The sequence below is a fragment of the Erithacus rubecula genome, assembly GCF_903797595.1.
Source record: "Erithacus rubecula genome assembly, chromosome: 3".
NCBI classification, from domain to species: Eukaryota; Metazoa; Chordata; class Aves; order Passeriformes; family Muscicapidae; genus Erithacus; species Erithacus rubecula.
In genome coordinates, this window is record NC_136689.1 from 15,537,131 (window position 1) to 15,608,573 (window position 71,443).

Consider the following 71,443-nt stretch of genomic DNA (forward strand, 5'->3'; position numbering starts at 1 on the left):
AAGCATGTGTAGACTGTGTAACAGCCAAGGTCAATTCTTACATAATAATATTTACTGTATTAACTTGATCAATGGAGTTCACAGACAGCTGCTTCCAGTTTGTAGGAGAATATTTATATCAATGAGCAGCTTTAAAAATATGCAACTCAAATAGTTTCATAATGAATGTACATCAGTGAAATAATTTTGGGAAATAGAAACGTATTTTGAAACTGAGTCATAAACAAGTGATAAATATGAAGCAAACCAAGTTGACTCAAAATTTTAAGAAACCAAAAAAAGAATTTCAGACCTTCAAAAGAGCCACATAAAGAAAGAACCATTAGAACAGAGAGAAATACAGCAAAGAGGGCAGTATGAAGAAGCAGTGCAATACCTCAGGAAAAGCTTTCCTTACACTAAGTGTAATGGAGCACTGAAGCAGGTTATTTCAGGGTGCTGTGGAATTGTCATTGCTGCAATATTTCAAGGATCAGGCTAAACAAATGTTTGCCAAGAAAGGTTTTGGGAGACTATATCCTGTCTTGGATTATCTCTTAGCATGTTCTCTTTGAGTTTGATCAATATGGTGGACAGAAATAAAAATCCTTAAATAAATCTCTCCTAGCTTCCTACACAGTGTCCAGAACTAACTGCTTTCCCTTAGAGGTTTCATAGTTGTAAGCCTCTGTCAGGTTCCAATACTGTTTTTGCTTCCCTGGTTTTGAAATTTCTGGCCCAAGCCAGCATTTCAGTATGCACTTTTCATCTGGCTGCTGTGGTCATGACTATTACCACAAACATGAGCCAGCAGATAAAGTGCTGCCAAGGCTTCAGCAACAAACAAATATCCTAGTTTGCTTTTTATCAGCCATTGTTCATATTGTCAAGTCTAGCCAGGCCATGAGTTTCTTGTGATCAAATGAGTACTGGGGAACCAGCACTGGGACACTGACACAAGTGATTCAGGGAAAGAACAATGTGCAGATGGGCTGCCAGTCTGGATTATACACCAGATCAATCAGGTTTGTGATATTCAATGTTAGTGCATGAGGAGGACTAATCCTTATTTTCTGCAGAGTGTCTATTGCATATTATATAATCTTGAGGATGTGTTCTCTCTTTTTCTTTTTTTTTCTCCTATTTCTGTGTTATTGCTTGCCTAAAACTAATACAAGTTTTTTATGCATTGCTCAGTGACCTCCTCTGCAGAAGCAGCAACCCCAGGCAATGAGGAATCCACTCCTGTTTGTTTAAATTCAGGGCATCTTCCCATATTTTCTAGTAGTGAATTCAAGCTATGGAACACACCTGGGACATTTAAAAGATGAAGACAGACATTTCTTCTGCCGAGTGCTACAACCAAAAGCACCAAAAACTTGACATTTCTATGGGCATTTCTATTGGCAGGTCTGGAGAGAGGAATTGAAAAAGTTTGGCACTCAGGGAATTGGCAAGAGTCCTTGGTTTAAGAGGAAAGTATGGCTCTATTCCAGATTATGCATCTCCTTCAAATAGTCTCTGAACCATGCTGGCTTTACTTTCCTGAAACTGCTCATTTGGATTACCAGTGTTCTGCATGATGAAATCCATGGTCTCTTCCAGATTTTGTCTGACAGACTTCAGTCTGTCATAACAATTTGGGGGGGGTCCATGTCTAGGAAATACACAATTGATGTACACTGGAAACAATGTGATTGGGAGATTACTGGCCTCAAAGGCTTTCTAGAGTGCAGCTCTTCAAATTCACTTCATGTTTTTTTATAGGATAAGATGATTTCTTTCTCTCTCTTTTTTTTTTTTTTTTTTTTTTATTTTTTTTTTTTATTTGGTGAGTGATGAACTTTGCATTGAGGGTGCCACCCTTTGCAAAAACTAGCCATGAAAATTATATGAGAATAGGTCAGGCTTTTTCTTCCAGAGTCACATGCTGTTGTCAAAAATTGTCAAAATTAACACTGTTGATGAAAAAAAGCAACCTGTCTGCTCTGTGAGGTGTGCCAGCTACACTTATCTCTGCTGGGGATTTGAGCAGTTTCTCTATAATGGGTTTATTTGATAACCAGTTCTGAACAGATGAAATCTTTTTTATGCTCACACTGGGAACACACAGATGAAGAACCATGTGAACACTTTACTACATATTTAGAGTGGGAAACCTGAATGGCAGCAAATATCTGCTATCTTTCATCTGAATACCATATACCAGAGAATGTTTTCACTTAAATCCAAGATCAAGCCTTGTTCCAGGCCTAAATCCTGACTGCATTGTCCATCCATATCACTGGCAGCACCAGGCTGGAGTTCTGGAGGAACTCCAATTTGTCCTGAATAAGATGAATTTAAATTCTAGTTCCAGTTGTTTTTAAGATAGTTCTCTGAGCTCAGGATTGGTTTAGCCTGTTCTGAGTGATACTGTCCACAGAACAGGGTATAGCTTTTCAGGAGAGTTTTAGGTCTATCTAAAGGTCTCCTCCAACTCAAACTATTCTATACATTTCCTGAAAACTCCTTAAAAGTTTTCCTCCACTTTGGACAAAGGTAATGTAAAAACACATACTTTTTTTTTTTTCATTAATTCCACTCTGTGATTAGTAAACACAAGCCAAAACAAGTATAAGCATATCCCCTGTATAGAACACATACTTTACAATTAATCTATTGTAACATTCTTGTTCTGTTTCATGTCTCTTTGGAATCCCAGGGATGCCAACAGTGAGTCTCTAGGACAATGTTATTTGTGTATAATTTGGTGAGTAGCTGTGGAATTGCCATAGATATCTTAGATATCATTTGCAGAGAAGGTTTGACACTAAATTTGTCTTGCACCATAGGATTTAATATTATTAGCCCATCCTATAGGAAAAGATTAATCTAAAATGCTGATTCCTGCTTGATCAAAGATACTTACAACTTCCTCTGTGTAATACAAAGTACTGTCCTCACTGTAGATTTCCCTAGAATGATTTAACCTGACCTGAAGAGACTGACTGAAATGGATCCATTTTCAAAGCAGTAGATAAGACTGTCATCTCCTCATGAATTTCAGGTGGTATATAAAGTCACAGGTAATGACAGCATGCAATAGGGCAAACTATATTCTGTTTGACTTCAATGCAGAGAGCATTTGCTAAGTTCACAATAGAAGATGCCTTCTTACAAGTATGAAACACATTTAATATAGTAGGTTTAAAACTGAATACAATACTCTGTTTTTATAAACATAATATATTTTAAAGTATACTGAAACTTCTAGAATTGAATCCCTACTGCATAAATATCACTAATTTTTTTCATCTGTGGGCTCTCCTTTCAAAAGTGTGAGATAGGCGTCACTGTAAGAAAAGGGCACATGTCTAGATTAGGAAAACTTTAACTAGGGGAGTGAATGAAGGACAAAAACAATAAAATAAGAAGAAATTACACTTTGGCTCTTGCTTTTTAAACTCTTTTACTCTTCTTGTTGATTTCATTTTTCATAAAATTGTTAATTAATTTCAAAATCCAATTGATTTATGTATGCTTTGCATTTGGTACATTTTTTATTATTTTTGAAAACATAATGAAAAAATCAAGTTTCCTTTTCGAAAAGAAATCTTGAAATTCACATCTAAAAGAACATTCAAAAAGATGCAGGTATTTATACACATTGCATAATCAAATTACTTGATAATGGAGTTAATTTGATAACACTTTAAAAAAACTACATAAAAAACCAATAATGGCAAATAATCTTATTCTACTTTACATATATATTCATAATGTAGAAGTGCAGTAACAAGTCAAACATCTGACTGAAATGAACAGTTAATTAAATCAATTGTCATTATTCTATGACAAAGAAACTTGGTGAAGGGTTTTCTGGGTCAATGCAGAAGACTACATTCAGAATCATTAGACATTCTGCAATGACACATTCTGACAGGCTGCAAGGAGTCTGAGCACTGCCAAAGTTTCACAATTACTGATTGGGAAGATTCTTACAGCCAGCTCCCATCTTCTGCACTTTCAACCACAGCTTTCTTGTTTTCAACTGTTCCATTTGCATTGCTTGTTTCTTCTAAAATTACCACTAAACTTGACAGAGTTGTGTGAGGATCAAGCAGTTTCACAAGGGGTATGTCCACCTTTCTCTCCTTAAAGACGCGGTTCTGAATTGTCATAGCCAACATGGAGTCTACGCCCAAAGATGAGAGTGCTGTGTTCATGGTTAGTTCATCTGTGCTCACTCCCGTCAGGTCACTCACCAGTGAAGTGATGTAGTCTTCAGATTTGAGAAAGGCAGTCTCTGACACTTCTGCTTCCTCAGACATTTCAATCTTGTTCCTGAAATCTTCTGATACAAGCGATACGAAGCGACTTTTCAGAGAAATAATCTGAGTAAACACATGCCTATAAAAAGTTTGAAAGTTCAATTTGACAACAGCTTGCTGAGGGTTGTTTATCATTAAGGTCTTCCTGAGATAGTCATGAATTTCATGTACTTGCAGAATATCTATGCCCTTGGATCCCAGAATGCTCTGGATGTGGTTTTGATTGAGCAAAATGCCAAGGTTCAAAGCACCCCAATTAATGGCCTGGCCTGAAAGCCCACAGTTCCTCCTGTAGAGGCAGAAGAAGTCCAGGAAAGAGTTTGCAGCTGCATAGTTTGTCTGGGTGGCATTGCCCAGAAAGGAAGTAACAGAGGAGTAGCACACAAAGTAGTCGAGCTCCTGGCCTCTGGTAGCCTGGTGAAGATTTAGGGTCCCTGCTACTTTTGGGCTCAGCACTTTGTGAAAGTCAGCCAGCTTCAGGACTTCAAGGTGGCCATCGTGTAAAGCAACAGCACTTTGAAATACCCCTTTGATTGGACAGCCCACAAAGGCGTTGGCAATGGACTGGAAAGCTTTCTCAACATCACTGGTCAAAGCCACGTCGCACTGCACAGACACGACTTTGCTCCCCTTGTACTGCTGCTGCAAAGCCCTCATCTCTTCTTGCTTCTCCCTGCTGGGAATTCTCCTGGAGAGTATTGCAATACACCCTCCTCCGTTCTCTGCTATGAATTTCACCGTTTCAAAGCCAAGTCCAGTGAGCCCCCCAGCTACTACATAAACAGCATTCTGCTTGAACAGCTGCTTCTGGGGCTCGTACAATGGGATGTCTGAAAGCACACCCATGTCCTTCTGCCTTCTCAGAACAGCAAGGGGGACAGAAGTGCAGGTGAAATAGGATGTCACAGAGTTTAGCCCTTCAAAGTTCTCAGGCTGCTGGAAAACACAACCTGAGACATGTCTAAACTGTTTCATATCCATGGAACTGATCCAGGCCTGTACAGTTTTCTGCAATTCCTTTAGAGGTGCTTTCCGGAAAAGCCTGGCAACAGAGAGGATATGAAAGCTGATGTTTTCATGATCAATTTCACTGGAGTTCTGCATACATTCAGACTGTTGACTGCCACACACAATCACCACATCTTTAAGAAAGTGCATGTGGGCCAGATCCTCCCAAGACAGTCTGTTGACTGGAGGAAGAATAATAAGGGTATTGCACAGGTTGATATTCTGTAACATGTCAGGAGTGGGCTTTGCAAGGACTGTTCTCCAACCCATCTCTTGTGCTGCTGCAGAAAGAACGTGGCACAAAACTGATGCTGGCTCTGTAGTAATAATACCCAATGTTCTGCCATGTTTCCCCTTGGGTAACCTCTGAGTGAAGATTTCCCATGCAATGATGAAGTATGACACACAAGGGACCTTCTGGAGGAATGCGAATTTCCTTGCATTGAAACAAGCTGTTCCTGGGATCTGAACTCTGGATGATGCAGCAGTGGGATAACATGAAACCACATGATCTCCCACTTTCACTTTTTTCACATCAGTGCCTATTGCAGTGACTGTGCCACTGAAATCAAGACCTAGAAGCCTGTGTTTGTCTCCTGCCTGTGAGTTCCAATACAGTGTATTCCCAAAGTTGCAGCTAGAAACACTAATGGGAAAATAATCTTCTGAGTGCAGACAAATTTTATCCACTTGAATTTCAACACTCTGCTTGTCAAGCTGAGGAGCAGTGCTGGTGCATAAATCCCCAGACAAGTCTTTTGCTGCATATGGATCAGAAGTGTACAAAGTGAAGGATTGTGCTTTCTGGAGAGATCGTACAGGTTGAATGTAATTTGCATCCACATAAGGTGTGCGCCTGATTTCAGACACGTAAATTCTTCCCTGGCTGATGCAAACTTCTGGATAGTCCCCACCTTTGTATTTGACAAGAACATCTGCTAACACTGAGATGTCCACGGAAGTGGAGGAGCTGAGGTCAATCAACTGAAATGTGATTTCTGGAACTTCAACAATGCAAGTTCTGGTCATGCCATACAATGCAAACCCACAGTTAACATGGTCCACGTATCTGTCTGTTGTTCTGTAGGTGATCACTCTGACGGAGCAGCGGGACGTCTTCTCTCTCAGAGCCACCACTACCTGCTGATAGGCTTCACAGCACTTTGCCAACTGATCTACTGCTTTCCCTGGGAAATCTTCATTTAGCTTTTGAATTCCCCACAGGAAGAGGATTTCATCATAATCCTCAACTTCTGCTCTCATTTTACTCTGTGTATCGCCTCCCATGAGGTATTCCCAGCCTTCATACATAACGTATCTCGAAGCAGGATGCAAGTGTTTCCTGAGCTGCTCAGCTATCCCAAATTTGTCTGCAAACACAAGGACTCTCGGCTTAAACCCCAGATGTCCAATTGTCTGTGAAAGAGAGACTTCTTTCCATTTGTTTTCAAACAGGAACTCATTGTCTCTGGAAGACGATTCCTTCATGAAAGTGATGGCAACACGCTTGAGCTCAGCCAAAACAGAGCCGTGCTTGTCCACAAAGCATCCGCAGACCTCAAGGCAGTTCCCGGTGGATTTGCTCATTCTCATGTATATCATCATTTCCTCCTCCAGCGGCCGGAGCACCACCAGGCTGCCTATCCCTGAAGGAAAGCCTGCTCTGGACTGGATTGTCCTTGAGCTCAAGACAGCCGTCATCTGCAGAAAACAGTCGAGCAGCACTGGGTGGATGCAGTAGCTGTACATGTCTCTGGTGGTCTCCTCATTCACCTTTATGCTTGTTATAGCTTCCTTTAGCTCCTGGCAATAATGAACATCACCGAGCTGCCTGAATACTGAGCCATACTGAAAGCCAACCCGAGACAGTACTTCATAAACCTCTTCTCTGCTAATCACTGACTTGCATCTTCGATAGATGGCTTGGAAGGAGATGCTGCTTTCTTCCACCACACCTTCAAGCCCATTTGCCACTTGGCCGGCAGCATAAACTGCGTTGGAAGAAGAGAGAATCTCAAAGGTTGTCATGGCTTTTTGTGGACTCAGCTTGATACTCAGCACTTGGGAACTCTGTGTGAGAACACATGGCGCAGAAAAGCTGATACTCAGCTGGCAAGTGCTCAGAGGCACTTTAGGTCTTGAGCTGCTCATCACACAGGCCAGACCAAGCTCCACATAGAAAGCACCAGGGACTAAGGCCACCCCATTGTTCTGGTGCTCATATAGGTACGGTGTCGTGTCCTGGGACACCAGACAGCCAAACTCCACATTGTCACTGTTTATGCCATAAATCAAGGGATGACTGGCGCTGACACCTCTTTGGTTTGCTTGTTGATGGATGTGCAGACAGTTCATGAGTTTTTGGCGATCAAATTGATATCGTGGTATGGCCACAGGAACACTTTGGTACCCATTATAAAAGTGCTGCCAGTTGGGATTAAATCCCAGTTCAAAGAGATTTCCTACCAGGGTGAAGAGTGTCTGATATTCTGCATCTGTTTGCAAAGAGGACAACACCTTTGTGCCTTTTCCTAGTGTTTCTTTTATGCTTCGCTGCAATGCTCGGTGAGGACTTATTTCCACAAACACCACATTCTCCCTGCCTCTGGCTGCAGTTTGGATGGCTTGTGTAAAAGCAACTGGCTCACGAGTATGCTGCGCCCAGAATTTGCCCTGAACAAAGTCATTTTCAGATGCGGCCACCCCAGTCAGTGTTGAAATCACTTCCACTTCCCCCTTCTGTTTTTCTAAAGGCTCTATTTGCTCCTCCAGCTCCCCGAGTATCATGTCCATGCTGGGGCTGTGGTACGCAAGTGGAACATTTAAAACATGAAGAAAGATGTTTCTCTGTCTGAAAGCTTCAGCTAACTCTCTCTGGACAGCTTCCACTGCAGCTACACTCCCAGACAAGGTGCAGGAAACGGGGCTGTTGAAAGCAGCAATGCACACCTTTCCCGAGTAGGGATGCAGGCGCTGAGCAATCTCTTCAACAGGGATGTTTCCAACCACCAGCATTCTGCCGCTGGCAGTCTTTGCCTGCAGCCTGCTCCGGTGATAAATCACCTTGACTGCATCTGCCAGGGAAAGGTACCCAGCAATGTGTGCAGCAGCAACTTCCCCCACTGAGTGGCCAACAACAGCAACGGGCTTAATACCCCAGTGCTTCAGGAGGGAAGCTACAGCAACCTGCAGGGCAAACAGCAGGGGCTGGCAAAGCTCTGGATTCAACAAGTCCCTTGGGCTATGATTTCTTGCTGGCAGGAGGCTGATGGCAGCGTGCTGCTGAAAAAGGTCTTCTATTTCCTTACATTTGTCTCTGAACACGGGCTCTGAGCTCAGCAGTGCCTCGCTGAACTCCTTCAGCGTCACACCGTTGCCACAGAACACAAACACCAGCTGTGGCTCCACTTTGGACATAGCAGGTTCCATGCTCGCTGCCGACTTAAGCTCTTGCTGCAAGTGTCGGAGGGAATTTGTGACAAAGGCTTTTCGGTACCTGTAGCTGGCATGGCTTCTTCTGCAGGCAGATGTGTAGGCCAGGCCTGGGAGAGTTACAGAGTTCCTTGTGCTCAGCTGCTCAGCTGTATCAGCCAGTGCCATCTGAAGGGACTTACGGGATGCTGCTGACAGCAGAACTAATTCCAGGGGCTTCTTAAAAGCAGGAAGAGGCTCTGGCTGCTTCACCTGCCTGACTACAACATGAGCATTGGTTCCTCCAAATCCAAAGCAGTTGATGCCAGCTACTCTCCCATACTCACTGGATTCTTCCCAGGGCTCTACAGCTGTGGCAACGGCAAGGTTTAATTTTTCTGTATCGATGCTGCTCATCTCCTTTGAGTAATGCAAGGATGGAACAATCTTTCCATGATGCATCATCAGGAGCACTTTGATTAACCCGGCTGCTCCAGCAGCTGATTCAGTGTGTCCAATATTTCCTTTCACTGAACCAATTTTCAGAATGGAAACTTGGGAAGACCTGTTTTTGCTAATGACACTAGCCAGGCTCTCAGCTTCAGTAGGATCTCCAGCAGGAGTTCCTGTGCCATGGGCTTCAATGTACTGCACGACTGAGGGATCCACACGACTTCCATAAATGCTGCGCAGTAACTTCTCTTGCTCTATTGGAGAAGGTCTCGTGATTGGAGTCATGGATCTGCCGTTCTGATTGACTGCACTGACATTTATCACACCCCAGATTTTGCTGTAGTCTTCCTTTGCCTGTAAATGTAAAAGGTAAATTATCTTTAATAATACTAGTAGTCTACAGTTAAAGATGTCACCATCAACCTTCCATGCCTGATAAAGCCCACAGACTACTACCCATCACTTATCCTTCATGTAGGGTGTGAGATAATGGCAATGCCTAGTCTGAGAGCGATCAAGAAAGATTTTGAGTTTGGGACATTTGCTAAGGAAATCTGAGGCATAAGGGTTTTTTCCCCTCCATATTTCCAGTTCAAAGCAGCAATATTGATCAAAAAATGTTGAAAACAGAAATAGTTGAAAGCCTCCATATTGAAAGATTGGCTGAGTCTACAAAGACATGGCTCTGCAGCTGGTGTCACCACCAAGATTTTTGGGGTTTTTGACAATGGAATGGCCTTTGCAGAGGCAGGCATACTGTCATCAGATGAGGCTCACCCCTCTGAGTAAGGAAGGAGATTCTTTACATGGGAACCCACAAGACTCCTTGGAGAGCTTTAAACTAGTTATAATGGGGGAGAGCAGTAATATCAGGCTAGTCCCTAGCAAACTGGGAGATAGTATGAAAAAGTTAGACAGATAGGGTACTTATGAGCCCCCTCTGCAGGTGACTCTGAGATGTATCAACTATACTGGAGCACACCAGCCATCTTACAGAAACAAACCTGGGGCTCCTGAGATAATAGAAGCCAATAGGGAAATATGAAAGAAACACCTTAGTACCAAAAGGCAGTTTACAAGGGAATACCTTGATCAAGCACCAGCAGTCAAAGATGCAACCACTAGACAGGGCTATGGGACATCCTTTCACACCCCCACTGGGATGTTGTCACCATCAAATGCTTCTATTAATTGCTGTACCCCCATGCACACACCATGGAGAACAGGAGGACCTAGAGCCCTCTGTGCAGCCACTGGGCTTCGATATCATTGCAATTATGGACGTGGTAGGATAGCTCCTGTGACTGGAATGTTGTTGTGAAGGGTCACAGGCTGTTTGAGAGACAAAGACCAGGAAGGGCAGTGGCAGAGTTGCCCTCGATGTAAGGCAACGCTTGGAGTGTACCCAGCTCTGCCTTGGTGAGGATAAAAGGGCAGACTAGTAAGGGTGACACCATTGTGGGTGTTTGCTGAACAGAGGGAGGGAGTGGATGAATTCCACAGGCAGCTGGAAGCAGCCCCACAGTCACAGGCCCTGGGTCCTGGGGGACTTTCACTACCCTGACATCTTCTGGAGAAGCAAAACAGCAAAGCATAAGCAGTGCAGGAGGTTCCTGGACAGCACTGATGAGAATTTCTTGTCCCAGGTGCTGGAGGATCCCACAAGGAATGCTGGGCTGCCTGACCTTACACTAACAAACAGGGAAGGCCTTGTTGGACCTATGATGGTTGGGGCAGTCTTGGATACAGTGACCATGAGATTGTAGAGCTCAGTGTTGAAGGAGAAGGTAGCAGGACCAAGAGCAAGATTTCAAACAAGGACTCCAGGAGAGCCAACTTTAGCATCTTTAGGGATCTTGGAAGAATTACATGGAAGAAGACCCTGAAGAGAAAACGGGTCCAAGAAAGTTGGTCAACATTCAAGGCTCACTTCCTACAGGTTCAAGGACAGAGCATCCCAGTAAGAGAGAAAGTGGATAAAGGGGGCAACAAACCACTGTGGATGAATAAAGAACTCCTGTCATTAATCAAATATAAGCCAGAAATATACAGGAGATGGAAGCAGGATCAGGCCACTCAGAGTGAATGTAGAGAGGTTGTCAGAGTAAGCAAAAATAAGACTAGAAATGCCAAAGCCCATCTGGAATTAAATCTGGCCAAGGATTTTCAAGATTTAAAAAAAAGGAGGGCTTTTTCAAATCCATTGCAACAAAAGGAAAATTAAGGATAATATGGGTCCATTAGAAAATAGAGGGGGGGATCCTGGAAACAGAGGATGCAGAAAAGGCAGTGTTATTGAATACCTTCTTTGCACCTGTCTTTACTGACAAGACCAGCCCTCAGGGATTCCTGACCCAGGAAACCAGGCTAAAGGAAGGCTGAAAGGAAGACCTTCCCTTGCTCAAGTAGAATTGGGTCAGAGAACACCTAAACAAACTTGACATCTACAAGTCCAGAGGCCCTGACAGGATGCAGGATGCAAGTCTGAGAGAGGAGAGGGAAAACACAGCAAGGCTACTCACAATCATCTTTGAAATGTTGTCGCAATCATGAGACATGCCTGAGGACTAGAGGAAACCAAATGTCACACCAGTCTTCAAAAAGGGCAAAAAAAGAGGACCGAGGAACTACCAATCAGTCAACATCTCTTCAATCCTTGGAAAGGTGATGGAGCACCTCATTCTGGAGGCCATCTCTATCCACAGGGAAAATAAGGTGATCAGGAGTGGTCAAAATGGATTCCTTGAAGGTGGAATCCTTCTATAATGAATCAACTGCCTGGATAAATGAGGGGAGAGCAGTGGATATTGTCACCCCAACTTTATCAAAGGTTTTGTTACTGTCTCTCATAGCATCCTCATAGAAAAACTTAGGAAGTGTGGACTTGATGAGTGGACCAAGAGATGGATTGAGAACTGGCTGAATGGCAGGTCTCAGAAGGTGATAATCAGTAGCACAGGGTCGAGTTCACTAGTGGCATCCCCTGGGCCCAGTATTCTTTAGTTTTTTCACCAATGGCTTGGATGAAGGGGCAGAGGCCTCCTCAGCAAATTCACTGTCAACCCAGAGCTGGGAGGACTGGCTGAAACACCAGAGGGCTGTGCAGCCCTTCAGAGGGACCTTGACAGGTTGGAGAGATGGACAGAGAGAAACTGACTGAAATTCAACAAGGGCAAGTACAGGGTCCTGCACCAGGGGAGGAATAACCCTCTGCACCAAGACAGGTTGGGGATCAACCTGCTGCAAAGCAGCTCTGTGGAGAAGCACCTGGAGGTCCTGGAGGACAAGTAGTCCATGAGCCAGCAGTGTGCCCTAGGGGCCAAGAAGGCTGATGGGATCCTTAGCTGCATTAGGAAAAGTATTGACAGCAGGTTGTGGGAGGTGATCCTGCCCCTCTACTCAGTCCTCATAAGGCACATCTGGAGTGTCCAGTTCTGGGCTCATCAGAACAAGAAAGACATGGAGCTAATGGAGTGGGTCCAGAGGAGAGCTATGAAGGTGATGAAGGGGCTGCAGCATCTCTCTTATGAGGAACAGCTGAGGGAGCTGGGCCTGCTCAGATGTGAGAGGAGGTGATTGAGAAGGGGCTTCTTAAGTGTCTGGCAGTATCTGAAGGGAGAGTGTCAGAGGATGGGTTTAGGCCCTTGGTGGTGCCAAGCAACAGGACAAGAGACAATGGACTGAAACTGATGCAGATGAAGTTCCATCTAAACACGAGGAAGAAATTCTTCACTGTGAGCACCAAGCACTAGAACAGCTTGCTCAGAAAGGGATTGGATTCTCTCTCAGTGGAGACAGAATGTGTCAAGAATCATCTGGACACAATCCTGTACAAATTGATCTAAGACAACCTAGCTTGAGCAAGGAGTGTGTTGGTTTCACATGCTAGAGGGGAGGGGTGGATTCGCCTCAGGGAAATCACCATGAGGCCGGTGAGCAGAGGGGCTTCCCCTGTGAGCTGCTGGAACCAATCAGAGAGCTGATTTAGTAGTGGACAGCTCAGGAAACCAATTAAAAGTTATTTCGCTTTCATAAATCACGTTGCTAAGGCTAATTTCTCCTCTTTGGTCTTTGGCTGCCAGGCTGACAGCAACCCCCTGCAGCCCTGGCTCCACATGGCCCCGCACCGGCCAGGCCCGTGGCAGAAGAAGCCTCCACCTGTGCAGTGGCTTCTTCACAATCTGGATACAATTTTAACTTCTTAATGCCTGGATAAGATTCTCGATCTCCTGAACCCCCTGAATGAGAAGAAATAAAGCATGGAGACTACAGAGGTCAGCAGAATGAAGATAAAGTTCGTGGTGGGAAGAGATTGAGAAGATGCAACTGATGAGTAGCTGAAAACCTTTTTTGTGGGCTAAGGGGATTGTGACTACACTAAAATTCCTTTAAACTGTGAAATATACTTGGAGAGGTTTTGGGTGAAGATTTTTGCCTTGGGGAAATGCAGCTCTCTCTGTTCTGGGACTGAATTATGAACAGAGACATTTGATAGAGAAGGAGATAAAGAAAATTTTGTTTTTCAGCAGCCTGCCTTTAAAAGTGGTACCCCAAGTGTGTAACATAACCCATAGCACAGCTCTGGAAGGAGTGTGAAAAATGGGAGGAGAGTCATAATCTGTAATATTTTCCCAGGTGGATGTAGATTGTGAAGGTGAATACACCCCCTAAGCCATAACTAAAACAAGGAACTTTTCTCTCTTAAGTGAACTGAAATGATTATGTGGGTGGATAACTGACTGAAGTGTTTTCTGTATGATGTTGTTAAAGAATGTGGAATGAAGGGAGGAAGGAATAATCTAGGAATCTTATTCTAAATTCTTTTTGTGCTATTAATAAATTTCTTCTTGTACCTTTTAAGTTTTAAGCCTGCCTTGTCTCTACTCCCAAATCCTATCTCTAAAAGAAACTAAATACATGAAAATTGGCAAAACCCAAGTCACACCATGACAAGGAGTTTGGACCAGAAAATTCACTGTGCCCCTTCCAACCTGACTGATTCTGTGGTAATCTCACGCTTCTGTAGAGAAGACATAAAAACACCACAGCAAAGTCAAGAATATGAGGCTACCTTTTAGATGCAGGATCCTTTCCCTATGCTAGGAGAAGTGCATAAATTCTCAAGAAATGCTTCATTAATCTTAAAGTTGAATTGGAAAAACTTCACTGGAGAAGTCAATACTAGAGCTGAAGATATTTAAAAAAACTCAGGCAAGTAACCAATCTTATTTCAAGCTACTTCACAGGCAATCTTACCTTTTTCAGTGGTTTGAGGAAAACAACCCCACAGCCTTCTCCCCTTCCGTAGCCATCTGCTTTTTTGGAGAAGGGTTTGCTTATGCCCTCTGGAGAGATCATTTTGGCTTTACTGAGAGATACAAAGGTGCGGGGGTCGATGATGCAGTTCACCCCACCACAGATTGCTGCCTCACAGTCTCCTGGAGTCAAACACAAACATACTCATGTTGAGATGGCCCAGGTGATAGAAACAGTAGCAAACTGATGTCATTGTCTAGCATCTCTTCAGTCCCATTACCTGATTTAATGGCTCGCAAGGCATAGTGCAGAGCAAAGAGAAAAGATGAACACGCAGTATCAACAGTCAAAGATGGTCCAGTCAGATTAAATGTGAAAGAGACCCTGTTGGCAGCAATGCTCATTGCTGTTCCAGTACCATCATAATGATTTATTTCACTCACTGCTCTGCTGGTTATGATTTCATAGTCTCGGTTCATGAGACCTGGAAAACATCAGATACATGTCAAGTTAAGCCAAGCCAACAACAGGCATGTACAGCTCAAAACCTGATGGTGTGCTTTGGTTTTCAGTGTTAAGTCAAAACCATGAGGCATCAGGGCTCCTGTCATGAAGCTTTGCTCCAACACAAGGCAAAGTCACAGCCATTTCCCCTGGATCCAAGTTACACAAACATACCAAATATTTGACAATCCTACCTGCCCAGGAAATGACAGGAAATTCCTATCTGCCAAGGAAATGACCTTTCCTGATGGCTTAGCTCACTGTATGATGCAGCTAAGATCTCTGCAGGCTGCTTAGAGCCCTGTGTCTCAGTTTGAGACTGAGATAGTTTTGAGACTCAGGTTGTTTTAGTTCAGCTATGAGAACATTCACCAGCAAGTTACAAGGAGGGAAGTTCAGACATAAGCCTACAGGACATTAGCTTCAGTTCCTCAGATGCACCAAGTTAAACATCCCAGTACAAACTACATCCTATACTTTGTATTTATCATCAACTTTCACACTTGCAACCAGTAAGAAATAGTAAAGAACATGGCCTGTGAGAGCATTTGTGTCCTCTTTTCGGGAACACAACGCTTGAAATACTGTGGATCTCCAAATCTATGAGCAGTATCTCTATTCAGAGAGCAAGGAGTAGTGCCCCCAGTGGAAGAAGAGCATCTCTCAGACTAAAACATAATCTCAATAATTTCCCCTATAGATATATCAGCCAAACTTCCCTAGAAAACTCCTTTTTAAAGGGACACAGATTACACCAGCAATAATGTGCTGTTATTCTAGTATTGTCCTTTAAATATCTTTCATGCCTCCCTAACTTTCCTGGTACTGACAAAGGCAGTTGGACAAGTGCACCGTGGTACCATTCTAATGTCCACAGTAGGATTTCTGCTGCTTTAGAAGGATATTAACCCCCAGAACACCTTAACCAAAGTAATATTCGAAAACAATATACCAGGGGAAAAGTGCAGGCCTGTGTAGAAGCCCAGAAGATAAAGGGCTAATGTGTCCGTGTCAAACACGGATTGTGTACAGCCATGGAGCCAGCCAAGGATTGCCAGTAACAATGAAGGATTTTAAAAAAACAAAGGTAAGACAGGACCATGGAAAGGTAAGGCAGCACTTCTCTGGGATAATCATCCTTGCTCTTCCCCACAGACACAATCACAGAATCACAGAATCAATTAGATTGTAAAAGACGACTGAGTAAATTGAATCTGCTGTATAGTGAAGCATCACCACATCAACTAGACCACAGCAGTAAAAGCCACATCCAGCCTTTCCTCAAAAACTTCCACGGATGGTGACTCCACCAGCTATCTGTGCAGCCAGTTCCCATATCCAGTCACCCCTACAGTGAAGGATTTCTCCCTACTGTCCAATCTAAACCTCCCCTGGCACAGACTGAGGCCATGTCCTCTCATCCTGTCTCCAGTTGTTAGAAGAGGTTCATCCCCACATCACTACACACTCCTTTCAGGCAGTTGTAAAGAGCGATAAAATCACCCCTGAGCCTCCTCTTCTCAGGAAAAATAGCCCCAGCTCCCTTAGCTGTTTCTCATAGGACATGTGCTCAAGAACCTTCCCCAGCTCTGATGTGCTTCTGTGGACTTACTCCAGTACCTCAATGTCCCTTCTGAATTGAGGGGCCAAGAAGTGGACACAGGACTCGAGTTGTGGCCTGACCAGCACCAGATAGAGGTGAAGGACCACTGCCCTGCTCCTGTGCTCACACTATTGCTGATACACGCAGGATCTCACTTGCCTTCTTGGCCATCTGGAAGCACCCTAGCTCACTGTCCATCTGCTGTCCATCAGAACCACCAGGTCCTGTTTCGCTGGGCCACTTTTGGACTACTCTGCCCGCATCAAAAAACAAAAGACAGCACCAGCACAGAAGCCAGAAAGAAGCATTGACCAAAGGTGAATCTGGAGAGGGTGAAGATCAAGACCATTCAAGATCCAAGACACCCAGAAAATTCTGAAAGAAGGGACTGGAAATGATAATTAATTTGCATAGAAAGAGTGAAACCTGTCTTCAGGACAGGGAAATCAATCTATAAAATGGTATCGCCATGTAGGTTAGGGGGTGTCCCCAGGACACTGGACATATCATAGGCCAGACCAACACTGCAACCAGGACTTGTGATCTTTCCTTCTCTCTTTTTCTCATTCTCTTTCACTTTCTTTGAATAATCTCTTCCTTTCTCTCTTTTCTTCCACCCTACACCCTCCACAACCCATTGCTATGTGCTGATGTAGCAGGTCAGGGACCAACATTCCAATTTCCATGCCAAGCATGTAATTTATGAATCAAATTTTTCCTGCACACATGAGAAATTACACATCTTGGGTGTTCCCTTATCCTTAATGGGAAAACATCACAGCCTTCTTTGGGAGTGTCTTTCCCAAGAAGAGCTGGGTTGAGGAGGCAGTTTTAACTGTTTGTTGATTCACTTCAGTGCCTGAATACAGGAAGAAAAGCACCAAAAAGAAATACAGGAATTGTGCCACAAACTTCTAGAGTAGCCTGGTAATTCTTACCGAAAGGAACCAGTAGTGCCATAGCACAGTAGACCTACATCTCCAGTCAAGATCCAGCCTACATCCAGTGCCAGATAACATATTGAAAGGTTATGAAGGGTTGCTCCAATCTTTATGAGCTTCAAACACACTTTCTTTGCCATGAAATTGTCATCTTACCAATGAAAACACCTGTTCTGGTGCCACTGACAGATTCTACAGGAACTCCTGCATCCTCCAGGGCTTTGTATGTGCATTCTATCAGTAATTTCTGTTGTGGATCCATGCGTTCTGCTTCCATATTATTAATCCCAAACAGGTGGTTGTCAAATGAATTAAATCTGAAATACACAGATCAGAATAGGATATGACATATGTATATAAGATGTATTTCCTTCTAGATTCACAGTAAACAATTTTTGCAACTTCATGGAAAGCAGAGCAGTAACTTGTGTTTAGGCCACAGTTCCCATTTATAAAATTCAGAAGAAAATATTTATAAGCCAAAGATGTTTCATGTCCCACCACAAAATATGTCATTTTATCAATAATCCTGCATTTCAGAGGTAAGAGCACAATCCAACTAATTTTTATTCTCATGTTTATTGCACTACTAGCAACTAGATTCCTCCAACTAAGAAATGTGCGGGATGAGACTCCCTCTGCTGTGATGTGATCATAGCCAATAGGTTACAAACAAATATTCATTTCTGCATGGTTTTTAGCCAATACACACCAGTTCTTTGCATTCTAAAACCAAAAGGTAAAGGACCAGTTCTGGTGTATTCAACAGATACCTATGTTTCTCTAATAACACCTTCATAAATTCTGTGTGTGTGTTTGTCTTTAAAAGTATCTTCAAAATAGGCCTATGCTTACAAAAGACCAAGCCTGAGTTTAATCTCTATCCCAAGATCAGATTTTTATGGCCTTCTATCATTTCTTGATTCCAGAGCAGCATTCAGTATCTAACATGGGACTAAGCACTAAATTCATTCTGGGTCCTATGGTTCAGCCCTGCCAGGTACAAATTTCAGGAGACCATGAGATTTCTTCTGTGCATGTCAACTTCTTCTTTGAATTAATCTCTCTAGCCTGAGGATCTAAGGTGAGTGTGGAATTCCAATAGAAGACACTTAGGTTGACCCTACTGTAATTTGCTCTTCTTCACACTATCACAGCCCCTGAGCAGCAGTACCCATAGTCTAAGCAACTACAAAAATCAGTGGTGCAGCAAGGTAACAGACTCACTCATCAAGAAGAGCAGCTCGTGTTGTGCACATTTTTCCTGGCTTGTTATCACCTGCATCATACCACTCCTTGACATTAAATCTCTCAGGGGGGATTTCTATGGTGCAGTTTTTGCCTTCTTCCAGGACTTTCCAGAAACTGTCAATTCCATCTCCTGTTGTACAGAGTTTATAAAACAAATTAAAGGATGCACTCCCCTCCCCATGCAGACTCAGAAATGCACAATCAGCTACAAGGACCTCCCACATGGAAATCTAGGCTGCTTAAATACACTTGCCACAGAAATAAGTGATCCTTCTTTGGTGAGAGGAAAATGAAAAAGTATGACTGATCCCCTCACTGCCTGTCTAAAACCAAAGCACCTCCACTAAATCCTTATCCACCATCTCTCCCCATTTCCCTACCACCTCACTGCATCTACTCTAAGTACTGTAATAAAGCAGGAAACTTTCTTTTAGATAAACCCAACCTGTTCATATTACAGGCACTGCTGATAACAATGTCCAGCCCTTCATGTGTCTCCTGTCCCTATGGCTATAGAGTCCTGTAACAATGCACAATCACCCAGCCAGTGAACATCAGAAAGTTCAGATCATCTTACACCCATTCAGCTCATTTGTATGAGTTTCATGTGCACCTCAATGCCCTGTACTGCAGGTTCTTTTGTCTGTCTGTCTGCAAACTAATTCAAGTAGTTTTCACCACACCTTTCAGAAAAATCCCATAAGCAGCAAAGCAACACATTCTACTAAGGGACAAACATATTAGTTTCCTCCATTCCAACATTAATAAGATATTCTGCTTTTTAATGTTCACTCACAGCCTGCTTTGCCTTTACCCCAAACTCACCTCCAGGAAAGTTGCATCCGATTCCAACAATAGCAACTTCATCTGCAGTATCAATCTCCATCTCCTGGACTGCAAGACAGGAGTAGTGTCAGCCCAGTCAAAAAAATTTTGCATTTACCATTGAAGAAATATTAAGTGAAGAGGTGAGCTTCTCACAAAGACACAAACTTGTTCAGAACTTAGTTAATCTGGAATGATCTGCTGTTGGTTGTGATGACAAATTACACTGCCCACAAGTAAACACACCTGTTCTATATTTTTCCTTGTCTCTACTTTTAGAGGAAATTCCCCAGTCAATTCCCCAAACTCTCTTATGCACAGGCATTTCCTTTTAACTTACTTTACTTCCTTTAACCTCTGCTAGTAAAAGGTGAATCGTTTCAACGAATTAGATGGCAAGGACAAGAATTCCCTGTGGGGTCAAATAAATACCCCATGAATAGAACTGACAGATGATTTCTTTTTCCTTGATTCTGAGAAAGGAACTTGTCAGATGAAAATCAGTTCAATTGAACTAATTAGAACTCACTAGGATGCCCAACTCTAAGATTTTCTTCAGTCCTCCTCAACCTCTTTCAACCCACAAAGAGGAGAGGATTCCTCTAGAAAGGTTTTTGGGGGATTCTTGGCAGTGGGAAGAGTTTGTGTCCCAGGGATAGCACAGCAGGTCCCAAAGAACCTTTCTCAGTCACTGACTGACAGTGGTGAAGCAGAGATGAGGATGTTTCACAGCCACACACATCACTCAGAGTTACCATTTCTTGCTTTTAAATGTGAAATAAGAATGACTGCTCAGATTCATACTTAGAAAAATTTACTTCCAGGCTCCATTAGCGAAGACAGAAAATGTTGAAATGTCACCAGCAAAAGTAAGGAGAATACAATCTGGCTTTCTAAGAGTAAATGCTATTTTACTAATAATGTAAATTCTATATTGCGCCAAGAATTGTTTCCTTTCAATTCTTTCAGAATTATGTATAATTCCTTTGATTTTATTATTTTTTATTTTTATGTAGCTGGTGAACTAAATCTGCAAAGCCCAACAAAATACTTATTTCACAAACGTACTTTAAAGCATTTTTCCTAAATTACCACTTAAATAGCAAATAATAGAAAATTAAGGACCTTCCAATCACAATATAAAACATATTGTTGGCATCTCTAGAGTTACCCAGTGAGCTACACAATCTTACCTTATATCCCAGCAGAGTGAAGAAATATGCTGAGTCTGTAGAAGTCATTTATGTAGGGTTCTGTGTGGTTCCTTTTTTAAATGGGCATGCTAAATCATGGGGGAAATGTGAATGTGATTAGTCAGTGACCTGACTAAAGTTCAAAATATTTCCCTGATGTCATAATTTTCGTCACGTCAGCAAGGACAAGAGTACTTATCCATCAACTGACAGTTAGCAAATAATAAACTGAAGTTCTGTTTTAACAACCATAGATTCATATAATAGTTTGTATTGTAAGGGATCTTAAAGATCCTCTACATTCAACTCCCCTGCCATGGGCAGTGTGTATTACACTAGACAAGGTTGCACAAAATCTCATACAGCCTGACCTTTTTTACTTCCAGGGATGGACTATCCACAAATTCTCTGGGCAACCCATAAATAATTTCTTCCTAATACCTAATCTACACCTATCCTCTTTCAGTTTAAAGTAATTCCCCTTGTCCTATCACCACATGACCTTCTAAAAACTCCCTCTTCATCTTTCTTATAGGGCCCCGTAGGTACTGGCAGGCTGCTATGTGATCTTCCTAGAGCCCTCTTTCTCCAGGCTGAATAACCCCAGCTCTCAGCCTGTCTTCATAGGAGAGGTGCTCCAGCCCTTCCATCATCATGAAATAGCTCAGTAAGTTTTTATGATCTTAAGAATATGATTTAAAAGATTCTATCTTTAAGGTAACAATCCAATTTGGTTTGCACTTAATATCAATAAATATTTAAAATAAGGGCTTAAAGCTCCATCTATTTGCTGGAAGCATTGTAAAAATTAACCTTCTCAGTTCTGCCTCAGAAGGTTTTAGAATTTGCATTTGTCTAAAGTTTTTGTAGTTACTAATTAGTGAACTAAAGAATCTTAACAAAACACAAGCAAATCTTACATGAGAAATTACTGAATCCCTCTTCCTAAACCAGGAGATAGCCATGGACTGCAAATAGTGCATGAATAAAGTACAGAAAAGCCTTCCACCAGCTCTCAATGCATTGTTGAATTTCCTGCCATATGTCATAAGAGAGAATTTTAACTTTGCCTTGCTGCTTCTATTTATGCTAATCTGTGTGGTGACTATAACATATTCTGCAATACACATGCTTTTTAGTTGTGGGGACAGAATGTGATGAGGGCAATTTCCTCACTAAAATTCAAAGGAAAAAAATCTACTTAGGACAATACAACTAAGTGGGAAAGGGAATTAATTTCCTTTTTAATGATACCAATAATAAAGCCACAGTTTCTATTTTGTGTCAAGATTAAATTACAGCAGTGCTCTAATCTGTCTCCTGGAAAACAGAGCATAGCCTTTATGTAGAAATACTTTTGCATGAGAACCTTTTGTATGAAAATGTTTTATGCATTAATTTTTTATCATAAAAGATAATTTTCATAATTATAGAATTATCCAGCTGCCTAAGAATATTACCTGTTGTATTGCACTGTTATGACTCTGTACAGGTCAGAGAGTGGGGAAGAAGCTATAAAATTTTTCCAACTATATGGGAATGCAGTCAGGAAGAAAACACACATCCTCAACAAATCCATTCCCATTTATTCCAGAGTGTAAAATTAATCAATTATTCTACAAGAGCTGGGACCGCTCTTGAAACTCTGCTGATTGACACATGCTAATACATGTGTCTGCTGAGGATACCCCTCTATAAAATATAAAAATTAAGGCCTGCTATAAAATTCTATAACTAATTTCAAAACATATTGAACCAACACCTAAGAGATAAAATATTGTGATATCCTTCACACCCACTACCCATTTAAAAAAATCCACTGATTCCATATGATTCACAGGGTGAGGGCACTGATTAACGAGAAATGGATGGATGACTACAATTGAATCAAACTATTGGATGCCATATAATTACTCGTGTTATCGCTTCAGCTGTTTCTATCTTTTCTCCTATTGCCTTTCTTCATCCATAAACTGAAGAAGATAGCTGGGATACAACCATTTATTACAATGTTTGTGTCACAGGGTTGATGTCAGAGACTGAAATAGTTCATGCCTCAAACACCGATATAAAGTTTTCTTCATTATAGCAAAACTGAAAGGAAGATAATATATATAAAGAAGCCTTTGAAGCCCACTCATCCCTTAAAAATGCCTGACTGGAACTTTGGACTGAAAATCAAACTGCTGAGATTAAATTAAAGGAAATACAATCTTCACTCATCTGAGTAAACAAGTGAACAAAGAAAAGAATAAGAGTCAAACCCTGCAGCTGTGCTGAGGTTCTTCTCTGGCTGGGTTTAGGGTGGGGGAGACCATAGCTCACAGAAGCCAAGTTTACACAGACTCTCTCCTGAAACGCAGGTGGGAGGTGGTTTCAGGGGTAACCTCTCTCAGAGTCAGCAAACACCTATCCTCCCTTACACAAACTGGCCCAGCTGTGGAACCTCCAACCCCACAGACCACATCCACAGGGCATTGGAGTGAGAGGCAGATGAGGGGGGTACCTTAATCCATGAAAGACCCCACAAAGTGCTCCCAGGGTCATGCAACAGATCCAGAGCTTGTTGGAAGAAACAACAGCAACCCCCTTACCCCCCCTGCCTCCCAGGGAGGTAGCTGGGTTTTCCTACCTTGCCTGAGTGTATTGTCATCCAACTTTATGCTTTTTGGGGGCACCTTCACCACCTAGAAGACCAGCTGGAGAGGATCAATGGAACATCAGTTGCAATCCGTGGATGGTGATATTTTCCTTATTCTGTCTCTGCCACTCTCTTTTCTGTCACCCCCACCTCTTTTCTATTTCTTTCTTTCTTTCTCTCTCTCATATTTACTAACAAATAATACCTATACTGTTGACTTCAGCATATGATCTTCGCTGCATATAGGTAAAACCTTACAAAGGGAAGGTCTTGTAAAATCATGGCTCAGGCCTCCTACTTTGGCTAAGCAGAAAAGGACTATGGGAAAGTGACTCCACTGAATTAGAGATAGAAAAAGAAATTATGTAACCATCACATGCTCACATTGTGGTGTATGGCGGTTGGGTGCATTATGTTTGTTATTGTTTAAAACTGTGTACCTGAAAACCACCTAATTGCTTTAAAAGGCCTCATTTTTTGAATGAAGCAGCTCTCCTTTGCACTTGCCTGGGGACCCTGCATCACTACGAACCCTCATCTGACAGTCTTGTTTCCACCTTAATTTGGGAAGAATTATTGCTAATAATTTTAATAACTGGATCTCAACACCCTCTGAAACCAAGGGAAAGCCTTACTTTCTCCAGCCTTCACTCACCTCCAAGTTTTGGAACTCCTGAGGGCCATTCTCAGCAGTAAGACTGAGGAAAACAAGGCTTTCTGCCTTCTCTGTGTCCTCCATTACCAGAACACCTTTCTGATTCTGCAGCAACTGTACATTTTCCCCAATCTCGCTTTTAATGATGCTGTATTTATAGAAGCCCTTCTCTTCTGAAGCCCTAAGCCATGGGATTCCTCTTAGCAGGTCTTTCCAGGGGCCAAAGTTAGCTCTGTGAAAGTTTAGGGATCTAGTCCTGCTTAATGCTTTGTTTCCTCCATGCAGGATCCTCAGTTCCACCATCTCATGGTTACTACAGCCAAGGCTGCCCCCAAACTTCATGTCTTCAACCAGTGCTTCATGGTTTCTTAGTAAAAGGCCCTGGAATGTGTCCCAGCTGTGTCCCCTCCCTGCCTCTTGCCCACCAAGAGGCATCCCTGAAGAGAAGAGTGACAAACACAAGGACTTGAGTGTCTGCAATGACCAACACCAGATGGTCACAGGTCTAATAGAGCCTGACATGCACCAGCACTGCACAGAGATCTGCCACAGAGCATCTGGACAGAAGCAAGATGGGTAAGGAAAAGGCCTCATGCACATTTCAGATAAATAATAAAGGGGAAGACCTTGGTGCCTCCCTGTTTGTATGTGTAGCTTGGCAGTCACCCTGAGAGGGGTGGGCAAAAGGGTCTCAGGCAAGAGATGCAGGAGTTCTGCAAGTCTGACTTTTGGCACTGCTTGTAAACATGAACATTCTTATGGCTCAGACCTCATCTGACACCAGGATTTTTCTATATAGTCTATGGGGGCTGCTTCTGGAGCAGAGCACAGTTATGGATGGGACAGAAGCTGGACTGAGGACAAGGACTGTCTCTGTTGTGTTCCAAAACCACTAAGAAACCACATTATGATGCCTTGATGATCTGAGTGGGCCTCATATAAAAACAGTTTCTCCTTGACGATAAAACACAAACATTCTTAACATTCAATGCTGCTACAGTTCAAGTGAAAAATACACTCATTATTTATCTAACTTATCTTATAACCTATGACCTCAATTACTCAAGCTTTCTTAGGAAGCCACATTAAAAAAATATTTCTTGACAACATATTGACTTATATTTCCCTATTATATGGAAACCCGGAGCAAAGTTCAAACCATTAACGTTTGATGATGAAAACCTTAGAAACAGTTCAGAGTCAAGTGAAATGACATTCCTTTCACCCCATTTACCTACATGAATCATAATCTAATCTTTGTCACATCCATACTTTTCTGCATGATCTCAAAAAACCAGTAACAGAAAATAAAAGGAGAATCAAAAATACCCCCTAGAACCTTCAAAATCACAGAGAAGGTTCCATTCACAGAGAAATACCATGTTACCCCAGATGAAAGCATGAAGAACACAAGACAAACTTGACCCACTGTGACCCTGTGAGGAGGAATTACCTCACCCCTCAGCAGAGCACTCCCCACCAGGGTTATGTTCTCTTGCATGGCAAGAACATGAGGGCAATCACAGATGTTCAGACTTTGGGATAGGAATGGCCATGTACTGCTGTAAACACAATCTCCACAGAGTTTACCTGCCTGCCTGCCTGTGGAGGTTCTGTTCCACATCAATTCACAGCCCTCCCTGTTCAGGTAGATTGAGTTTGTTTGTTGCTCTTCAGTTTATTCCGTTTGTTTCAAACTCAGCCCATTTACACTAATGCATGAGACACCAAAAGGATTTGAAATAGTTCCTGGCAATTTGCCTCTCCCTAAAATCTTGCTTTTATCTTCCTGGAACCTTAGAATGACCCAGAAGAGTCTGGACACACCAATTTTTGCTTTACTGGTAGAACACATAATTCTACTCAACAGATTTTCATGGAAGTGACAGACAGCCCCGTGAACTGTGAGGGGGGATCTGCTGCAGATTCAAATGAATCTGTTGCAATAAATTGAAACCTCTTCACCTAGAGCTGCTCAGCCACTCATGATAGCAACTGTGTAAGGATCTACTTCCATGGCAGATGAGTGTCTAAGAGCCCTTAACAGTTAATGGAGGTCTGCTCAACAAAGCCAATGGAGCAGTGTGGTGGTGCATTCCCCTCTCTGTCCCAGGCCACACTCACATCTGAGAAATGCTCCTCAGGCTTCAACCTTGGTGACCAGCACCTGGGCTCAGCTCCTCTTGAGTTTATCAGAAACACTGTGTGCTCCCAGGAGCTGCTGCTCTCTAATTAGCTCTGGGTTTTTTTCATGAACAGCCTTGGAAATTCTTTTCCTTGCCTGAATGGCTTAATATCCCTGTTCTCACACTTTCAAAGAAAGGGTGCCAACCCTAAGTGTGGCCAGGCTGGAACACTGTTCTCACTAAAGCCACTCTCTTGCAGCCCTAGGTACAGTGGTCCAAGATGAGTCCTTTGAGCTCTGCGGGCTGCAGTGAGCTGTGACCAGTGACTGAGAGGAGCCTCTCAGAACCTGCAAACTCTGAGGTTTGCTGTACTTGGTGGATCACTGAGCAACAAGGAATCTGGGCCAAAAACCCTGCTCTCCTCAAGGCTCAATCCTTCAACCCATGGAGGAGATGCAAAAGCATCCAAAATGAGTATTTCACTGCCTTCAAGGGGAATTTTTCACAGGTACCTTGCCTGACCTTTATGTCTGTGTGCATACACACGTACACATATGCTGCAGCAAATCTGGGAAAAATGCTGCTCTCTTAGATGTTTAAGTACCTTAGATATCTAAGTAAACTAGGCTTGTATGTAAGTTTAAGTTATAAGTTAAATTATATGCTGTTATGTGTTATTTCTCTGCTAAATTGTTAAGATTATGTTGTAAGTTAAGAACTGTTAAATTTGAGTGCTGTTAATGTCTTAGGTTGTATCCTTTTTTATCCTTGTCCTTTCTATCTTTTGTCACACACAACTAAACATACACACCTAAGCACATACACACATATTTCACAGTTCATTTCTGTTTTGATTGACTGTGTTTTGTTGCTTTTTTTTTTCTTCACTGTGCCTTAACTGTCCTGCAAGTAGTGGAGTGAGCCTAACCAATGAACTCTGTTCATTGCTGTTGCTTATTTTTAAATCTGGCCTTTACTGATACTCTTGCCAGTGACTTTTCAAGCAATCTAAAATGCTTGTTTGTAATCAGCAGTGAAGAAAGCTGGGTGCTGGACCAACACAAGTGGTTGCTGCACTTCCACTCCAAGCAGACACAAAGAATGTTTGAGGAATGTCTTGGGAAAGGAAGAAAAAACACTCTTTTAGTTACAGGATAATTCCTATCCAAGAGACGTAAATGGAAAAGAAGATAACTGGCATTACATTTCTGTTTTACAATTAGTAAAGTGTGATCACTGCTAACTGAACAGGAGTGATTTCCCTGGACCACATTCTAGGTGACCAGCAAGGACAAAGGATGAAGAAAAATAAAAGTACCATGGATAGACCAAGGTGGGATCAGGATGAGATTTATGAGTAGTAATATTGAATGCGGCTGTCAAAACTGAGGGATCAGAAATATCTTTTTCTTAGGACATAAAGTCTCCATCTGATATGTCAGCATTCTGGGAAAGGCAGAACTTCTCTAGAGGGTTCTGCTATATTGTATGTACAGCAAGTTACGCAGGTGATGCCACCTCTGCAAACATTCTGGCTCACAAAATGAAAACGGCACATACCAATGTGGCATGGATAGAGCCAGACAACCGCACTTTCATATTTGCACCAGCAACAGAAGAAGGTATTATCCTGACATGCACACCCATAATAAATCAACATTGCCAGGGGAGACTGGATTACTCTGACACAAAATAACTTCTCTAATATCCTGTTGGCATAAAAACACTGCTGAGAAGAAGGGCAGTGTTCACATTGTTAGTGTGTTTGCCAGAAAATATCCCTGACAGGGAAGTATAAAATTTCCTTCCAGTGAATGAAATAGAAAGGAGTTTAAAAAGTCATCCCCTCCATGGATAACAGAATAAATGCTCACATTATCCCCTGAGGTATCTTTGTTTTCTCTGTGTCAGGTACAAAAGATGTGTCTAATCCTGGCATATTTGGTCCACTGCTGTGCATGTCGACGAGATAATGTAGAAGACCTTATTGTTAGTTCCTAGGACTCCAGCCTTCAGGCATTATACAATTTATCAGCCACCTGGTGCAACTCATCCTGTGAAAGGGGAATAATACACAAAACATCCCTTGTTGGCATGGAAGTGTTATCACAGGCTGTTAAGACCTCCTCTCACATGCTGGCCCCACATGAGATGTTGAAAATGGCAAATCCTGAGGAGGAGACACAAAGTGTGGTCCTGGGGTGGAGGGGAGAGCATGCTGTGTGCTGCCTTCCTAGCCCCCCCTGTCAGAAGCCATGCTCCACCTCCTTCTGCTGCTCAGTGGCTTCTCCAGAATCCAGGGGTTGGTATGTATTAATTGCTAACATGACTAATAAAATTAATTTTGTCTGCAGTTCTGAGTGTGTCTTCAGTTTTTTGTGCATAAGCTTCCTCCTGAACCTGTAACACTGTCTCTGATCTCTAACAAATAAAAGTTCAGTTCATGTTCAGATCAGTATTTTCTGATATACATATTCAAAATAATAAGGTAGTGTTTAAAATAAAATCTACCCAAAAAATTCAAGCAGACATTGTCGGATCAAAGCAACAGTAAAAGAGAGGCACTGTAGTTTTACTTTGTGGTTTTTCTCCATAAATAATATGCTTACAGTTCCTGAAGATCTCTGAGACCTGACTGACCATTTTATAAGGAAACTTAGAAACAATCATTTCGCAAAGAAAAAGCAAACTACAAATATAACATACTCCCTAGTAATAACAACTAAAAAAACTTTTGCAGTTCTCATGCAAGCAAGTTGTACATCATTCATGTACATTAGGGAAAGTGAAATGTTATGGCCTCTTGATAAGGATATACAAGTACAAAAGTTGATGAGCTTCTTTGGTAGAATATTGTTCATTTGAAACAGACAGTTTCTATCCACAGTATCACCCAGACAGTTAAAACACTCAGACACCTTCATTCTTCCCAAAAGCAAAAATGAAAAATCAAATGAACACAGTCTCATCATGCAGCAGAGGAGCCACTCATCCTGCCAGCTCCCAGCACGTGGCAATTTCACAGTGTCACTCTGCACTCACAGAGGAAAGGAAAAACAGCTTCTCAACACAAATAAACATCTGTTAGTTCTGGGTCCTGGTACCAGAATAACTTCTGGGGTTTCTTTGGAATCTTATGTTCTAGACAGACAAGCCACCCTAGAGGAAACCAGGAATTCACCTCCCATTCTGCTGCTCCCATCACCCAGCCATCCCCATCATTCCTTTGTGGGCATTTTTCTGAAGGCCAAGAAAAATGTTATCCTTCCTTGCACGCTGGCTGGTGAAGGCACAGAGGGTACACATCTGCCACTGGCAGCCCCCAACTGGACAATTAAACTGCTCCCTTTGGACACAGGGCTTTGAGGTGCTGCATTTCCTCCATCATCTGTGGGCAGGCAACCTCAGGGCTGTCACCGCCTAGCACAGGTAACTAAGTCCTATTGTTTCAGCCAGGCATGCAAACACGGCAGAAGCTAAGCAGCCCATAGAGTAGTCCTGCCTCACAGAAAGGAAAGGACTTCTCTGTCTTTGTCAGGTGCTATGGTGGGCACTGTAAAGATCAGGTTAGAGAAATTTCCTTCATAAATGGCATATGAATGCCTGATGCTGCATTATGATGGAAGAAATGGGATAAAAGTCTTTCTGGTGATAGCAATATTTTTTTCTATTCCAGTGTCCAGTGTATCTCACACAATTGTCAAAGCACTTTCCAATGGCAGCCTGGGTGCATTAGGAAATGCCTGTTCTGTCTCTGTTCTGGCATTTCAAATGCAAGGTAGAAATAGGCCACCTGAGAATTTGATACTGCATGTGTCCCTCTCCTGGGAAAAGACAAAGACCAACTGTCACAAATTGTATCAAGAAAAATTCCAGCAATATTCTGTTACAGGCAAAAACTCTTTACTCCTTCAGGGAATTTCTATGAATTAATCTATTTGCCAATTTAAAATCTATTAAATACATATTCTGGTATCAAGGGAGACAGTAAAAAACCCAACCAACCCTGTGAAAAAAAACCCTGCTTCCCTTTAGACACCTCTTCCTCCTGCTACCCTTTTTTGCTCCTCACCCCAGACCATGCTCAGCCCCTTTACTGAGGGAGTGGCCAGCACAGGAGACTCAGGCCAGCACACACCAGGACACAGTTCCTTAGGGCTGCATGTCTCAGCTCCTGCTCCCTTGGCTCCAGCCCCTGCCCAGGTATCTTCTTCCCTCCTGCTCCAGTGAGGACCTCTCCCCTTCTTCTCTCTCCTCCTGGCCTTGTTTATCTTTTTGCTTGGTGTTTACCACTCTCACTGGTTTATGTGGTCTTGAAGTGGACAATGTACCTGTGTTAGGTACATTCTGACACCACCTAGAGATGAGGCCACTGGGAATATTAGAAATTAATTTATTGTATTGCTGAGTCTCCACAAACCTTGCAAAGATGCAAGTACAATCCACTTAAATGTGAGGCACCAGTTATCCATCTCAGCTGTCTTCTAGCCATGTCAGATATATGTATCAGCTTTCCTTCTCACCATTTCTTTAGCACTGGGAAACCCAAAGAAATGTGAGCATTTATCTATGGGGCAATATGTCTAAACAGCAATTCACTGGGATTTCACTTTGAAACTTCCAGCAAATGCAACATAAAAATCAGAAAAGCCTGTGCCTACATCCAAAAACACCAGAAAGCTGGCTGGCTGAAAGTCCTGCAAACCAGCTCCTAGCTCTGCCACAAGAAACATTTCAGATTTTATCCTTTTAGAAATTAATAGCAAGAACATGAATGGCCCAGAAACAAGGACAAGAATCCACATTGTGGGAGAAGACTGGAATTTACTTCTTTCTCCAAGTGCATTCTGAATTGAGAGTTGGTGGAACAATCTTCCCACGCCACAGGTGAGATTCCCAAGTCTCAGAGCTAACCTAGGGGCACCACCTGAGCCCAGTGCACTGGGTGTCCTGACTGAATAGCTCCTGCCACTAGGCCACTCTTGACCATTACCAGAGTTTGTCTCAAGCTCCTGAGAAGCCAGAAAGAAACTGACTAGGACAATTGGTTAAATTTTATTTTCTGCCTTGTTGAGCTTAAAAAAGACACTAACACTTCATGGCTGTGTTTTACAGCGGGACACTATCTCTTCATAGCTGTTACAATGTCATTGAATCCTCCACAACATGGTCTAATGCCAGGTTTTCCTAGAAATCTTCTTGGTGTCTGCCTATGGATAGGTGTGTCTGTAATTTATTCCCAGCCATATGTCTGTTCTTCTCACTAGTTATCTCTGTGAAGAAAGACTATGTTTTTCAGCTGGGTAACTAACACTAAGACTTAAATGTCTACATGACATCAAGTATCCCTTTTTCTGTAGACAAATTCCTCCTATGTAAATAGCTCTTACTTTAAGCTCTGACTTACTTTAGTGTCAAACCATTCAAAGAAATTGAGAACGGAACATGGAGAGGCTATCACTGGAGTAATGCTAATTAACACTTAGATTTTGACAAGTTAGGAGCTACAGGTAATAGCTTCAAAGTGCCTGTCTCCCAGAGAGAAATTCAGAGCTGGCATACTTGTCTCAGAGCACCTGTGCACAGAAAAGGGAATCACCAAAATCCAACCACCCTAGGTGCTGAATGCAGCCGAAGATATATAACATCACTCAGAGCCTGACTGGCTATTTTACACTCACAGGTGCCAAGCCTGTCTTCCCTAGATGGGAGAGAAGAGATAGCTACAGCTTTTCTTTTTAAGAGAAAAGAAGGCAGGAGAAGAGATGAGAGAGTTGCTTCTTTCAAAGGCAAGGAGAAGAAATGCATGTCTGTTAAGCATTAGCAAAGTACTTGTATACCTGACTAGCACTGCCACATCTGAGCTTAATGTTCTCAGCCAGAAGCCACTCAAACCACCATCACTTACCAGTCTCAAGAACACCAGGCTGTAAGGCAGGTTTTGGACTTGAAAAGATCATTTCAATCACTACTACTACATAAAGCTCTGGCACATCACACCAATGATATTCTTGTGACTTGCTCACTGGAATAGCTAACCCTTGTTTCAAAGTCTTTTATTTCACCTGCTGTCATTCCCCTGTTTTGTAAACCCATACACTGAAAGAGCAAACACTGCAAGATGCACATCACCACTGTCTGTGCTTTGCTCTCAGACAGAAGAATAATCTTTAGTGGTGAAGTAACAGCTGCAGCAGATTTGGAGAAAACAGGAAACAGAAGTCTAGGCTTTCTGACCACTGGTACCAAGTGGGAGATGCTTTGCAGGCCCCTCTGGTACCATGGGCTGGCTGAGGCTATCCTGCAGGCACAGACTGGTGCAAGGGCCACACTGGCCATGGGGCACAGCACAGCCTCACTGCCATGTGATCTCCTTAACTCCTCAACAGGCAATGGTCTCCTGCTCAGGATCACTACACCTCACCTCTCACCTTTTAATTCTGCAGCCTCCTTCTTACCACATGGAAGCTAGCTCAGTATTTAATATTGTAACAGTGGATTTATTGATTCTATTACATATAGTGAAAGTCCCTTCCCTAGGCTTGTTCTCTGCTCATATACCCAAGGATCACATTAAATCCTTTTTACTACAGGGAGTTCAAGGTATGAGATACCAAGAGGTAGCCCAAATTTACTTGAAATTCCTGCTGTCCACTACATGTGAGCTTTCATCAGACAGTCTTGATGCCAGAGGCTCTTTCCTCCCGCTGTATCTGACTTCTCCCATAATAGGACGAGATCTCACCTGATTCCCCAGCGAGTTTGTTCAGCACACTATACCCAGGAAAACCCCCTTTTGCGGGCTAACGAAGCACACGGGTACCCGAAACCGGGGCGGGGCGCGGCGGAGCGCAGAGGGGGAAGCCTGATCGGCTCTCCTGCCCATCCTGGGGAGCCCGTGAGTCACGGCGAGGGAGCGCCCTGACCGCGCCCGCCTCTGAAAACTGCGTTACCTTCCCGGGCCCGACGGGCAGAGGGCGGCTCTCAACTCATTTCCTCTCTCTCTCCTCTCCTCTCCTCCGGGCCGGCACAGACCGCTCCGTGGGTCCCCGTGGGACGCGCCCGCGGCGAGGAGCCGCCGCTGCAGCCCGTGCCCACCTCGCCCATGGCGGAGCCGCGGGACCCCGCGGAGCGCTGCTCCTGCCGCAACAGTGACTGCCTGGAGCGGCCGCTGCGCCGGCTCTTCCAAGGGCTGGCGAACGGCGTGGCCGCCTGCCCCTGGCCCTTCGTGCTGGTGCCGCTGCTGCTGTCGGGCGCGCTGGGTGCCGGCTTCATCTTCCTGCCGCAGCTGAAGGCGAACGACATCGAGAGGCAGTTCACGCCGACGTGGGGGCCCGCCAAGGCCGAGCGCGACTTCGTGCGGCAGCACTTTCCCCCCAACGACTCGGAGCGCTTCTCCGCCCCGCGGCTGCCCACCGAGGGCGCCTACGCCGCTCTCATCGCCGTGGCGACCGACGGCACCTCGGTCCTGGAGCCGGCGGCGTGGGCAGAGGTGCTGCGGCTGAACGCGGTCGTGCACGACGCCGAGTACGAGCGGCTCTGCGCCCGCACCGCCGACGGCTGCGCCAGCCCCAACCCGCTGCTGCCGCGGCGGGGCGATGCGGGACCGCCCGCCCCGGGGAGCCTCCGCTTCCCCGTCAATGGCAGCGTCTTCCTGGGCACCGCGCTGGGCGGCGTGCAGACGGACGGCGGGCGGGTGCGCACGGCGCGGGCCCTGAAGCTGCTCTATTACCTGCGGGAGGACGGCCCCGAGGCGCAGGACAGCCGTCAGTGGCTGCAGAGCTTCCTGCGGAACATCTCCTCCAAGCTGGCGGAGTTGCGCCTCGGCTCCATTCAGGTAACGCAGGGGCGGGTGCGGAGCCGCCGAGCCCGAAATGTCCGGGCAGCGCCGTCGCGGAATTGAAGGGAAAGGAGACGGGGATGTGGGAGAGAGCGGGCGGGTTGCGAGGACCAGGGCAATGCGCGGCTGCCAAAGGGATGTTTGGCCTTGCCCGTGTGTGTGTGCAAAGAACAAGAAGGGGAAAAGTGCTTTATCATTTCTTGTTGTTTTAACGGCAGGTGACTTACTTTACCTCGCTGTCCAGACAACAGGAGTTTGAAGGAAATACCAAGAGTGTGATCCCGCTCTTTTCCATAACGTATTTCCTGACAATCACCTTTGCAATCGTCTCTTGCCTAAGGTAAAATGTCTCTAAGCTGTGGCTCAATGAGCCGTGATCTCTGCTCTTCTTTACCTTCCTCACTTGGTTTCTGCTCTTGCCGAGTGAAGGTGTTCTTGAAGCTGCATTTAATAGTGATATTTAAGAATAGGCAAAATGTGTTTCTTTGTTTTCTCTTGTCTATCTATGCATATTTCCTAGCTGCTTAGATAGGGTTCGTGGTAAGTACCAGATAAATACCTGAACAAGTGTTCAGTGTAGACATGACCAACTCGAATGCTCACCTCCTAGAGAAATTAATCTTGTCCAGTGCTTGTTGGAGTCAGTGAGTCAGGGGTTTCTCTGAATTCTTCAGAGAGAAATCAGAGTGCAGAGATTGAATTAAAGACTTTGGATGGATTGAAGTGTATTAAGCCACTCACACATAAGGTAGAGGTGCTAGTTTAAGTTTTAGGAAAGTAAGTGAGTCAGTAAGTTCTAGTGTAAGCTCTAGTGCTTTTAGTAAGTGAAAGGTTTCAAATGCCAGAGCACAAGTGCAAGTTCTAGTGAAGGTTGCAAACTATACTAGTGTTTTCAGTGGAGGCTCCAGGAACGTAGTTTGAGACATAATAGAGCTATAGTAAGAATATTGCTTACATTTATCAGATAGAACAAGAGAGATCTATGCGTAGTTTATACGTAACCTAGCGTGTTAAGAAACTAGAATTCTTATCAGTTAAGGAGTGGTGGACCGAGTTTGTCTTAGCTTGTTGAGAAGATTCTATATAAGAGCATGCATTGGGGAGTGCTGGTGCTTTTTGCCACTGCCATTTGCTTTTGCTTTGCTTTGCTCTCTCGCTGTCATCAGTCAACACCAAAGAAGATAGGAGCTGCCACAGCAACATCAGCTTCCCAGGACCCTGACAAGAGCAGCTTCTATTTCTGTTTGGGACTTTATATCAAAACTTAGCACGGACTTTGATATCTGTGACTGTGAATTTTGGGATTGATGTACTTCTGCAATAAATAACCTTTCAGCAACTACTAGCTGCTTACTTAAGAAGATAACCTGACAAAATAGGTGCCTAGAGCGCCGGAGGTCCTAACCTCACAAATGCTGACACCTGGGATCTCTCATAGCATCATTTGTCAGGTATTCATTTCAGGCAGGGTATGGCCTGTGAAATATTTGACATATAATTAAGATATTCTTTGAATTATTTTCAGACTGAGCTGTATAAGAAATAATATCTGGCTTGCAAGCTGTGGAGTGCTTTCTTCTGGCTTAGCTGTATTAAGCAGCTTTGGATTGATGCTCTTCTGTGGAGTGCCATTTGTGGTCACTGTAGCAAATGCACCATTCCTGATTCTGGGTAAGTAGAAAAAGTGAGTTGTATTCAGATAAAAAGACCCGAGTAAAGTTAAAGCAACCTAATCATGTCAGTCTTATATGGTGTGAATGTCAAATAATACAACATTTTCTCCTGAAGTGTGTGAAGGATAGGTGCAGCCCCCTCAGAGCACCTACAGGCAGACAAGCCCCTCAGCTCAGCTCAGTGTGCCCAGAGTGGAACTGGAGATGGGTTCTGGTGCAAGGGCAGCTTTTCCCAGAAGATAAGGTCTGATCTAGACCCACTGCTACAGCAGGAAGACTGTTATTGAGAGAGTGGTAAGGCTAGCACTTCTGGCATTGTTCTAGTGTGCCTGGAAATGGAGGCAGGATGATTTCTCCTCTGCAATAAAACATCTGTGTACTAATCAGTCTTATGCACCTACACAACTGAAGTGATGCACCATTTGTGCAAGCACTTCCCCCCAAAAACCCAAGCAAGTTGATATCACTGCATCCTTGTTACACAGACTGCTAACAGCCAATGCTGAACTCTCCAGCTACTGTTAGATAATGTTGCTGCAATTAGATAATGTTTCCAATTAGATAATGCTGCTGCAAACAAATTACTGCTTTTAAAATCCTTACTGGTCTCCTATATGATAAATGCATCTGATGTTTTCTTGGGCTTGGTTTCATGCTGGAGCTCCCAGGTTGACAGAGGCTGTGCATCATCCTAAACTATCCGATGCAAATGCTCCTTTGGGCAGGCATTGTTTCTTTATTTCCTGCATAATTCCAATACATTTTTTATTTACTTTTGTTTGCTCCTCAATAGCTGCAGCCCTGACTATCCAAAAGACCCTTTTGTATCCCTGGGAAAGGGCTTTAGCCAATCCCTTCAGATCTTCAGAAATAACACTTCAGAAATAACAGACTTCTGTTTTCTTTGCGTTAAAGCAAACAAATTCTCAGTGTATCAGAGGATTTGCTTTGAAGGCTGCTTGCTTTCCAAAGCAGCCAGGCTCACTGCCATCCAGTATTGCCGTTTGACATGCTGCTTAATTCATCTTTGCATGTTGACTGACAATTGCCTTTTCAGGTAGCAAGTAATGATTTCATCTCTTCTTCCGTGCTTGGCTAAATCTCACTCCAATATTCACACAGCCTGCCTTGCTTTCCCTTTTGCGTGATTCATTTTCAGTGACTAGTGGAGCCCTTGACAACATGGAAAAATACTGAAAGGTGTGATGTGGTAATCTTGAGAGTTACAAGAGGTGAGAGAAGCCCATAGGCTCTTCATTTTTGAGTTTCAGGTCACTCACTTACTCTGGCATCATAGCAAAAACTCAAACCCATGGTCCAGTTTTCCTGGCAGGTTTTCCCAGGGCCCTGGCAGGTAATATTTGTGAGCGCATCAGTACAAATGTGAACAGCAATGAATAATAAATTGTGAATAAGTGCTGGAAGATAAACTGGAGTGAAGTGGAAGGGAAAGAGCATTAGAAAGTGAGGCACTGGAAAACTGGAATCACTCTTCTCCCACGTGATAGCAACTGCTCTTCCTGCCATCTGAAGGCAGAACAAGAAATTGTTGGTCTAAGTTGCCACAGTGCTGGCGGAGAGATTCCAGAGATAATGGAGGATGCTTCCAGTCATGAGAATAGTTGAGCATCAGAATATGTGATGCTTTGAAATCTGTGTCATCTGCATCAGAGCATGCATGGACACCAGCTACAAGACACTTGTCACATATTCAGTAGGTGTGATCAGTCCTTCAGTGGAGTAGGTGAGGGATCAACACACCATCAGGTCAGCAGGAGGTGCTGAAAGATGATACATCTGGAGACACCCAAAAGATCTGTTTCCAAATTCTCTTGTAAATTGCATCAGTGCTCAGGCAATGTTACTAGCCCAACTTCCTTTTTCAAAATTTTATGCAGAATTAAATGTGGTTGATGTAGTTTTGTTGGGTGTTGGTTGAAGCTGCCCCTTGCAGTGCAACGTTAACAGTCTCTCCTCTTGCAGGGGTTGGCGTTGATGACATGTTCATCATGATTGCTGCTTGGGAACAAAGTTCAAGAAAAATAGATAAATCCAATGTTAAATCTCTGCTGGCTGAGACTTACGCAGAGGCAGCACTTTCTGTGACCATTACCACTGTGACAGATGTTTTGGCCTTCTTCATTGGCACCTGGACTGCTTTTCCATCCGTGAGGTCTTTTTGCCTCTACACGGGCACAGCCTTTGTCTTCTGCTATGTATATACCCTGACCTTCTTTGGGGCAGTTCTGGTATTAAATCACAAAAGGGAGCAAGGGAACCGACACTGGCTGACTTGCATGCGTGTGGATGTAGGTAAAGATCCAGCTGAGAGCTCCTGCTTGTACAATGCTTGCTGTATGGGCAGAGGTTCTGGGCAGCCATCTGAGCCAGAAGGCGAGCATCCAATGAGCATATTCTTTAAAAAGTATTATGGCCCTTTTGTCGCAAATAAATGGATCAAGCTGCTCATGGTGTTGCTGTATGGAGCGTATTTGGCTGGCAGCATTTATGGGTGTACTCAGATCAGGGAAGGCATCGATCTCCGAAATCTGGCAAATGATGACTCCTACGTCGTTCCGTACTACGATGATGACGAGCAATACTTCTCCACATACGGACCCAGGGTCATGGTTGTCATTACTGAGAGTGTGGATTACTGGAATGACTCTGTGCGTCTTGGCATTGAGAGCTGTGTACAGAAATTAGAGAACATTTCCTATGTAGATAGGAACCTCTCAGAGTCATGGCTGAGAGTATACACAGAACTTGCCAAAAGAGGTTCGATAAATATAAACAATAAGAATGACTTCTTAATCGGATTAACTATACTGTTCAGGATTCTTCCCAGTTTTGAATGGGACATAAACAAGACTCAGGATGGAATAGCAGCTTCACGTTTCTTCATCCAGACGGTGAACGTGACATCAGCTGTGGATGAGAAGAATCTCCTCAATCAGTTAAGAGAGGCAGCCAAGCAGTGCAGCATTCCACTGCAGGTCTATCACCCAGCCTTCATCTACTACGACCAGTACCTGGTAATAGTGCAGAACACGGTTCAGAACGTTGTCATTGCTGCCGGGGCGATGTTCGTTGTCTCCCTTCTGCTCATTCCCAACCCGTTGTGCTGCTTGTGGGTGACTTTTGCCATAGCCTCTGTTATAGTTGGCGTGGCTGGTTTCATGACGTTCTGGAGCGTCAATCTCGATTCTATATCCATGATCAACCTGGTCATTTGCATTGGCTTTTCAGTAGATTTTTCTGCTCATATTTCCTATGCCTTTGTTACAAGTAGAGAGTCATCAGCCAATGAAAGGGCAACTGAAGCTCTGTCCCTGCTGGGTTACCCAGTCCTACAAGGTGCAGTTTCTACGATACTAGGAGTAGTTGTCCTGGCTGCAGCAAACACCTACATCTTTAGGACATTCTTCAAGATTATGTTCCTTGTTATTTTGTTTGGAGCTCTTCATGGCCTTGTTTTTATTCCAGTGTTTTTAACATTTTTTGGAAACTTTTGCAATTCACCCCAAAATAACATGTCTAAAAATTTAGAGCATAGATTTAGAAATGATAAAGACTGTCCATGAATAATTTAAATAAAAGATTTTATATATTTACTATGTGTGGGTTCAAATGCAGTGACTGTCAAGGAATATAAGACATAAAAACCAGAAGAATAAATACATCAGATCAACAACGGCTTCAGAAAAGCCAGACAATAACAACAAACCACACAGAATGAATATGCAATTTTTACTTTTGTGTATGTTCAACTACCACGTTAATGTTGTTGATTATCTTTTTTGTGTGACTTTTTTACTGAATGTATTAAAATTATTGCAAACACTGACCACTGCATCAAGTTAATGGACTATGTTACATGTTTGTCAGGACGTGTTCATAGTGGGGAAGATTAACTCCCACTGGACTCTATTTCCTCCCTGTAATTCATCCCAACACTGATCTGGAAGACAGTTTTTCCCCAAGAGGCCCAAATCTGGATGTTTTACAGCAAAATTGCAAGAGGTTAGAAGTGTCTCAGACTGCGATAACTCATAAGCCTTCGGGAGACAAAATGTGCTTAGGTTCCTAAACCAGCATGAGAAACCATTGGGGAAAGCTCAACCCAAGCTGACTCCCATTTTCTATTCAAAGCCTTTTCTTGGTGTCCTGTTTTCTAGCTAAGGTTGAACATCTGGTACCCTTAAGAAGTTTGTATGTAACTTCTGTTAGCTGCAGTTTGCAAAGGGTTGTCCTGCAGGTTATTGAACTTGCATGGACTTCCTCAGTAACCACCCTGGGAGATGCTGTGCCGTGGTATGACAGGGAAAGCATTCTCTAGGGAGAATCACAGCCTGATTCGGGACAACGTGAAAAAGAAACCCGGGTTTTAAGCAGATCAGTCCTAAAACTGCAAATCCACAAATTCCATTGTGTTCAACAGTGACAACCCATTCTGTGATGTGTCAATAGAGCAGAGGAGCTTTCACTGAGTAGTAGCTAAGAATATATGAGGCAATCCTCTAACCTATGGGGACAAGGCAGTAGGTGAAAATCAATTCATAATTTGTAGCCAATGTCATGAATGACCCAATATCATGGAAATAAAATAAATGATGGTAAACCAGTGTTTAATTCTGGAAAAATTGTTGTAGAACTTACTAAATCATGCAGTCCAAATCTGCTGCTGTGGTGAGTTTCTTCTGAAAGACTGAGCAAGTGTGACAAAGCCAGGGAGTGCCTCTGTTCCCTGTGGATGGTTATCTGACCAGTTTCATGAGACCCAGTGAACAAGGCAAGATCCTTCTCTTGAGAGTCATAGAATAGTTTGAGTTGGAAGGGACGTGAGTTTGTGTTGGTTTGGCACGGCCTTGTTTTTTGGTAGCAGGGGAGGGCCACAGAAGTGGCTTCTGTGAAAAGTTGCTGGAAGCTTCCATGATGTCTAACAGGACTAATGTCTGATGCCTCTGAAGATGGACATGCTGTGAAGCCCAATTAGAGAGGTTGGTAACGCCTCTGTGATGACATATTTAAGAAGAAAATCCAAACAGTGCACACACAGCTTTTTTCGGGGGTGGCAAAGTGCTGCCAGCGGGACCATCCCGGCAGCGTGAGGCGATGCGCTGCACCTGCCGCCATCTTGGCACGGCCTGTGCTGAGTCTTGCCTCTTTGGCCACCCCTAGCCAGCCGTGCTGGAGACAGAAGGGCAGGGGTGGTGGCCACAGCTTCTCCTTCCCAGCCCCACTCGAAGAGAGGTGTTAAATAGTGCCAGTGTCGCGGCAGCCTCCACTGCCCGCTTGGTGGAGGCAGGGCCGCATTGCTGGCAGGGAAAGCATGGTGAGTGACTCTCAGCAAGGAACCTAGATTGACCTCTCAGCACTGTGGAATCCTGCAGGAATCTTTTCATTGGTGGAACTTGTTGACAGTGGTACTTACAGGCAGCAGCTTTTAGTCAGAGAAGAGGAGGAGGTAAGGACATGTGAGGGAAAACTACAGAATGGCACTAAGGTCAGTGGAAAAAAGGGAGGAGGGGCTCCAAGCTCTGGAGTAGAGATTCCTCTGCAGGCTGTGGTGAGGATCATGGTGAAACAAACTGTCCCTCTGCAGCCCGTGAGGTCCACGGGGGATGCAGAAATCCACTCGCAGCCCATGGCAGAAGTATTCATTCCAGAGCAGATGGATACTGGAGAAAGCTGTGATCCAGTCAGATACCCAAATGGAGGGAGAGGGCCCCTGCTTCCAGAGATCAAGAGAGAGGACCCTTGCTTCCAAACTAGAGCAGCCAATCCTTAAAGGACTCCACACCATGGAAGATCAGGTTGCTTAGAGTACAATCCAAAATGACCATAAATGTTTTCAGCTATCTGGGCAATCTGCGTCAGTGTTTTACCACTCTCATTGTAAAAAAAATTTCCTTGTATTAAGTCGACTGCCTTTTAGTTCACTCATTACTGCTTGTCTTATATCAAAGGCCCTGCTAAAATGTTTATTCCTGTCACTATTCCAAGTCCACTTTTGCCCAGAGCCATCTTTTTTCCAGACTGAACAACCTCATCTGTCTCAATCTGTGTTCACAGGAAAGGTACTCCAGCAGTCTAATCATGTTTGTGGCCTCCTCCAGACTCATGCCAGCAAGTTGATGTTCCTCCTATACTGGAGACCCCAGAGCTGGATGCAGTATTCCAGGCAGAGTGGTATCCTGACCTTCAGGCATGTCAACTGCACCACTCAGCTCAGTTTTATCTGCTCAATCCCTTTGTCTGTGCCTTAAATACCAGTGGTCCTAGTATGGACCACCGTGGGATAGCATGTGTCACCAATATCCATTGGGACAGTGAGACACTGAAGACTACCACTCACGTGCAACCAATTGACCAGTTCCTCATCCACCTAGCAGCCTACCCATCAAATCCATCTCTCTCTAATTCAGGGAAAAGAATATTGTGGAGGACCATCTCGGGGATGACTAACATTCCAACTTCCATGCCAAGTGTGTAATTTAGAATTAAAACTTCGTGATTTTTTGAAGACCAAGCAATTACACATCTTGTGTGTTCCCTTCCCCTTAAGGGTGGAACATCACAGCCTTGCTTGACAGTCTTTCCCAAATAGTGTTAGCTTGGGAAGCACCTGTTAGTTGGCAACAGATAAACTGTTTGCTCCTTCACTTCAGTGCCTAAACACAGGAAGAAGAGCACCAAAAAAAAAATACAGGAATTGTACCATGAACTTCTAGAGTAACCTGGAAATTCTTACCAAAAGTAATCAGTAGTGCCATAGCACAGTAGCCCTACATCTCTAGTCAAGATCCAGCCTACATCCAGTCAGATAACATATTGAAAGGTTATGAAGGGTTGCTCCAATCTTTATGAGCTTCAAACACACTTTCTTTGCCATGAAATTGTCATCTTACCAATGAAAACACCTGTTCTGGTGCCACTGACAGATTCTACAGGAACTCCTGCATCCTCCAGGGCTTTGTATGTGCACTCTATCAGTAATTTCTGTTGTGGATCCATGCGTTCTGCTTCCATATTATTAATCCCAAACAGGTGGTTGTCAAATGAATTAAATCTGAAATACACAGATCAGAATAGGACGTGATATATGTATATAAGATGCATTTCCTTCTAGACTCACAGTAAACAATTTCTGCAACTTCATGGAAAGCACAGCAGTAGCTGGTGTTTAGGCCACAGTTCCCATTTATAAAATTCAGAAGAAAATATTTATAAGCCAAAGATGTTTCATGTCCCACCACAAAATATATCATTTTATCAAAAACTCTGCATTTCAGAGGTAAGACCACAATCCAAATCCTTTTTATTCTCATGGTTATTGCACTACTAGCAACTAGATTCCTCCAACTATGAAATGTGCAGAATGAGACTCCCTCTGCTGTAATGTGATCATAGCCAAAAAGTTATGAACAATTATTGATTTCTACATGATTTTTAGCCAAAACATACCAGTGCTTTAAAATTTAAAACCAAAAGGTAGAGGATCAGCTCACCTGTTTTCAATGGATGCTAATGCTTCTCTTATCGCACATTCATAAATACTTCGTGTGTGTGTGCGCTTAAAAGCATCTTCAAAATAGGCCTATGCTTACAAAAGACCAAGCCTGAATTTAATTTGTATCTCAAGATCAGATTTTTATGGCCTTCTATCATTTCTTGATTCCAGAGCAGCATTCAGTATCTAACATGGGACTAAGCACTAAATTCATTCTGGGTCCTATGGTTCAGCCCTGCCAGGTACAAATTTCAGGAGACCATGAGATTTCTTCTGTGCATGTCAACTTCTTCTTTGAATGAAGCTCTCCAGCCTGAGGATCTAAGGTGAATGTGGAATTCCAATAGAAGACACTTAGGTTGACCCTACTGTAATTTGCTCTTCTTCACACTATCACAGCCCCTGAGCAGCAGTACCCATAGTCTAAGCAACTACAAAAATCAGTGGTGCAGCAAGGTAACAGACTCACTCATCAAGAAGAGCAGCTCGTGTTGTGCACATTTTTCCTGGCTTGTTATCACCTGCATCATACCACTCCTTGACATTAAATCTCTCAGGGGGGATTTCTATGGTGCAGTTTTTGCCTTCTTCCAGGACTTTCCAGAAATTGTCAATTCCATCTCCTGTTGTACAGAGTTTACAAAACAAATTAAAGGATGCACTGCCCTCCCCATGCAGACTCAGAAATGCACAATCAGCTACAAGGACCTCCCACATGGAAATCTAGGCTGCTTAAATACACTTGCCACAGAAATAAGTGATCCTTCTTTGGTGAGAGGAAAACTAAAAAGCATGACTGATCCCCTCACTGCCTGTCTAAAACCAAAGCACCTCCACTAAATCCTTATCCACCATCTCTCCCCATTTCCCTACCACCTCACTGCATCTACTCTAAGTACTGTAATAAAGCAGGAAGCTTTCTTTTGGATAAACCCAACCTGTTCATATTACAGGCGCTGCTGATAACAATGTCCAGCCCTTCATGTGTCTCCTGTCCCTATGGCTGTAGAGTCCTGTAATAATGCATAATCACCCAGCCAGTGAACTTCAGAAAGTTCAGATCATCTTACACCCATTCAGCTCATTTGTTTGAGTTTCATGTGCACCTCAATGCCCTGTACTGCAGGTTCTTTTGTCTGTCTGTCTGCAAACTAATTCAAGCCAAGTAGTTTCCACCACAGCAGCACCATTCAGAGTGATCCTACAAGAAACAAAGTAATAAATTCTACTTAGGGACAAACATGTTAGTTTCCTCCATTCCAACATTAATAAAAGACTCTGATTTCAATGTTCACTCACAGCCTGCTTTGTTTTTACCCCAAACTTACCTCCAGGAAAGTTGCATCCGATTCCAACAATAGCAACTTCATCTGCAGTATCAATCTCCATCTCCTGGGCTGCACAAGACAGCAGTAGTGTCAGCCCAGTCAAAAAATTTTGCATTTACCATTGAAGAAATATTAAGTGAAGAGGTGAGCTTCTCACAAAGACACAAACTTTTTCAGAACTTAGTTAATCAAGAATGATCTGCTGTTGGTTGTGATGAAAATGACACTGCTCACCAGTGACCACAGCTGTTCTATATTTTTCCTCTTGTCTCTACTTTTGGAGGAACGACTGTTCAGATTCACACTTTGAAAAGTTTACTTACAGGTTCCATTAGCTAAGACAGAAAATATTGAACCACCACCTAGCAAAAGTAAGGCGAACAGAATCTGGCTTTCTAAGAGTAATTGCTATTTTACTAATAATGTAAATTCAATATTAACACAAGATTTTTTTCCTTTAAATTCTTTAAGAACTATGATTCCTCTGATTCTATTATTTCTTATTTGGATGTAGCTGATAAACTAAAGCTGCAAAGCCCAACACAATAGTTATATCACAAATGTACTTTGAAGCATTTTTCCTAAGTTAGCACTTAAATAGCAAATAATAGAAAATTAAGGACCTTCCAGTCATAGCATAAAACATATTGTTGGCGTCTCTAGAGCTATCCAGTGAGCTATGCAACTCCTACCTTATATCATCCAAATGCGGTGGAGTAATAGCCTGAATATGTGGAAGTTGGTTATATTGGTTTATATAGGTTTCTTATGCTGAATTAAGGTGAAAATACTTTTAAAGAAAAAACAAAGCAAATGTGATTAGTCAGTGTCCCAATCTACACTTCAGATCTGCTCCCCTGAAGTAGTAGATTTCTTGAAATCACCAGGTTTACACCAGGACAAGAGTACTCTATCTTATCTTATAGTTAACAAAACAATAAACTGAAATTATGTTATCACAAGTCATTGAAACATAGAATTGTTTGCATTGTAAGTGACTTTAAACATCGTCTAGCTCCAATCCCTCTTGTTAATACCTAATGTTCATCTGTTCTCTTTCCGTTTAAAGCCATTCCTCCTTGTCCTATCACCACATGACCTTCTAAAAAGCCCCTCTCCATCTATCTTACAGGGCCCCATATGGCCATATCATCTTCCTAGAGCCCTCTTTCTCCAGGCTGAATAACCCCATCTCTCTCAGTCTGTCTTCACTGGGAAGGTGCTCCAGCCCTTTAATTATCATGAAATAACCCAATAAATTTTTATGATCTTACCAATATTTTAAAGACTTGGTCTTAAAGATAACAATTCAGTTTGGTTAGCTCTTAATATGAATAAACATGAAGTAGTGTTAAAATCCTATCTATTTTTTGGAGGCATCATTTGTGAAATGAAGAACAAACTCTCTATGAACTTAAAACCCAAGTCTCATGTTTGATCCCAAGCTGCTTTCTTTTACAAAGCATGACCATTTAAATGTACAAGCACAAAAGCCTTCTCAAAAGACAAAAAATCCCAAAATATTTCTGAGTCTACCACAATATTAAAGGTAAGATTAAGCTTCCTTTCTAAAAACTGCCATCTTCTAATAAACCAAGTATCAGTGGAACATGGAGAAGCAAACTCTGAAGGGATCAAGTCCAATAGTCACTGCTAGGTGCCTTTTTCAGTCTCCCTTATCTGCTTTCACCCGAACTGTACAAACTAATTTTTCTTCTCTTGTGACTTTGTAATGGGAACACAGGGTTACGTTCATAGATGGTTAATGATCTCCTGGAGAGTGATTTAGCAACAATATCTGACAGCTTCTTCAGCAAACCTGGCTCTGCCCCATCAGGGCCCATGGATATATGGGAGTTAAGTTTGCCTAGACAATCTCTTCACAGTCTCTAAGACCAAGGGAAAGCCTTACTTTCTCCAGCCTTCTCTGACCTCCAAGTTTTGGAATCCTGAGGGCCATTCTCAGCAGTAAAGACTGAGGAAAACAAGGCTTTCAGTAATTCTGCCTTCTCTGTGTCTTCTGTTACCAGAACACCTGATTCAGCAGCCACCCAACATACTCCCCAGTCTCCCTTTAAATGCTGCTGTATTTGTAGAAGCCCTTCTCTTCTGAAGCCCTAAGCCATGGGATTCCACTTAGCAGGTCTTTCCAGAGGCCAAAGTTAGCTCTCTGAAATTTTAGGGATCTAGTCCTGCTTAATGCTTTGTTTCCTCCATGCAGGATCCTCAGTTCCACCATCTCATGGTTACTACAGCCAAGGCTGCCCCCAAACTTCATGTCTTCAACCAGTGCTTCATGGTTTCTTAGTAAAAGGCCCTGGAATGTGTCCCAGCTGTGTCCCCTCCCTGCCTCTTGCCCACCAAGAGGCATCCCTGAAGAGAAGAGTGGCAAACACAAGGACTTGAGTGTCTGCAATGACCAACACCAGATGGTCACAGGTCTAATAGAGCCTGACATGCACCAGCACTGCACAGAGATCTGCCACAGAGCATCTGGACAGAAGCAAGATGGGTAAGGAAAAGGCCTCATGCACATTTCCGATAAATAATAAAGGGGAAGACCTTGGTGCCTCCCTGTTTGTATGTGTAGCTTGGCAGTCACCCTGAGAGGGGTGGGCAAAAGGGTCTCAGGCAAGAGATGCAGGAGTTCTGCAAGTCTGACTTTTGGAACTGCTTGTAAACATGAACATTTTTATGGCTCAGACCTCATCTGACACCAGGATTTTTCTATATAGTCTATGGGGGCTGCTTCTGGAGCAGAGCACAGTTATGGATGGGACAGAAGCTGGACTGAGGACAAGGACTGTCTCTGTTGTGTTCCAACACCACTAAGAAACCACATTATGATGCCTTGATGATCTGAGTGTACCTCATATAAAAACAGTTTCTCCTTGACGATAAAACACAAACATTCTTAACATTCAATGCTGCTACAGTTCAAGTGTAAAATACACTCCTTATTTATCTAACTTATCTTATAACCTATCTTATAACCCAGTTACTCAAGCTTTCTTAGGAAGCCACATTAAAAAAATATTTCTTGACAACATATTGACTTATATTTCCCTATTATATGGAAACCCGGAGCAAAGTTCAAACCATTAACGTTTGATGATGAAAACCTTAGAAACAGTTCAGAGTCAAGTGAAATGACATTCCTTTCACCCCATTTACCTACATGAATCATATCACCTCCATACTTTTCTGCATGATCTCAAAAAACCAGTAACAGAAAATAAAAGGAGAATCAAAAATACCCCCTAGAACCTTCAAAATCAAAGAGAAGGTACCATTCACAGAGAAATACCATGTTACCCCAGATGAAAGCATGAAGAACACAAGACAAACTTGACCCACTGTGACCCTGTGAGGAGGAATTACCTCACCCCTCAGCAGAGCACTCCCCACCAGGGTTATGTTCTCTTGCATGGCAAGAACATGAGGGCAATCACAGATGTTCAGACTTTGGGGTAGGAATGGCCATGTACTGCTGTAAACACAATCTCCACAGAGTTTACCTGCCTGCCTGCCTGTGGAGGTTCTGTTCCACATCAATTCACAGCCCTCCCTGTTCAGGTAGAATGAGTTTGTTTGTTGCTCTTCAGTTTATTCGGTCTGTTTCAAACTCAACCCATTCACAATAATGCATGAGACACCAAAAGGATTTGAAATAGTTCCTGGCAATTTGCCTCTCCCTAAAATCTTGCTTTTATCTTCCTGGAACCTTAGAATGACCCAGAAGAGTCTGGACACACCAATTTTTGCTTTACTGGTAGAACACATAATTCTACTCAACAGATTTTCATGGAAGTGACAGACAGCCCTGTAAACTGTGAGGGGGGATCTGCTGCAGATTCAAATGAATCTGTTGCAATAAATTGAAACCTCTTCACCTAGAGCTGCTCAGCCACTCATGATAGCAACTATGTAAGGATCTACTTCCATGGCAGATGAGTGTCTAAGAGCCCTTAACAGTTAATGGAGGTCTGCTCAACAAAGCCAATGAGCAGTGTGGTGGTGCATTCCCCTCTCTGTCCCAGGCCACACTCACATCTGAGAAATGCTCCTCAGGCCTCAACCTTGGTGACCAGCACCTGGGCTCAGCTCCTCTTGAGTTTATCAGAAACACTGTGTGCTCCCAGGAGCTGCTGCTCTCTAATTAGCTCCGGGTTTTTTTCATGAACAGCCTTGGAAATTCTTTTCCTTGCCTGAATGGCTTAATATCCCTGTTCTCACACTTTCAAAGAAAGGGTGCCAACCCTAAGTGTGGCCAGGCTGGAACACTGTTCTCACTAAAGCCACTCTCTTGCAACCCTAGGTACAGTGGTCCAAGATGAGTCCTTTGAGCTCTGCGGGCTGCAGTGAGCTGTGACCAGTGACTGAGAGGGGCCTCTCAGAACCTGCAAACTCTGAGGTTTGCTGTACTTGGTGGATCACTGAGCAACAAGGAATCTGGGCCAAAAACCCTGCTCTCCTCAAGGCTCAATCCTTCAACCCATGGAGGAGATGCAAAAGCATCCAAAATGAGTATTTCACTGCCTTCAAGGGGAATTTTTCACAGGTATCTTGCCCTGACCTTTATGTCTGTGTGCATACACACGTACACATATGCTGCAGCGAATCTGGGAAAGATGCTGCTCTTTTAGATGTTTAAGTACCTTAGATATCTAAGTAAACTAGGCTTGTATGTAAGTTTAAATTATAAGCTAAATTATATGCTGTTATGTGTTCTTCCTTTGCTGAATTGTTACAGATAAGCTATAAATTAAATTTAAGATGTAAGTTAAGTTTAAGTACTTTTAAGTTTGAGTGGTATTAAGCTTTTTGGTTGTACTCCTTTCTATCCATGCCCTTTCTATCTTTGTCACACTCAACTAAACACACACATATGCAAATATACATAGGTACTTTTCAGGTCATTTCTGTTTTGATTGACTGGATTTTGTTCCTTTTTTTTTTCCTTGCTATTTTTTAACTGTCCTGTAAATCCTAGTGAGAACATTGACAACAAACGTTGTTGTGCTGTCACTTAATATTAAATCTGGTTTTATTCATACCCTTGCCAGTGATTTTTTAAGCGATCTTAAACATTGATATCGAGCACGGAAGAGAGCTGGCTGTTGGACCAGTGCCACTGCAGCACTGCAGGGGCCTCCTGTGGTCAGTGGGAACAAGGCACTGCAACCAGCCCTGCAGATGGGGCACGATGGGCAGAGGCTCCCTGCGGCACTTGGCCCTGTCCAGCTGCACAGCACAGAGGTGTCAGCCCTGGGAAGTGCTCACAGGCAGGAGGCAGCATTGCTGAGAAATTACTGCAGGACTGTGAGCTCCACCCTGAAAAGAATGGAGAAGCTTGATGCAAGCAAAACCCACTTCCTTGTCCCACCCTTCCACAGAAATGCCGCAAATGCAAAGAATAGCTCACAGGTCATTGCACTGGAAAAGAGAAGTGATACTCCCACTGTTTTCATCTTTGCTGCATGTTATGTGAACACCGTAAAAAGTGCAGGGGAAAGCAAAATTTTAATGACATAAATGTAGGTGATTCTACAATTAGTTGCAGTAGTCAAAATTTTCATGTTTCTTCTCTGTTCCATAAAAACAATTTTATTAGTTTTATTTTTGTGCTTGGAGCTTGTGGTGTTTTGTGTGAGATAGAGTTAGTTTCTTCACAGTAGCTGATATGGGGCTGTGCTTTCGATTCGTGGTAGAAACTGTTGATAAGTGAGGGATGTTTTAGCTGTGGCTGAGCAGTGCTTACACAGTGTCAAGGCCTTTTCTGCTCCTCAGCCCACCAGAGAGGAGGCTGGGGGTGCACAAGGAGTTGGGAGGGGACACAGCCAGGACAACCAACCATAGCCAGCCCATGGGATATCCCAGATCATCATTGTGTAATACTCAATATACAAAGCTGGGGGAAGAAGAAGCAAAGGGTGATGGTGTTTGTCTTCCCAAGTCATCCTTACACATGTCATAAAGCCCTGCTATCCTGAAAGTGGCTGAATATCTGCCTGCAATGGGAAATAGTGAATTAATTCCTTATTTTGCTTTGCCTGTGCATGCAGCTTTTGCCTTTACCCGTTAAACTGTTTTTATCTCAACCCATAAGTTTTCTGACTTTCACCCTTCCAATTCACTCCCTCATCCCTTGGGGAGTGAGTGAGTGGCTGTGTGTGGCTTAGTTGCCAGCTGGGATTAAACTATGACAGATGTTCTGCACCTGAACTTTCTCTTTATTTGACAAATGTAGTAATGGAATTTAAGTTCAGTAAAAATGCCAGGTTTATTCAGATTCTGTATTTTTGCCCATGTGTCCTCTGAGTAGTCCAGACCTGGCAATGAAAGAACCTTTGACCATTCCAGGTTCAGCACTTCTCAGCAGCAGATATATCCAGACAGCCCATGGATTTCTTGTGATCAAATGGGTACTGTGGAACAGGCACTGGGACACGTGGATAAATTATTCAAGAGCAAAAGATGCACAGAGGGGCTGCCAGTCTGTCATACATCCCAGATCATGGTTTGTGATATTCAGTGTTAGTATGCCAAGTGTCTACATATCACTTAATCTCTCTTTGACAACATATTTCTACAAACACTTTGGGTTTTACCATATTTCTGTGCTATTGCTTGCCTGAAAGCAAGCAAGCATCAAGTTTTTGTGCATTGCTCAGTGGTCTCCTCTGAAGAAGCACCAATCCAAGGCAGTGTTGAGTCCACTTCTGTTGGTTTAAATTCCAAACTATTTTTTCCTTGGTTTCTAGTAGGATATTCAAGCTGTGAAGCACAGCTGGGCCATTTAAAATATAAGGACAAATATTTCTGCTTTTGCATGCTTGTACTGGTTTCAGCTGAGATAGGTAATTTTTTCCTTACTAGCTAGTACAGTGCTGTGTTTTGGATGTAGTATGAGATCAAAGTTGATTACAAACTGATGGTTTCTTTGTTGCTTCTAGTTCTTACTCTAAATCGAGGACTTTTCAATTTTCCATGCTCTGCTCACAAACAGGTGCACAATAATCTGGGAGGGAGCATGTCTAGAAAAGCTGATATGAAATAATCAAAGGGTTGTTCCATACCCTAGAACATCATGCTCCATATATAAAATGGGGGGATTGGCCTGGAGCTGCTGATAGTTGCTTGGGGCTCAGATGAGTCAGTGGGTGGGGAGGAATTGTATTAAGTGTGGCTGATTTTTCTTGGATTTTATTTCTTTCTCTCTCTCTCCCCTTTTCATTACTATTACTATTATATTACTATTAATTATATTATTATTATGTCTTAATTATTATTATTACTATTATTTCTACTATTACTATATTTCAATCACTAAACTGTTCTTATCTCTACCCACAAGGTATAGTTTTTTCTGCCTCTTATCCCACCAGGAGTGGGAGGGGGAGGTAGAGAATGGCTACCAGGTAGTTTGTGGCCAGCTGGAGTTAAAGCATGACTGTGCTAAAAGCAAATGCTTCTGAAAAGCACCAGCAAACCTGACATTTCTATGGGCAGGTAACTTGGCAAGTCCAGAGAGAACAATTGATATCTCACTTTCAGCTGTGTTCAGGTGTGTTTTATATTTTGAGAAAAGAGAAATAATTCCACAGCTTTAGCTCTAGCCACTCCTTAAGTCATCTTGCTCCCGAGGGTGTCCCCCTGCTGGCTCTGGTGCTGGAGAGGAGCTGGCTGGCTCTGGTGCTGTAGAAGAGCTGGCTGGCTCTGGTGCTGCAGAGAGCAAGCTGGCTCTGGTGCTGTAGAAGAGCTGGCTGGCTCTGGTGCTGGAGAGGAGCTGGCTGGCTCTGGTGCTGTAGAAGAGCTGGCTGGCTCTGGTGCTGGAGAGGAGCTGGCTGGCTCTGGTGCTGGAGAGGAGCTGGCTGGCTCTGGTGCTGTAGAAGAGCTGGCTGGCTCTGGTGCTGCATCATGTCATGATTACATCCCACCAGCACCATAGGAACAGCCTGTTGAGTAAGACACGTCTTAGTCTGTTGACTGCATTAACTAAAACATTTACATGGGTCCATTTAGGATACAGCATTTTTGCTTTACAGTGGTAATCAATGTTTGATGCTCTTGTAAGGTATGACTGAAAGAAGCCATTATCAGTAACATTCCCACTATAAACTGAATGCCTGCTTCTCTGGAGTGTTATCTGAAATAAAAAGCATATGTTGGCTTCATGAGATCCTGGGATTTGGCTGCCTGGGCCTGCCAAGGCAGTACAGCTGGAAGCATGGGGAAGAGGCTCCCAGAGGCCATGGCCACAGCCAGCCCTGGTCTTGGGCTCTGGCAGAGCTCTGGCCACTGCTGTGTTGTAGTCCTGCCACAGGCTGTGGCCCCTGATCCAGGTGCAGAACACGCCTCTGGGCCAACATGGATGCTATCAGGTGTTTTATGATCCAGACAAAGCCAGAAACAGACACTGGTTTACTTGCAGATAATGCATTTATTAGTTCAGTCTGCAAGGTCCTATTATGCAATAGGAGGATGTTTTGATGAAGTGCCTAAGCAAAACATCTGTCCACGAGCACATTTTCCAAAGAAACATTAGGGCTCTGTGCCATTAATTCTGTATTTATGTTGCTTCTGTTTAGAACATATCTGACTTATTGCATTTATGGTTGTACTCAGAGAAGGGGAGCCAGGTGATTTAGCAGTTTGTCCAAATGTCACATCAGGCTCTGCCTGGAAAAATTAATGGTTTTTCAATTATCATCCCAGAGTCACATTTATCTGATTACTGAATACGCATCCTGTTAATGGGGTCCTTCCTCTGATAACAGTATTGAGAGTTTGGAGACCAAGGGCACAGAATCATTAAAAATACCTCTGTGTCGTTAACGATCTGAGATTAATTGCAAACACTGAAGAACTTTGTCGCTAAAAGCCTTCTATTAAAAACAAAGACAGATTTTTTTTTTCACAAGTAATTTATCTAAGTACAATTCAGGTTTTGAGAAGAACATAATTTTTTCAGGAGGAAGTGGCAGTACAGATCTCTGCAATCATGTTTGGCAGTAGCTGATGAAGGAAAAAACTACCTTTTAAACCTATTTAAACTAAACTGGCTGAACACCAGACCCCAGAGGGTGATAATCAGTGGCACAGGCTATAGCTGGAGGCTTGTCACTAGTGGGGTCCCCCAGTGTTCAATACCAGGCCCAGTATTGTTTAGTTTTTTCACCAATGGCTTGGATGAAGGGGCAGAAGCTTCCTCAGCAAGTTCACTGTCAACACAGAGCTGGGAGATGTGGCTGATACACCAGAGGGCTGTGCAGCCCTTCAGAGGGACCTTGACAGATTGGAGAGATGGACAGAGAGAAACTGACTGAAATTCAACAAGGGCAAGTGCAGGGTCCTGCACCAGGGGAGGAATAACCCTCTGCACCAAGACAGGTTGGGGATCAACCTGCTGCAAAGCAGCTCTGTGGAGAAGCACCTGGAGGTCCTGGAGGACAAGCTGCCCATGAGCCAGCAGTGTGCCCTAGGGGCCAAGAAGGCTGATGGGTAAGGAGAAGAAGGCTGTATTAGTAAAAGCGTTGCCAACTGCAAAGGCCTGTTTATCTATTCAATTTATGATTTTTGGTAGGACAGAACAGGACTCAGGACTTTCTCACTACTCTTACAGTAGTGCAGGTTGTTTCTATGTTTTTGCAGTCCATTTTGTTTCTTGTAAACATCTTTGCCTTCTCCTCCAGTTGGTTGCTGCCTTCAGGACATCAAACATATCTCTGAACTATTGTGTCATCTGTGTGGATTTTCCAGGCTATTTTTCTGGTTATATGTTTTAGGTTTATCAGGCACAAATGAAAGAGTGCTCAGTGCTCTGCCATTGTTGCCTTACCCTGTGTTATAAGCTGCTAATTCTAATTGCCCTGGCTGCATCTGAAAATCCCTTTACCAGAGAGTTTTTTGAGATTAATTTCTCACTGTATTTCTGGAGGCTGGCAATGATCTTGCTTTTGTTCAAATATTCTGACCTTTGGGACATTTATGACAGATTCCCAGAAGCAGTCAAAAGCAAAACACTGACAGAGCAGTGATTGCTTTGATGAGAGAAAACCAAAGAGCTGCATCCAGCCAAAGTTGGTGCTTCAGTCTTACAGAATCAGACCTGTCTGTGTAAAGGCTGAAATCAATAGGTTCGGTCACAACTGTGCAATGTGGATATCTGTGAGATTGTCATACACCTAACACCTGTCTGACATACCTTTATCTAATCCTGCTGTGCAAAACAGCCCTGTTAGATTACTGCTCTGACCTTGACGTCAGTGCTGCGAGGTTTTTGTGGTTTTGCACAGGGAACAGCACAGAAAACTGGTACAACAAATGTGTGTTTATCTGCTTTGTAGTTTGCCTGGCTTTTGCTCAGGTTATGCTACACCAGAACCACTCTGGATTTGATAACCTCCCTGTGTCTTTCTGCATATGTGTATGTGTATGTATACAGTTAACTGCTCGTCGCTTCATTACCATATTTCCCTCCAAAATGTTTGGGCAAGGTCACAAGGATCTCTGCCTGTACAGAGCCATAAGCTCAGAATGACTCAAGTAGTAAGGGACATGAACCAAGAAGTGGTTAGGAACAACCATCACGGATTTTATGCAGAGATATGGTAGATGACTAGCATGATTGCCTTGAAGAATGAAAACACTGAGGAGAGAGAGTTTTTATACACCTTGATTGCATAAAGACTTTCAGCAGTCCCAATGCATCCTTGTGGCCAAACCAATGGTAGAGAGATTGCAAAAGATGAATAAGGTGGGTGGAATATTCACTGGACTGCCAGGCCTAAAGAATGATGTCAGCTGTGCCAAGTACATGTGAGTCAGTAGCAGCAGCCTGCAGGCTCTTTATCAACAGCCTAGCCAACATCAAGCTAGGTGAGAGCATTTGGCACATGGAAAGGAAGGGCCACTATTCTGAGGGACAAACAGCTTTACAGAATCTTCATTATTTCCAGCCATGGTGAATGCAAGGCCTTGCACCTGGGATGGCATAGCCCCTCTTTGCACCTGTTCCACACATAAAAGAGGTGAAGCACCACAGCATTACAGTCCAGGGTCTGACTGGCTGCAGAGCAGCCTGGTGGAAAGGGCTGGGGGGGTCCCGATGGGCAGAGGACTGAGCACTGTGTTCACTGAGTTCACTGTGCACACTGGCAGCAGTGAAAGCCAGCAGCCAGCTGGGCAGAGAACTCTGTCACACTGGTGTAACGTGCAGCACCAGTGCACCACATTAACTCATCACACCCCATCTACAGCCCTGGTCCAGCACTGGGCCCTCCACTATGAGAAAGACATAGATAAGCCTGAGTACCCATAAGACCACCAAGATCTGTGGGGATGGTGCACAAGAGCTAAGAGTGACTAAGGGAAATTTTCAGCCTGGAGATCAGATTGGGGGACCTCATAGATCATGGATACTCCATGAACTGGGGAATACTACGGGATCTGCAAGAGACAACTCATCATAATTAGGGAGAAAAGGGAGAAATAATACCCTACTCCCATATTAAGAGACTATAAACAAAGTTCCCTTCAGTGTCTTTGTGGAAAAGTCTGTTTTTTCTGACTGGAACTAAAGAAGGACAGGTATTAGGTTACAAAAATTGAAAGTAGGAGAGCAGATAAGGGACAAAAGAATCAAGTAAGATAAAAATATGCCTCAAGGTGTTATCTTAAACAATCTACTACTCTTGTTTATTTGGGCTTTCATAAAACTTAGTTAATTCATTATAAAAAACATTCGCTTTACTGTAAACTTCACAGTTGATAACAATTGGTAAATTCTTAATATTTCCAGAAACATAAGCAAAACACTAGGTTTCGGAAATTCAAAACATCAGACTCTCAAAAAGATGGATGTATTTAAAAACATTTGGTAATATTAAAAAATTATGATATATGAAAATAGAATATGGCAAAAATGCTGATAGGTTTATGTAGCTTTATTTACACATAAATATACACATATTTTATGTGTATATTTAAAGGCTTAAAGAGTATATTTAGAGTCTAGAGGTGCAAATATACAATTTTCATCAAAACTTGAATACAGTTTAAAAAATGCAATGTGCAATAAAATGTATATGAATTTACCTACTTATTTCCAGTAAAAACTATTGGAAATTAAGGTAAAAGACATTAAAAGTAAAAGGTCAAACAATTGACTGAAATTAAAAGTTAGCAGAATGATGGCAGAAGAACCTGGAGAAGTATTTTCTGGGTCAATGCAGAAGACTAAATTCAGAATCACCAGACGTTCTACCCTGTCTGCAATGACAGACATATTCTTAGACACTGCAAAGGGTTTGAATATTTTTAAAGTTACACAATTTCTGACTGAGAAAATTCCTCTAGCAAACTATCCTTTTCTGCACTTTCAACCACAGCTTTCTTGTTTTCAACTGTTCCATTTGCATTGCTTGTTTCTTCTAAAATTACCACTAAACTTGACAGAGTTGTGTGAGGATCAAGCAGTTTCACAAGGGGTATGTCCACCTTTCTCTCCTTAAAGACGCGGTTCTGAATTGTCATAGCCAACATGGAGTCTACGCCCAAAGATGAGAGTGCTGTGTTCATGGTTAGTTCATCTGTGCTCACTCCCGTCAGGTCACTCACCAGTGAGGTGATGTAGTCTTCAGATTTGAGAAAGGCAGTCTCTGACACTTCTGCTTCCTCAGACATTTCAATCTTGTTCCTGAAATCTTCTGATACAAGCGATACGAAGCGACTTTTCAGAGAAATAATCTGAGTAAACACATGCCTATAAAAAGTTTGAAAGTTCAACTTGACAACAGCTTGCTGAGGGTTGTTTATCATTAAGGTCTTCCTGAGATAGTCATGAATTTCATGCACTTGCAGAATATCTATGCCTTTGGATCCCAGAATGCTCTGGATGTGGTTTTGATTGAGCAGAATGCCAAGGTTCAAAGCACCCCAATTAATGGCCTGGCCTGAAAGCCCACAGTTCCTCCTGTAGAGGCAGAAGAAGTCCAGGAAAGAGTTTGCAGCTGCATAGTTTGTCTGGGTGGCATTGCCCAGAAAGGAAGTAACAGAGGAGTAGCACACAAAGTAGTCGAGCTCCTGGCCTCTGGTAGCCTGGTGAAGATTTAGGGTCCCTGCTACTTTTGGGCTCAGCACTTTGTGAAAGTCAGCCAGCTTCAGGACTTCAAGGTGGCCATCGTGTAAAGCAACAGCACTTTGAAATACCCCTTTGATTGGACAGCCCACAAAGGCGTTGGCAATGGACTGGAAAGCTTTCTCAACATCACTGGTCAAAGCCACGTCGCACTGCACAGACACGACTTTGCTCCCCTTGTACTGCTGCTGCAAAGCCCTCATCTCTTCTTGCTTCTCCCTGCTGGGAATTCTCCTGGAGAGTATTGCAATACACCCTCCTCCGTTCTCTGCTATGAATTTCACCGTTTCAAAGCCAAGTCCAGTGAGCCCCCCAGCTACTACATAAACAGCATTCTGCTTGAACAGCTGCTTCTGGGGCTCGTACAACGGGATGTCTGAAAGCACACCCATGTCCTTCTGCCTTCTCAGAACAGCAAGGGGGACAGAAGTGCAGGTGAAATAGGATGTCACAGAGTTTAGCCCTTCAAAGTTCTCAGGCTGCTGGAAAACACAACCTGAGACATGTCTAAACTGTTTCATATCCATGGAACTGATCCAGGCCTGTACAGTTTTCTGCAATTCCTTTAGAGGTGCTTTCTGGAAAAGCCTGGCAACAGAGAGGATATGAAAGCTGATGTTTTCATGATCAATTTCACTGGAGTTCTGCATACATTCAGACTGTTGACTGCCACACACAATCACCACATCTTTAAGAAAGTGCATGTGGGCCAGATCCTCCCAAGACAGTCTGTTGACTGGAGGAAGAATAATAAAGGCATTGCACAGGTTGATATACTGCAACACATTAGGAGTGGGCTTTGCAAGGACTGTTCTCCAACCCATCTCTTGTGCTGCTGCAGAAAGAACGTGGCACAAAACTGATGCTGGCTCTGTAGTAATAATACCCAATGTTCTGCCATGTTTCCCCTTGGGTAACCTCTGAGTGAAGATTTCCCATGCAATGATGAAGTATGACACACAAGGGACCTTCTGGAGGAATGGGAATCTCCTTGCATTGAAACAAGCTGTTCCTGGGATCTGAACTCTGGATGATGCAGCAGTGGGATAACATGAAACCACATGATCTCCCACTTTCACTTTTTTCACATCAGTGCCTATTGCAGTGACTGTGCCACTGAAATCAAGACCTAGAAGCCTGTGTTTGTCTCCTGACTGTGAGTTCCAATACAGTGTATTCCCAAAGTTGCAGCTAGAAACACTAATGGGAAAATAATCTTCTGAGTGCAGACAAATTTTATCCACTTGAATTTCAACACTCTGCTTGTCAAGCTGAGGAGCAGTGCTGGTGCATAAATCCCCAGACAAGTCTTTTGCTGCATATGGATCAGAAGTGTACAAAGTGAAGGATTGTGCTTTCTGGAGAGATCGTACAGGTTGAATGTAATTTGCATCCACATAAGGTGTGCGCCTGATTTCAGACACGTAAATTCTTCCCTGGCTGATGCAAACTTCTGGATAGTCCCCACCTTTGTATTTGACAAGAACATCTGCTAACACTGAAATGTCCAGGGAAGTGGAGGAGCTGAGGTCAATCAACTGAAATGTGATTTCTGGAACTTCAACAATGCAAGTTCTGGTCATGCCATACAATGCAAACCCACAGTTAACATGGTCCACGTATCTGTCTGTTGTTCTGTAGGTGATCACTCTGACGGAGCAACGGGACGTCTTCTCTCTCAGAGCCACCACTACCTGCCGATAGGCTTCACAGCACTTTGCCAACTGATCTACTGCTTTCCCTGGGAAATCTTCATTTAGCTTTTGAATTCCCCACAGGAAGAGGATTTCATCATAATCCTCAACTTCTGCTCTCATTTTACTCTGTGTATCGCCTCCCATGAGGTATTCCCAGCCTTCATACATAACGTATCTCGAAGCAGGATGCAAGTGTTTCCTGAGCTGCTCAGCTATCCCAAATTTGTCTGCAAACACAAGGACTCTCGGCTTAAACCCCAGATGTCCAATTGTCTGTGAAAGAGAGACTTCTTTCCATTTGTTTTCAAACAGGAACTCATTGTCTCTGGAAGACGATTCCTTCATGAAAGTGATGGCAACACGCTTGAGCTCAGCCAAAACAGAGCCGTGCTTGTCCACAAAGCATCCGCAGACCTCAAGGCAGTTCCCGGTGGATTTGCTCATTCTCATGTATATCATCATTTCCTCCTCCAGCGGCCGGAGCACCACCAGGCTGCCTATCCCTGAAGGAAAGCCTGCTCTGGACTGGATTGTCCTTGAGCTCAAGACAGCCGTCATCTGCAGAAAACAGTCGAGCAGCACTGGGTGGATGCAGTAGCTGTACATGTCTCTGGTGGTCTCCTCATTCACCTTTATGCTTGTTATAGCTTCCTTTAGCTCCTGGCAATAATGAACATCACCGAGCTGCCTGAATACTGAGCCATACTGAAAGCCAACCCGAGACAGTACTTCATAAACCTCTTCTCTGCTAATCACTGACTTGCATCTTCGATAGATGGCTTGGAAGGAGATGCTGCTTTCTTCCACCACACCTTCAAGCCCATTTGCCACTTGGCCGGCAGCATAAACTGCGTTGGAAGAAGAGAGAATCTCAAAGGTTGTCATGGCTTTTTGTGGACTCAGCTTGATACTCAGCACTTGGGAACTCTGTGTGAGAACACATGGCGCAGAAAAGCTGATACTCAGCTGGCAAGTGCTCAGAGGCACTTTAGGTCTTGAGCTGCTCATCACACAGGCCAGACCAAGCTCCACATAGAAAGCACCAGGGACTAAGGCCACCCCATTGTTCTGGTGCTCATATAGGTACGGTGTCGTGTCCTGGGACACCAGACAGCCAAACTCCACATTGTCACTGTTTATGCCATAAATCAAGGGATGACTGGCGCTGACACCTCTTTGGTTTGCTTGTTGATGGATGTGCAGACAGTTCATGAGTTTTTGGCGATCAAATTGATATCGTGGAATGGCCACAGGAACACTTTGGTACCCGTTATAAAAGTGCTGCCAGTTGGGATTAAATCCCAGTTCAAAGAGATTTCCTACCAGGGTGAAGAGTGTCTGATATTCTGCATCTGTTTGCAAAGAGGACAACACCTTTGTGCCTTTTCCTAGTGTTTCTTTTATGCTTCGCTGCAATGCTCGGTGAGGACTTATTTCCACAAACACCACATTCTCCCTGCCTCTGGCTGCAGTTTGGATGGCTTGTGTAAAAGCAACTGGCTCACGAGTATGCTGCGCCCAGAATTTGCCCTGAACAAAGTCATTTTCAGATGCGGCCACCCCAGTCAGTGTTGAAATCACTTCCACTTCCCCCTTCTGTTTTTCTAAAGGCTCTATTTGCTCCTCCAGCTCCCCGAGTATCATGTCCATGCTGGGGCTGTGGTACGCAAGTGGAACATTTAAAACATGAAGAAAGATGTTTCTCTGTCTGAAAGCGTCAGCTAACTCTCTCTGGACAGCTTCCACTGCAGCTACACTCCCAGACAAGGTGCAGGAAACGGGGCTGTTGAAAGCAGCAATGCACACCTTTCCCGAGTAGGGATGCAGGCGCTGAGCAATCTCTTCAACAGGGATGTTTCCAACCACCAGCATTCTGCCACTGGCAGTCTTTGCCTGCAGCCTGCTCCGGTGATAAATCACCTTGACTGCATCTGCCAGGGAAAGGTACCCAGCAATGTGTGCAGCAGCAATTTCCCCCGCTGAGTGGCCAACAACAGCAACGGGCTTAATACCCCAGTGCTTCAGGAGGGAAGCTACAGCAACCTGCAGGGCAAACAGCAGGGGCTGGCAAAGCTCTGGATTCAACAATTCCCTTGGGCTATGATTTCTTGCTGGCAGGAGGCTGATGGCAGCGTGCTGCTGAAAAAGGTCTTCTATTTCCTTACATTTGTCTCTGAACACGGGCTCTGAGCTCAGCAGTGCCTCGCTGAACTCCTTCAGTGTCACGCCGTTGCCACAGAACACAAACACCAGCTGTGGCTCCACTTTGGACATGGCAGGTTCCATGCTCGCTGCCGACTTAAGCTCTTGCTGCAAGTGTCGGAGGGAATTTGTGACAAAGGCTTTTCGGTACCTGTAGCTGGCATGGCTTCTTCTGCAGGCAGATGTGTAGGCCAGGCCTGGGAGAGTTACAGAGTTCCTTGTGCTCAGCTGCTCAGCTGTATCAGCCAGTGCCATCTGAAGGGACTTACGGGATGCTGCTGACAGCAGAACTAATTCCAGGGGCTTCTTAAAAGCAGGAAGAGGCTCTGGCTGCTTCACCTGCCTGACTACAACATGAGCATTGGTTCCTCCAAATCCAAAGCAGTTGATGCCAGCTACTCTCCCATACTCACTGGATTCTTCCCAGGGCTCTACAGCTGTGGCAACGGCAAGGTTTAATTTTTCTGTATCGATGCTGCTCATCTCCTTTGAGTAATGCAAGGATGGAACAATCTTTCCATGATGCATCATCAGGAGCACTTTGATTAACCCGGCTGCTCCAGCAGCTGATTCAGTGTGTCCAATATTTCCTTTCACTGAACCAATTTTCAGAATGGAAACTTGGGAAGACCTGTTTTTGCTAATGACACTAGCCAGGCTCTCAGCTTCAGTAGGATCTCCAGCAGGAGTTCCTGTGCCATGGGCTTCAATGTACTGCACGACTGAGGGATCCACATGACTTCCATAAATGCTGCGCAGCAACTTCTCTTGCTCTATTGGAGAAGGTCTCGTGATTGGAGTCATGGATCTGCCGTTCTGATTGACTGCACTGACGTTTATCACACCCCAGATTTTGCTGTAGTCTTCCTTTGCCTGTTCCATGAAAAGTTAAATTGTCTTTAATAAATTCATGCTTTCTCCAAGAAATGACAACAAAACAGCACAGCTAGGCTAAGAACAACAAGAACACAATGCTAACTTTTAATTGTGGGATCCTTTCCATATGCAAGTGGAATTGCACAAACTCTCAAGAAATGCTTCATTAATCTTAAAATTGAATTGGAAAGACTTCACTGGAGAAGTCATTATTAGAGCTGATGACACAAAATTCAGGCAAGTAACCAATCTTATTTCAAGCTACTTCACAGGCAATCTTACCTTTTTCAGTGGTTTGAGAAAAACAACCCCACAGCCTTCTCCCCTTCCATAGCCATCTGCTTTTTTGGAGAAGGGTTTGCTTATGCCCTCCGGAGAGATCATTTTGGCTTTACTGAGAGATACAAAGGTGCGGGGGTCGATGATGCAGTTCACCCCACCACAGATTGCTGCCTCACAGTCTCCTGGAGTCAAACACAAACATACTCATGTTGAGATGGCCCAGGTGATAGAAACAGTAGCAAACTGATGTCATTGTCCAGCATCTCTTCAGTCCCATTACCTGATTTAATGGCTCGCAAGGCATAGTGCAGAGCAAAGAGAAAAGATGAACACGCAGTATCGACAGTCAGAGACGGTCCAGTCAGATTAAATGTGAAAGAGACCCTGTTGGCAGCAATGCTCATTGCTGTTCCAGTACCATCATAATGATTTATTTCACTCACTGCTCTGCTGGTTATGATTTCATAGTCTCGGTTCATGAGACCTGGAAAACATCAGATACATGTCAAGTTAAGCCAAGCCAACAAGAGGCATGTACAGCTCGAAACCTGATGGTGTGCTTTGGTTTTCAGTGTTAAGTCAAAACCATGAGGCATCAGGGCTCCTGTCATGAAGCTTTGCTCCAACACAAGGCAAAGTCACAGCCATTTCCCCTGGATCCAAGTTACACAAACATACCAAATATTTGAAAATCCTACCTGCCCAGGAAATGACAGGAAATTCCTATCTGCCAAGGAAATGACCTTTCCTGATGGCTTAGCTCACTGTATGATGCAGCTAAGATCTCTGCAGGCTGCTTAGAGCCCTGTGTCTCAGTTTGAGACTGAGATAGTTTTGAGACTCAGGTTGTTTTAGTTCAGCTATGAGAACATTCACCAGCAAGTTACAAGGAGGGAAGTTCAGACATAAGCCTACAGGACATTAGCTTCAGTTCCTCAGATGCACCAAGTTAAAGGTTCCAGTACAAGCTACATCCTATACTTTGTATTTATCATCAGCTTTCACACTTGCAACCAGTGAGAAATAGTAAAGAAGAACATGGCCTGTGAGAGCATTTGTGTCCTCTTTTTGGGAACAAACGCTTGAAATACTGTGGATCTCCAAATCTATGAGCAGTATCTCTATTCAGAGAGCAAGGAGTAGTGCCCTCAGTGGAAGAAGAGATTTCTCAGACTAAAACATAATCTCAATCATTTCCCCTATAGGTATATCAGCCAAACTCCCCTAGAAAACTCCTTTTTAAAGGGACACAGATTACACCAGCAATAATGTGCTGTTATTCTAGTATTGTCCTTTAAATATCTTTCAACTGGTATCATGCCTCCCTAACTTTCCTGGTACTGACAAAGGCAGTTGGACAAGTGCACTGTGGTATCATTCTAATGTCCACAGGAGGATTTCTGCTGCTTTAAAAGGATATTAACCCCTAGAACACCTTAAGCAAATATTGGAAAACAGAAACAGTATACTGTAGGCCTGTGTAAAATCCTGGAAGATAAGGGAATAATGTGTCCGTGTCAAACACCAATGGCTGGAAAGCCATGGAGCCAACCAAGGATTGTCAGCAATAGCCAATAATTGTTGAAAGAACAAGAGGAGGAGGGGGCCATGTAGGTACAATAGCACGTGCTATTGGCCAGACCAACACTGGAACCACGACTGGTGATATCTTCTATCTTTCTTTCTTTCCCTCCTTCTTGTCCCCTTCTTTAATTAATCTTTTCCCTTCTCTCTTTTTTTCCACCCTGCCTCTTTATGGACAACTGATTGCCATGTGCTGATGCAGCAAGTCAGGGTCAAAAATTCCAATTTCCATGCCAAGAGTATAATTTGCTATTTAAACTTTGTGATTTTTTGTAGACCCAAGGGTCTGGGTGTTCCCTTCCCCTTAAGGGGGGAACATCACAACCTTTCTTGGGAGTATCTTTCCCAAGAAGGGTAGGGTTCAGGAGGCAGTTTTAACTGTTTCTTCATTTACTTCAGTGCCTAAACACAGGAAGAAAAGCACCAAAAAGAAATACAGGAATTGTACCATGAACTTCTAGAGTAACCTGGTAATTCTTACCAAAATAACCAGTAGTGCCATAGCACAGTAGCCCTACATCTCTAGTCAAGATCCAGCCTACATCCAGTGCCAGATAACATATTGAAAGGTTATGAAGGGTTGCTCCAATCTTTATGAGCTTCAAACACACTTTCTTTACCATGAAATTGTCATCTTACCAATGAAAACACCTGTTCTGGTGCCACTGACAGATTCTACAGGAACTCCTGCATCCTCCAGGGCTTTGTATGTGCACTCTATCAGTAATTTCTGTTGTGGATCCATGCGTTCTGCTTCCATATTATTAATCCCAAACAGGTGGTTGTCAAATGAATTAAATCTGAAATACACAGATCAGAATAGGACGTGATATATGTATATAAGATGCATTTCCTTCTAGACTCACAGTAAACATTTTTTGCAACTTCATGGAAAGCAGAGCAGTAACTGGTGTATAGGCCACAGTTCCCCTTTATGAAATTCAGAAGAAAATATTTATAAACCAAAGATGTTTCATGTCCCACCACAAAATGTATTATCACTGAATCTGCATTTCAGAGGTAAGAGCACACTCCAACTCATTTTTATTCTCATGTTTATTGCACTACTAGCAACTAGATTCCTCCAACTAAGAAATGTGCGGGATGAGACTCCCTCTGCTGTGATGTGATCATAGCCAAAAAGTTACAAAAATATATTGATTTCTACATGATTTTTAGCCATTGCATACCAATGCTTTTCAATTTAAAACCAAAATGTAGAGGATCAGCTCAGGTGTATTCAACAGATACTCATGTTTCTCTAAGAACACATTCATAAATACTGTGTGTGTGTGTGTGTGTGTGTGTGTGTTTTTGTCTTTAAAAGTATCTTCAAAATAGGCCCATGCTTACAAAAGACCAAGTCTGAGTTTAATCTCTATTCCAAGAAAAGAATTATATGACCTTCTATCATTTCTTGATTCTAGAGCAGCATTCAGTATCTAACATGGGACTAAGCACTAAATTCATTCTGGGTCCTATGGTTCAGCCCTGCCAGGTACAAATTTCAGGAGACCATGAGATTTCTTCTGTGCATGTCAACTTCTTCTTTGAATGAATCTCTCCAGCCTGAGGATCTAAGGTGAGTGTGGAATTCCAATAGAAGACACTTAGGTTGACCCTACTGTAATTTGCTCTTCTTCACACTATCACAGCCCCTGAGCAGCAGTACCCATAGTCTAAGCAACTACAAAAATCAGTGGTGCAGCAAGGTAACAGACTCACTCATCAAGAAGAGCAGCTCGTGTTGTGCACATTTTTCCTGGCTTGTTATCACCTGCATCATACCACTCCTTGACATTAAATCTCTCAGGGGGGATTTCTATGGTGCAGTTTTTGCCTTCTTCCAGGACTTTCCAGAAACTGTCAATTCCATCTCCTGTTGTACAGAGTTTACAAAACAAATTAAAGGATGCACTCCCCTCCCCATGCAGACTCAGAAATGCACAATCAGCTACAAGGACCTCCCACATGGAAATCTAGGCTGCTTAAATACACTTGCCACAGAAATAAGTGATCCTTCTTTGGTGAGAGGAAAATGAAAAAGCATGACTGATCCCCTCACTGCCTGTCTAAAACCAAAGCACCTCCACTAAATCCTTATCCACCGTCGCTCCCCATTTCCCTACCACCTCACTGCATCTACTCTAAGTACTGTAATAAAGCAGGAAGCTTTCTTTTGGATAAACCCAACCTGTTCATATTACAGGCACTGTTGATAACAATGTCCAGCCCTTCATGTGTCTCCTGTCCCTATGGCTGTAGAGTCCTGTAACAATGCACAATCACCCAGCCAGTGAACATCAGAAAGTTCAGATCATCTTACACCCATTCAGCTCATTTGTATGAGTTTCATGTGCACCTCAATGCCCTGCACTGCAGCTTCTTTTGTCTGTCTGTCTGCAAACTAATTCAAGCCAAGTAGTTTCCACCACAGCAGCACCTTTCAGAGTGATCCTACAAGCAGCAAATCAACACATTCTACTAAGGGTCAAAAATGTTTGGTTTCCACCATTCCAGCATTAATAAAAGGCTCTGCTTTTCAATGTTCACTCACAGCCTGCTTTGCTTTTACCCCAAACTCACCTCCAGGAAAGTTGCATCCGATTCCAACAATAGCAACTTCATCTGCAGTATCAATCTCCATCTCCTGGGCTGCACAAGACAGGAGTAGTGTTAGCCCAGTCAAAAAATTTTGCATTTACCTTTGAAGAAATACTAAGTGAAGAGGTGAGCTTCTCACAAAGACACAAACTTATTCAGAACTCAGTTAATCTGGAATGATCTGCTGTTTGCTGTGATGGCAAATGACACTGCCCACCAGTGACCACAGCTGTTCTATATTTTTCCTCTTGTCTCTACTTTTGGAGGAAATTCCCCTCTTAGTTCCCCAAACTCTCTCATGCACAGGCACTTCCTTTTTATCCTCTGCTAATAAAAGGTGAATTTTTTCAGCAAATTAGATGGCGAAGACAAGAATTCCCTGTGGGGTCAAATTAAACACCTAACAATAGAATTGACAGATGATTTATTTTTTCTTGATTCTGAGAAAGGAACTTGTCGGATGAAAATCAGTTCAATTGAACTAATTAGAGCTCACCAGGATGCCCAACTCTAAGATTTTCATTAGTCCTCCTGGAATTCCTTCAACCCACAGAGAGGAGAAGATTCCTCTAGAAATGTTTTGTGGGGGATTCTTGGCAATGGGGAGAGTTTCCATCCCAGTGATAGCACAGCAGGTCCCAAAGAGCCTTTCTCAGTGACTGACAGTGGTGAAGCAGAGATGAGGCTGTTTCACAGCCACACACATCACTCAGAGTTAGCACTTCTTACAGGTTTGTTTTGAAATGTGAAATTAGGAATGACTGCTCAGATTCATACTTTGAAAACTTTACTTCTGTGTTCCATTAAGAAAACAAAAAGGCAGGAAAAGTTAAAAAGCCACCTAGCAAAGATAAGGAGAGCAGAATCTCGTTTTCTAGGAGTAAATTCTATTTTACTAATAATGTAAATTCAGTATTGACAGGAGAAATGTTTCCTTTCAATTATTTCAGAATTATCTATGATCCCTCTGATTCTATTATTTCCTATTTTTATGTAGCTGGTAAATTAAAGCTGCAAATCCCAACAAAATACTTATATCACAAATGTACTTTTAAGCATTTTTCCTAAGTTAGCTCTTAAATAGCAAATAATAGAAAATTAAAGACCTTCCACTCATAGCATAAAACATATCTTTGGCATCTCTAGAGCTATGTAACTCTTACCTTTTTCATCCAAATGAAGTGGAACAATAGCCTGAATCTGTGGAAGTCTTTTATATAGGATTCAGTGTGGGTTCTTTTTTTAAATGGGCATGCTAAATTGTTAACGCCTTTCCAAGGAACAATGAAAATGAGTCATGTGATTAGTCAGTAAACCTGACTAAAGTTCAAAACTAATTCCCTGAAGTAGTAAATTCTTGATGTCATAAGTTTTCACACCAAAGCAGTAGTAAAGCCTCTCTTATCTAACTTTTTACAGTTAGCAAAAGAGATAATTTGAGATATCTTGCCATGAAATAGCCCATAAAATCTTTTATGATCCTTAGATTATGATTTAAAAGACTATTTTTAAAATAACAACTCTTAATATCAATAAATATGAACTGGTGTTAAAACCATATTTTTTGGAGGCATAATTTGTGAAAATGAAGAACTCTCTATAAATTAAAACCTCAAGTCTTATGTTTGATTCCACAGCTGCTTTCTTTTACCAAGAATGATCATTTAAATGTGTAAGCACAAAAACCTTCTCAAAAGACAAAAAATCCCAAAGTATTACTGAGTCTCCCATAATATTGAAGGCAATATTGAGCTTTCTAAAAACTACCATCTGCTTAAAAGCCATACAACAGTGAAATATGCAGAAGTAAACTCTGAAGGGATCAAGCTCAGTAGTCACTGCTAGTTTCCTTTTTCAGTTTCCCTCATCTGATTTCACCCCAACCACCCAAATTAATTTTCTCCTCTTCAGACTTTGTAATGGAAACACAGGCTACATTCACTTATGGTTAAAGTTTTCCTTGATGATGGGACCCAATTCTTCCCACAAAGACAGCAGAAAATCATTGTGCTGAGAATAAACAGTTTATTCTGCCACCAAGCGGCTTCATAACCCGGTCTGAAAACACAATATGAACAATGTGAACACCAACTGCTGCAGGACTAAGAAAGAGCTGTTCATACTATTGGTTCTGAACATTTTTATTTACAGTTTAGCTTTGTGTTTGTTGCCTGGGTGCTGATGACTTGCATTAGTCTCATAATAGTTGGAATATATATTAATAAACCCAATTGCTTGCCCAATCCTTTTGAGCAATGACAGAAACAGAAATAGGAACTAAGTATGGAACTACATGTAGCAATAATGGATTGAGTTTGTTACTAACGTAGGCAGTCTATTTATAATCGAATTACATGCAGGTTTGTCATCAAACTACATGTTGATTTGTCATGCATTTCATCTAAATTTAAAAATAAAAAGTTATAAAGAAAGACAAAGACCTGTCATATGGGAGGCACTACATTTGTTTTGTTTCCCATGTCATTAGTGTTCACCAAAACCTTTGTTTTCTTCTATCCAGACCTATGTCTGAAAATTACAAAAAGCAAAATAAAATACATTTGTATTTCCCCAAACAGTTACATCCAACTGAGACTGAAATATAGAAAACATCTATTTATTTGTCTTATCTTCATTATTTTAATCAAATTTTTACTGTCTTCTGGTGAGAAAATATGCATGAGTGAAGTATCTGTGGTCTGCATGTCTTTCAAAGACAACATAGACAAAAAATTTTTGAAGGCTTTTTAATTCCAAGTAGATATTAAGACTAAAATACTTGTGGGTTCCCCATTTCCATCAGGACACAAGAAGGATTACTACACAAATCAATAGATATTATTTCTTCACTAAAACAGTGCTCTGACAAGATAGGAGGTTGTGACACAAATATGTAATTCTGCATTATCACCAAGTCCTAGTAAGAAAAGGTCCTGGCTCTTGGGCAAAACAGTTTCCAATCAGTCAAATATCAAAAATTATATTTGTAGATAATTATAATTAATAATAATTCATGTGCAATTGATTAAGGGAGAAGATTTTACCTTTTTCATTCTACAGCTATGAAGTTTTCCAGTACACTTACTATCACTGTTGTTGTTGTTTTTGTTATTGTTATAGAAGTTTTAATAACACCAAGCACAGCAGGGTTCTGCCAGCAGCTGTACTAACCCATAGGGAGAACAAGGACCCCATCACCAAGAGTAATATGTGACAGCCCCTAGTTCTTTTTGTTAGGTCTGCACTATAGGGCTACCAGGAGGAACAAAAGTAAAAGGAAGACCAGCTTCTGGCCTCTATATTATTTTTCTTGGATTTTTTTCACACTGTAATAGTAATCTCGTGTATGATTGCAAGAACAAGCTTTTTATATGACAGCAAATGATGCAAAGCTGTCTGCATGCATTTGCTGAAAGCCTGAAACAATATCCAGGCTCTGCCTCTTTCAGACCAACTGTGGACAGTGTGGTGCCATTGCTAATAGTTCAAGCATGGACAGAAGCAAATACTACTCTCCTGATGATCAGCAAGTAGAATAGAATGTATGACATCATAGTATAAAGATGTTTGCAAATTTTTTCCAAAAACTTGAATGATAAGGAAAGGATGGAGCACAAGATGATTTCTCTTAACTTCCTAGGGGTGAAATCTGGAAGCTGCATGCTTTGTGTAAACTCTGAACATTGCTGGGACATGGATAGGGTTCACCCCATGACAAGTGTTATGCACAGTCTATGGTAACCATCCAGCTTTCTTCTCTGGAGACAACAGAGAAAAACCTACAATGGGAAAATCAGATCAATTTAGGGAGTTAAAGTTATATAAAACCAGTTCCACTGGCAAATGCAGTCGAACAATAATTTCCCTCTACCTATTCAATATTCCTTTTCATGTATGGAGGGACAACATTAGTTCTTTTCTCAATACACTTAATCCGAGATGGGAAATAAGATTATTATCCAACAGGACTCTCAGTTTCCTTTTCAGAATTGCAGTTTCTCAGAAAGAAATACCACATCCTGTCAAAGGCCCATTCTCTCTATTTCTGATGCAGGACACTGCCTTCAGCTATCTCAAAAAGTTCCCCTGAAAATTCCACTGCTGAGTAACTGCATCTGTTTGTTATCAAGGCTTACATTTAGATGTTTAAGATGTTATTTAAAAAAAAAAAAAAAAAAAAAAAAAAAAAAAAAAAAAAAAAAAAAAAGATGGAACATAACTGGGCATAAATAGGTATACCAAAAAAAAAAAAAAAAAAAAAAAAAAGTGGAACTACCCTGAGTCTGGTGTAGACTTTATAGTAAATACAAACAAGCATTTTTGTAGTATCATAGAATACCAGGTTGGAAAAGGATTATCTGCTGCAATCTTTGTTAGAAAAAGCACCAGATGGCCCAGCATCCTGATCAGCTGAGTCTAAACAGTGTCAGAGTTGGGGAATTCTACTTCCCTGGTGAGATTATTCCAATGACTGTTTGTCCTTGTTTTAAAAATGTTCATCTTCTGTCCAACTAGAATCTCAGTTGCTGTAAAGTAGTTGACCT

General features: G+C 42.9%; 3 protein-coding genes across 3 annotated transcripts; 1 reads left to right on the plus strand and 2 right to left on the minus strand.

The window, feature by feature from the left end:
• Positions 1-3,839: 3,839 nt before the first annotated feature.
• Positions 3,840-19,610, minus strand: LOC306799088 (phthioceranic/hydroxyphthioceranic acid synthase-like). The gene is made up of 6 exons (XM_079299623.1): positions 19,545-19,610; positions 18,696-18,849; positions 17,625-17,785; positions 14,701-14,904; positions 14,421-14,602; positions 3,840-9,518 (listed from the first exon to the last, which is right to left on the minus strand). Exons 1-6 carry the CDS (start codon positions 19,603-19,605, stop codon positions 3,960-3,962), a joined length of 6,321 nt encoding a protein of 2,106 aa, XP_079155749.1. The 5' UTR covers positions 19,606-19,610; the 3' UTR covers positions 3,840-3,959.
• A 13,519-nt stretch (positions 19,611-33,129) lies between these two features.
• Positions 33,130-39,519, plus strand: LOC306798937 (patched domain-containing protein 3-like). The gene is made up of 4 exons (XM_079299345.1): positions 33,130-33,996; positions 34,218-34,339; positions 35,525-35,670; positions 37,656-39,519. The coding sequence occupies exons 1-4, from the start codon at positions 33,265-33,267 to the stop codon at positions 39,254-39,256; spliced, it is 2,601 nt and encodes an 866-aa protein (XP_079155471.1). The 5' UTR covers positions 33,130-33,264; the 3' UTR covers positions 39,257-39,519.
• A 17,001-nt stretch (positions 39,520-56,520) lies between these two features.
• LOC306799919 (phthioceranic/hydroxyphthioceranic acid synthase-like) lies at positions 56,521-68,102 on the minus strand. The gene is made up of 7 exons (XM_079301566.1): positions 68,063-68,102; positions 66,882-66,950; positions 66,021-66,174; positions 64,935-65,095; positions 62,992-63,195; positions 62,712-62,893; positions 56,521-62,426 (listed from the first exon to the last, which is right to left on the minus strand). The coding sequence occupies exons 2-7, from the start codon at positions 66,940-66,942 to the stop codon at positions 56,841-56,843; spliced, it is 6,348 nt and encodes a 2,115-aa protein (XP_079157692.1). The 5' UTR covers positions 66,943-66,950; positions 68,063-68,102; the 3' UTR covers positions 56,521-56,840.
• Between the last annotated feature and the right edge of the window lie 3,341 nt (positions 68,103-71,443).

What these genes read in the sequence shown, in the direction of transcription:
- LOC306799088 (XM_079299623.1), bottom strand. Translation starts at nt 19,605, where the DNA reads ATGGAGATTGATACTGCAGATGAAGTTGCTATTGTTGGAATCGGATGC. An exon ending in CGAGCTGCTCTTCTTGATGA is followed by an intron (nt 17,786 to 18,695) that starts GTGAGTCTGTTA and finishes TGTGTATTTCAG; the next exon opens with ATTTAATTCATTTGACAACC. An exon ending in CTTGCGAGCCATTAAATCAG is followed by an intron (nt 14,603 to 14,700) that starts GTAATGGGACTG and finishes GTTTGACTCCAG; the next exon opens with GAGACTGTGAGGCAGCAATC.
- LOC306798937 (XM_079299345.1), top strand. Translation starts at nt 33,265, where the DNA reads ATGGCGGAGCCGCGGGACCCCGCGGAGCGCTGCTCCTGCCGCAACAGT. An exon ending in TGCGCCTCGGCTCCATTCAG is followed by an intron (nt 33,997 to 34,217) that starts GTAACGCAGGGG and finishes TTTTAACGGCAG; the next exon opens with GTGACTTACTTTACCTCGCT. An exon ending in TGCACCATTCCTGATTCTGG is followed by an intron (nt 35,671 to 37,655) that starts GTAAGTAGAAAA and finishes CTCCTCTTGCAG; the next exon opens with GGGTTGGCGTTGATGACATG.
- LOC306799919 (XM_079301566.1), bottom strand. Translation starts at nt 66,942, where the DNA reads ATGGAGATTGATACTGCAGATGAAGTTGCTATTGTTGGAATCGGATGC. An exon ending in CGAGCTGCTCTTCTTGATGA is followed by an intron (nt 65,096 to 66,020) that starts GTGAGTCTGTTA and finishes TGTGTATTTCAG; the next exon opens with ATTTAATTCATTTGACAACC. An exon ending in CAGAACAGGTGTTTTCATTG is followed by an intron (nt 63,196 to 64,934) that starts GTAAGATGACAA and finishes GATGTTTTCCAG; the next exon opens with GTCTCATGAACCGAGACTAT.